The following is a 72,089-nucleotide window of genomic DNA, read 5'->3' as shown; positions in this document are numbered from 1 at the left end:
TGCCAGCCCAGATCTGCAAACATTGAAGGGTTGGAGCCCAGGGGAAAGGAGTGAAGCTGTCAGACTGGGGTTCAGTGTGCTTCAATGTAGTCAGGAACAACAACTTAATAAAAAGGCTGATCATACCTTGATCTGTTGGACATCATAGTTGGTGTTACCAGACACAGCTTTCACTCCAACCACCTTTGCCCTGATCACTGGAAGAGAGAAACTTGGTTTAACTACTGACATCATTTTCCCTTTAATGGACAGTCAGTCACTGATTGTTTAAGGGTGTAATGAGATCAAATAAAACAGTAGAATCCTTCAGACAAGATTTTACAGTCATAAAAATGTTTGTGGATAAGTTCACACTGTTTGGGCTAAACAAACGAGTCAGTTTCCCCCCAGGTCCTAGATTCCTAACTCTGGTCATCTGCCTTTAATTCAACACCTTGGTTAACCATGCTGCCCCGCCTGGTCTGCAGATGTTGTCTATCATCATCATCATCAGAACCAGTACACCAGAGTAGTACTTGTTGCTTTTATCACTGGAATTACAGTTTGTTTTGCAGACATACTGATCTAATGAAGCTACAGTAGAATGGGTTTTTACTAACAGCTTTACCAGCTAAAGGACATTAGTCTCCAAAACCATTTGGCAAATGTTTCAGACCTCAAGATGGCGCCACAGCCCACAGTTGCGCAGAGCATATGCGTTTCCTTAATGCAAGTACAAGTCAGGTAGAGATATTCATTTTAAGGAGCACATGAAATAAATGAAGTCTCCAAGAAAAGTGACAGTTGCCAAATCTTAATTTTATCATCCTGTTGCAGGGATTTTCCTGCACATCAGGAACTGCAAACTTGTAGCGTATTCAAGGTTTAGAAAGCCAACTAAAGTTATTAATTTCCACAAAAAAAAATGCCAGACTTGATTTGCCCGAATGAAAATTATATCAACCCTAACAACTAAAAATCAATTCATTATAATCGCATAACAATTCACGTTGCTGCAGGATTATGTTCCTGATGCGTGAAACTGGCTCAAATTAAGATATGTGATCTGTAGCCTACCACTATTTGATTTAAATAAATAGTCTACACTACAACTGAATGCCTTGGCTTAAATGTAGAAAGAATGTATTTACTTAATTGTAGTATATAAAATGAAACAATTCAACTGTAGGCATAATGTGTAGGCCTAGAAGCAAATATAACACTTGGTGTAGTAGGGTCTCATCCAGGGCTACAGCCAGGGCTCTCAAACCCTGTTCCTGGAGAGGTACCCTCCTGCAGGTTCTCAATCCAAACCCAGTTGTAACAGACCTGATTCAGTTTATCAACCAACTAATTATTAGAATCAGGTGAGCACATTAGGGTTGGATCAAAAACCTACAGGATGGCAGCTCTCCAGGAACAGGGTTGGAGAGCCCTGGCTGTAGCCCATCTTACTGTTGCCTACTTAATTATGTAAATATAATGATCATGTCATGGTTATTATTATAAACATGAAGAATTCTGTGGTCATGTTGCGCATTGATACAGTGTAGTAGCCCAGTGGTTGCCAACTCCAGCCTTCGAGTACACCCAACAGCACACTTTTTGTTGTATCCCCGGACAAAAATACCTGATTCAACTCATTGAGGGATGATTAGTTGAATCAGGTGTTCTTGTCCAGGGATACAACAAAAATGTGTACCGTTGGAGTAACTCGAGGACCGGAGTTGAGAACCTGAGAAGTCAGAAATATTGGCAGTTTCCTTACCGACGTCTGCGCTGCAAAAAGCCTGTTGAAGATGGACAGGAGCGCATCTGCAAGCTTCTGCAACGTCTTCGATCCGCCAAAGGAACAAAACGACCAGAGTGATGAAACAACTGCTTATAGACCAAGTCATTTTGGAAAATATCTATCAACAATGTATCGCGTAAGATATGTTTACTCCAGGAGCTAAAGAACAGTTGTATTGTAAACCACACTAGAACATTCAAAGATGTTCCCAGACAGACTAACACCTAGAAATCTGTTTTCCCTTCGATGTAATCAGCCCGTTTTTATTGCAGGCTGTGAGCTCCTCCCCAGTCAGAACCAAGCCAGTGGTAGGCTGAGCGTTCTATTAAGTGCACATTCGGATTCAAGGTGTGTGGTTTGCTTGTATGACATCAAAGCGTTATTGCTTATGATCCTCAAGGTCTCATCTTTCAGAACACATCGACTCCTCTCGATTTAAAGCATTTCCCCGACTCACCTCCCCTGTCTGATATCTTAACTTTCTCTTCTCCACAGAATCTAATGTCATGCTTTAGGTCATTAAAATGTACTGCGACTGGATAATCCCTGTCGTTTCTCCTGATTTAATTTTTATGTTCACTAATTCTCTGTTTGAGAGAACGAGAGGTTTTACCGACATAGCAGAGCCCACATGGACATTTAATAATGTAAATAACATGGGTGGTGGAACACGTAATAATGTCATTTATTTGTACCCGTTTTCCTGTGTGTGGGTGGCAGAAATATTCACACTTCATCATATTGTTGCACTGTGCGCATCCTCTGCATCCATTTGGAAGAGGGCGTAAAAGAGCCCGGCTGATTTTCTTTTGTGGCTGAAAGTTGGCATGAACCAATTTATTGCGTAAATTGCGACCGATCCGATACACAATAAGTGGTGGATTTTTAAATTGAGCCTGAAAAGCCGGGTCTGATGATAAAATATGCCAGTGTTTCTTGACCACATCTCCCACTTTTCGCGAGTTCAAAGTATATGTGGTTGTGAACATTACGGAGTGTTCTTTAGCTTTAGCAGTTCATCTCGTGTTTTTCCCAATGCCAAATTAAGAGCTTCATCCACACATTGTGGCGAATAGACTCTTCTTAGAAAACTAGTGTGGATCTCCACTGCTTTTTGTAGATAATCCTCTGTGGAGTGGCTACACGGTCTGGAAAACTGGCTTCTAGGAAGTCCTCTTTTTAATGGCTCAGGATGGAAGCTGTCCCCCTGTAATAGAGTATTTCTGGCCGTGTCTTTTCTATACAGAGTTGTAAACAGGGTTCCATTTGATTTCTCAATCCACATATCGAGGTAACGAACACGTCGAGCGTCACATTCAATAGTGAATTTGAGATTGGGGTCAATGTCACTGAGTAGTGCCATAAAATCTGACAGCTCATTTTCCGTTCCTCAAAAAGACCCACATAGAGGTTAGCATAGCTTGGAGCGAATGTAGAGCCCTCGATGTTCCATTCGTTTGGAGGTAGTATTCATCATCAAACCTCACTCATACAATAATAAATGTGCAAAAGTAGCCCAATTAGCGGGGGACGGGGCATCTTCTTGTTGTGCATGGTGCTCAGGAGCATGCTAGTTTTCTGTTCTACCTGATAACGAATTGCACCCACCTTGTGTCCCTGGTCAAAATCAGTCCCTGATTAAAGGGGAACAATAAAAAAATGCAGTGGCACTGGCTTCACGTCGAGGTCCAGAGTTGAGTTTGAGGGGCCTAGGGCAAGTGAACTGAACTGAGCAGTAGGGCAAGTTGAGCCTGCTTTAAAGTTGCCCCAGGTGTTTAAAAAAAGAATTTCAAATAGGCATATCCTAAAATTGATCTTTCTGTTTCATCGCCATTGTTTAGGCGAAAGACAAACAATTTATGGAATTTATGTCAACCAGGCAAGTTGAGCCTGTTCTGTGGTTGTCCCTTTAAGCAGGGTATTTTTCCAAATGGAGTTGCTGTGGTTCTGGATTAACATTTCCATATTTGAAAAGTCATGTCATTTACAGTGTCAACGTTCATGAACTCTATGTTTAATCCACACGTACTAGGGTGACATGGATTATGCCCTGGGTTGTCCTGAACAGAAGATTTGCCATGGAACACGCACTTGAATATACTCAAGACTCCATTCTATGTGCACCAAAATTGCAATCTGTTTGTCTGAAGTGCCATTTGAAAGCCTCCCAGCTAGCACATTTGGTTCCTTGGAAGTTGTGGGAATGCAAGTTTTTTGGTTTCCCATTGGTTCTGGAAAGGAAACCATACGTTTCCTGACCGTTAACTTTTTTAAATGTTTTTTTTTACGTCTGAGAACGGTAGTGAACATTTCACCTGTTCTGGGAATTAGATTTTAGGTTATTTGAAGGTAATTAATGAACATTCTGAGAAAATGTTTCCATACGATTTTTAAAATCACTGCTTGCTTATTTTGGGTTAAATGTTGAACCAAGCACAGAAAGGACACATGGAAATTAATTTGCTTAGGCATTAATCATACAAACACATTTATTTTTCAATGTGGCATCTTCTGTTCTCTATCAGAGCATGTGAGTGGAATTGAGTGCTAAAAACCACTCCTCATAGGAAAAGAAACTGCAGTTCCAAATTCACTCCATTCATTCAAATCACAAACACCCATCTATTTGTAGTGACTACCTGGACCTACCATTTGGTTTGGAAGTATCGAAACCAAACCATATGATTTGAATGAAAAGTATTTTAGTAAACAACATGAAAAGGAAGCGCTCATAATGTCAAATAGGCCATGTAGTATTAAACAGCACATAAACACTCAAAACAGGTGTAATCGGCCTGTGTGAAGCTGGTGTAGAGAGTCAGGCGCAGGACAGCAGATAAGAGTAATCAAGGGATTTACTCAAGTAATTACAAAATAAAATACAATATACCAAGCCCACAATAACGGGGTGGCAGGGTAGCCTAGTGGTTAGAGCGTTGGATTAGTAACCAAAAGGTTACAAGTTCAAGTTCCTGAGCTGACAAGGTACGAATCTGTGGTTCTACCCCTGAACAGACAGTTAACCCACTGTTCCTAGGCCATCATTGTGGCGACGGCTAGAAAGCCAGTGATGTCAAATGCTGCCTGAACAAGGAGAGGGACTGACTTCAGTGGAAGTTGTGACAATAGGTCAGGAGCCAGACATGAATTACTAGACTTATATACAAAGTCTACAGTGCCTTTGAATTCACTTTTAGAAACACAAGTTTGGCTTCAGGCTCATGTGATGGTGCCTGTAGAGCAGGCCAACAGCGGGGAATACCCTCTCAGACCTTGCAGAGCCACTGAGGATGCAAAACACCTTTTGGGCCACTCCTGCCAGGCTGGGCAGGGATGCAGATTTTTTGAACTTTTATTTCATAGGTAGGCCTAAAGATTTCATGGTAAAATAACCCTATCAAAATGGAAAGCTCTTTGAAAGAGATAACATGCCAGGCCTATTGGGCCAAAATCAACAATAGCCTATTGTAAAGATGATAGAACAAACTTATTTTTTGTTTATAAATACTTTGCTATAATGACACACTTAGCTAGCTACCCACCGCGTTCCTTTCTGTTAGAATGTGCACGTAGTACACCATCATGCTTTCAGGATGTCTTTTCAGATTTCAAAATGATTATTTAGTTGTGGACACTACATCACCACACTCCCTCTCTTGCTCTTGGTCCTCCTCATCTTTGTAAGTCACCTTGATTTCACACCTTTGTGTTTTATCAGTTTCTTAATGAAAATATTTAGCGAACTCCATGACAGTAGCTAAAGCAAGGGGCTAAAGCAGCACACAAGTAGACTACAAATGCATGCTGGGACGGGCATGCACTGAGCTCGTAAAGTGAGCGTTACTGGAGCGGTACTGGAGCAAAATTGGAGGCGGAGAGAAGGCCGATGCTCCAGCCTTTGGGCAACTTGCTCCGCGCTTCAGTCAGATTTGAGAATGCTCCAGCTCCGCTCACATGCTCTGTTATCTATCCATAGAATTAGACCACTGCACCACCAGGATGGAGCTAGTATGCCATGTATTTTTAACTCATACAATGCTGTTCATTTTAGTCTATTCAAACAGACCCCTTTCAAAGGAAAACAACACTCATTAAGATAAGGTGTGGACAATTAGTGGGTACGGGCAACACACCTGGACACACACACAGGATAGATAGTTTTGTTGACGCTGAGAACAAAATGTATATGTTTTTAAATAACATTCTTAGAACGTTCTTTGAGCGTTACCAATGTTTTCTTGTGGTTTTTATAGAAAGTTTTCTTAATGTGCTGAGAACATTACTTTATATAGAACCATGAGGAAACCTGCAGAAAATGTTATGCTGTAGTACTGAAATTCCATAGAAGAACATTGTTTCTTTACGTTCTCTGAATGTTCTTAGAACATTATTTTAAATAGAAATTTGAGGAAACCTGTAGAAAAAGCTATGTTGAAGTACTGCAATTCCCACAGAAGAACGTTGTTTCTTAATGTTCCCTGAACAATTTGAGAACATTACTTTTAATAGAACCATGAGCAAACCTGTAGGAAACGTTATGCTTAAGTACTGAAATTCCCATCTAACAAACATATGGTTCTCAGAACGTTATGTGCTAGCTGGGAATGCACGTTATGGTGCGTTTTTCACGCAACTCAAGCGCGTGCACACATTTTTTTAATGGGTGTTAGAGTAAAGACCACAGGCCGCTCGTGAGTTTCAAGTTTGGGGAAGCTTACAACTTATCCTACAACTTCTACCGATCTGTCTACCAGTTGATTATTTTTATAACAGAATTTCGTGGAAAAGTTCGATTTCAATAATAACCTTTTTGTTTTTCTAAATGTTTTCACTTGGTTAATCATAAACGTCAGAATTAAAATTCAACAAATAAAAACAGAAGAAAATATCCTGCTGAAAATGCAGGTTCTTTCAATCACATGAATCTCTCTTCTCTGCCTGTCTGCCCCACTTTCTATCTGTCTTTACTTGAGCCATAGCTGGTGAAGTGCAACATTGTAGGCTACCAAATAAATCAACTGGGTCTGGGCCGAAGCTGTTGCTAGTGAACTTGCAACATTGTTTCAACTAGAGAAGGCCTATTCTGGGCCCTCAGAGTATCCCGAACCAGTGAGCTCCGGACAGACAGCTTTATTTTTAAATTTCGTTTCCACTGGATATATGGGATCATCAGATCATGATATGTTGCTTTTTCACATCGAGGCTTGGTGAATATCGAGCGTTGGAAAGATTTTTCAAATACTGTGAAGAACTATTATTTTTTGTAATGGATGTTTAAAAAAACGGACTTCGTTGACTCAGGTCTACTGTGTGAGGTGAAGAAGCTCAGCTTATTAGTGGTGGACGTGGTGAGTTAATTAAGACAATCAGAAATCCGATATCCCCTAATGGGAACTTTCCTACATCTGCCCACAGCAGGTCAGTTAGGCTTACTTTTATGCACGCTCAGGTGCGCGCTCACTCAACATTATCAGGAGAGAGAAACCAGACACGTGCTCATTGCGCACATGGGGCACTCCAAACAAAGTTAAATGAAAAAAATGACAAAACTCGTAAATTATGGTTATTAAATCAAGTGTAGCAGGTTGAACTCTGCAAATAATGTTTCAAGTTTGAGAGTGAGAACGGTAAATTAATGTAATTACTACCTGCATTAACAGAAATATATATGTAACCTAACGATGGCCATTAACAGTACAATTACTAGGCCTACTGGTACATATGTAATGGAGAATTTATCAAAATTAACAAAGGGCAAACAATTCACACAATGAAACAATGAATGTGCAAGAATTGTTGGGAGAGCTGAGCACATTCTGGAGAGCTGAGTGCATGAATTCTGGAATGAAACGCGCCATATCTTGGCCACACCCCTCCCCTTCTTCATCTCAAAATGTTTAATTATACTCAAAACACGTTATCTTCACACATATTTTAGTCGCTTTTCAATGACAGCCATAATTCGATAATCAAGTATTTATATTGCCACGCGTGGTAACAAAATGTCGGGCTTCCCAACAAAATAGGCATGTCCTACGCACCTGTAATTTGAAACAATGCAGAGATATATATTTTTAAAGAAGCTAATGAGTATTTTGAATTATTTTATTTAGACAGGAGTAAATATAGAATTTTGGCAAAACATACATTTACTTTAGGGGAATCCAGCATCCCAACAGTGCAATGTGCACCTACCAACTTTCCTTTTTTAAAATGTTTTTTTAAAAGAAGTTTGGAACCATCAAGACTCTTCCTAAAGCTGGCAGCCTGGCCAAACTGAGCAATCAGGGGAGGAGGGCCTTGGTCAGGGAGGTGGCCAAGAACCGGATGGTCACTCTGACAGAGCTCTAGAGTTCCTATAGATGGGAGAACATTCCAGAAAGACAACCATCTCTGCAGCATTCCACAATCAGGCCTTTATGGTAGAGTGGCCAGACGGAAGCCACTCCTCAGTAAAAGGCACATGATAGCCTGCTTGGAGTTTGCCAAAAGGCATCAAAAGACTGTCAAACCATGAGAAATAATATTCTCTGGTCTGATGAAACTAAGATTGAAACCTTTGGCCTGAACGCCAAGCGTCACGGCTGGAGGAAACCTGGCACCATCCCTACGGTGAAGCATGGCAGCATCATGTTGTGGGGAGGTTTTTCAGCAGGAAGGGACTGGGAGACTAGTCAGGATCGAGGGAAAGATGAACGAAGCAAAGTACAGAGAGATGCTTGATGAAAACATGCTCCAGAGCACTCAGGACCTCAGACTGGGATGAAGGTACACCTTCCAACAGGACAACGACCCTAAGCACACAGCAAAGACAATGCAGGAGTGGCTTCGGGACAAGTCTCGGAATGTCCTTTAGCGGCCCAGCCAGAGCCCGGACTTGAACCCGATTGAACATCTCTGGAGGGACCTGAAAATAGCTGTGCAGCGATGCTCCCCACCCTGACAGAGTTTGAGAGGATCTGCAGAGAAGAATGGAAGGAACTCCCCAAATACCAGTATGCCAAGCTTGTAGTGTCATACCCAAGAAGACTTGAGGCTGTAATTGCTGCCAAAGGTGCTTCAACAAAGTACTGAGTAAAGGGTCTGAATATTTGTGATATTTCTGTTTTATATTTTTTATAAATTAGCTAACATTTATAAAAACCTGTTTTTGCTTTGTCATTATGGGGTATTGTGTGTAGATTGATTAAAAAAAACATGTTTTTTAAAATCAATTTTAGAATAAGGCTATAACCTAACAAAAAGTGGAAAAAGTCAAGGGGTCTGAATACTTTCTGAAGGCACTATAGACCTACATGATACAACCCTGCATAAAGCAAGCTCAGCCATGTTAGTTCTATTGGTTCTGAAAGCATGGTTTATTGAGTCATTATTAGTTTTACACTTAAGACATGACCCCCTGCTGTTGTGCTGTAGAATTTGTCTCTTGCATAATAAATTCTATACATTAGTTTATACTGGATTAAGTGTACATTTTAGTTAACTCTAACTGTGTTAGTTATGCTCCAACTTTCCATCCATCTTGTGCCAACATCAGTTCTTTTTAAGTCATGGTTACAATATTTGTTTCTAAGAGATTGTCAGTTGGATATTCTCTCTGCTACGTTTTGTATATCTTCAGTATCACATGAAACTGACAAGACTTTATATACACACTTTATACAAGGCGAACTGACACAAAACACACACACATTCACATGCACCACACACACACACACACACACACACACACACACACACACACACACACACACACACACACACACACACACACACACACACACACACACACACACACACACACACACACACACACACACACACACACACACACACACACACACACACACAATATGCTGCTCCTACTCCCTTCTTTTTTACCTTATTGTTATCTATCCTGATGCCTAGTCACTTTACCCTGCCTTTATGTACACATCTACCTCAAATACCTTATTATTATCTATCCTGATGCCTAGTCACTTTACCCTGCCTTCATGTACGTATCTACCTCAAATACCTTATTGTTATCTATCCTGATGCCTAGTCACTTTACCCTGCCTTCATGTACACATCTACCTCAAATACCTTATTATTATCTATCCTGATGCCTAGTCACTTTACCCTGCCTTCATGTACACATCTACCTCAAATACCTTATTATTATCTATCCTGATGCCTAGTCACTTTACCCTGCCTTCATGTACACATCTCCCTCAAATACCTTATTATTATCTATCCTGATACCTAGTCACTTTATCCTGCCTTTGTGTAAATATATACACCACATACCTTATTATTATCTATCCTGATGCCTAGTCACTTTACCCTGCCTTTATGTACATATCTAACTCAAATACCTTGTACCTCTGCACATTGATCTGGTACTAGTACCCCTGTATATTGCTTCATGTTTGTGTATTTTATTCCTTTTGTGTTACTATTTTAATAAAAACTATTTTTTACTCTGCATTGTTGGGAAGGGTTCATGAGCAAGCATTTCATGGTAAAGTCAACACCGTTGTATTCAGCACATGTGACGAATAATATTTGATTTGATTTTAAATTAATAGCAGTGTATCACTTTGGCAAAAGTATTTTGTATTTGTAGTATTTAGCAGCTCCTCTTACTGGGTTCCAAACCAGAGTAAAACATTCACATCACAACAAACAACAGCCTACATCATAAATTAAACAATTACATCACAACAAAACAACAGCCTACATCATAAATAAAACATTTACATCACAACAAAACAACAGCCTACATCATAAATTAAACAATTACATCACAACAAAACAACAGCCTACATCATAAATTAAACAATTACATCACTACAAAACAACAGCCTACATCATAAATAAAACAATTACATCACAACAAAACAACAACTTACATCATAAATAAAACAATTACATCACAACAAAACAACAGCCTACATCATAAATAAAACAATTACATCAAACAAAACAACAGCCTACATAATAAATAAAACAATATATCATACAAGACATTACTACATTATTACTCTAATATTACACATTTACAATATAAAATGTACAATACTACATTACTACATTTTACAATGTGTGCATGTGTGTCCTCACAGTCCGGGTTGTACCGTGAGGTGTTGTTTTATCTGCTTTTTAAATCTGATTTTACTGCTCGCTTGAGTTACTTATGTGAAATAGAGTTCCATGTAGCCATAGCTCTATGTAGTACTGTGCATTTCCCATAGTCTGTTCTAGCTATGGGGACTGTGAAGAGACCTCTAGTGGCATGTTTTGTGGGGTATGCATGGATGTCTGAGCTGTGTTCTAGTAAATTAAACAGACAGCTTAGTATATTTAACACATCAACACCTCTCACAAATACAGGCAGTGATGAAGTCAATCTCTCCTCCACTTTAGCCAGGAGAGATTGACATGCATATTATTAATGCTAGCTCTCCATGTACTTTTAAGGGCCAGCTGTGCTGCTCTGTTCTGGGCCAATTGTAAGTTGCCAATGTCCCTCTTTGTGCACTTGACTATATGACTGGGCAGTAGTCCAGGTGTGACAAAACTAGGGCCTGTAGGACTTGTTTTGTTGATGGTGATGTCAAGAAAGCAGAGTAGCGCTTTATTACAGACAGACCTCTGGTGTATAACACAGTCTAGCCTATGTCATCACTATTTATTGATTTAATATATTTTGGATGAAAGAAGGCTCTTCAGTAAGGTCATTCCACTATCAATGTTTGTCTATGGAGTTTGCATGGCTGTGTGCTCGATTTTATACACCTGTTAGCAATGAGTGTGGCTGAAATAGCCCAATCCACAAATTTGAAGGGGTGTCCCCATACTTTTGTATATATAGTGTAGTTGTACTAGGGACTATAAGGGTTATCCCCTTGCTGCAGGTGATTGGAGAGTGAAAAACTGTGAGGAATTCCAGTAGGCGTAGCATAAAGCTGATCTTTCTGGTTCATCCCTATTGTTTAAGTGAACGATGGACAATTTATGGCATTTATGGCAGCCGGGCAAGTGGAGCCTGCTCTGTGGTTGTCCCAATAGGCAGGGGAATTTTTAAAACTATAAAAAATTCTAGTAGGGGTGCTGCAAAATACGTACATTTTTTTTGCCTGCAACACTGGAGGCATAACTTTTGGTCATGGCGAGCAGAGCTTGAGCAACTTTATCCTATTGATCTGACTGGCTGAGATACTATTATAGTGGTAACTCACCGAGCCACGCTAGCCTCGCCCTGATGTTGGTGCTAACAAGCTAGCAAGCATGCTATGTTGTGTTACACATCAACAGCCATTGTCAGCCAATCAAATCAAATGTTATTGGTCACATACACATGGTTAGCAGATGTTATTGCGAGTGTAGTGAAATGTTTGTGCTTCTAGTTCCAACACTGTAGTATATCTAAAATGTAATCTAACAATTCCAGAACAACTACCTAATACACACACATCTAAGTAAAGGGATGGAATAACAATATATGCATATAAATATATGGATGAGTGATGACCGAGCGGCATTGGCAAGAAGCAATAGATGTTTTTAAAATACAGTATACACATTTGGGATGAGTAATGCAAGATATGTAAACATTATTAAAGTGACTAGTGATCTATTTATTAAAGTGGCCAATGATTTCAAGTCTGTATGTAGGCAGCAGCCTCTTTGTGTTAGTGACAGCTGTTTAACAGTCTGATGGCCTTGAGATAGAAGATATTTTTCAGTCTCTCGGTGCCAGCTTTGATGCACCTGTACTGACCTCACCAATCCAGTAGGGGTTGGATGCTATGGTGCGCTTCAATTGGTTACTCGCACTGTGATATTACCTACGACTTGCACAAAGTTCAACTTTGCCCCCCACCAAAAAAAGCATTATTTTCATATCCACCAGTGCAGTTTTAAAGGGTCAGCCATAGTAGTACAGCGCCCCTGGAGCAAATTAGAGTTAAGTGCCTTGCGCAAAGGCACACAGAAAATGTTTTCACCTTCTTCGAACCAGCAACCTTTCAGTTACTGGCCAAACTCTCTAACCTCTAGGCTACCCGCCGTCTCACTGCATTCAGCTCCGTAGCCCCATGCTCGCATTACCCACCAGTCCCCGCCCACTTCGCTTCTCACCGTTTTCCTTCCATTGAAAATGAATAGGAAGCTGTTGTTTCACCTCAGGATGCCGTCTCTAGTGTATCATGGCCTGCTACATCGGACACGTAGGCCTAACTGTTACATGAGAGTGCAAGCCTCTCATGGAGCACAATCTCACACTCTGTAACAGTTAGGCCTACGTGTCCGATGTAGCAGGCCATTTAAACTGATTTTCCTGCTTCCTCCCTATTGTTTAATTAAGAGACTGACAAGTTATGGCATTTCTTTGTGTTAACAACTGTCTTCACATTTTCGGGTAAGTGACCATAATCTTCCGACAACCAAAACATTCTGCTGTCTTGGCCAATAGGAAAGAGACTTTCAGACCTTAAAGGTCCAATGCAGCTGTTTTTATCTCAATATAAAATAATTTCTGGGCTACAGTTAAGTACCTTACTATGATTGTTTTCAATTAAAACGGTTTGGTCGTATTGGTCTGTTCACTCATTTATCACCTGGGGATGTTACCAGGCGCCCAAAACTCAATCCCACCTAAACAGGCTGACATTTATTTTCTAACAGCTCTTACACTAAAAGGGCATTATCATAATTCTCAAAATTTCACAGTATTCTTCCAACCTCATAGTGTAGAAATATATATAAAACATAGAACAATCACTTTTTTGACTGCACTGTGCCTTTAAAGTCAATCTCTGTGTAGAGTATGACATAGCGATTAATCAGTTGTCATGTGTTGCTGCCTTGCTATGTTGTTGTCTTAGGTCTCTCTTTATGTAGTGTTGTGTTGTCTCTCTTGTCGTGATGTGTGTTGTGTCCTATATTAATATATATATATAAAAAATGTAATCCCAGCCCCCGTCCCAGCAGGAGGCCTTTCCTTTTGGTAGGTCGTCATTGTAAATAAGAATTTGTTCTTAACTGCCTTGCCTAGTTAAATAAAGGTTAAATAAATAAATAAAAAAATCCCAGATTTGGGATCACACAGACACTCCACTGAATAGCAGGCTGGTGATTGCTTTGTAATGCCTGCAGTTAACATTAGCCAGTCACTGATTCCTTCCAAACCACTTATTGTTGAATTAGCGATTTTCAACTTGTTGTGTAATGCTTATGTCCAATGGCCGATGTAGATGTTGACTTGAGTCATGATGATGACTGCTAGCTAAGATTTTTAAAGTATGATGTTGACATGATCAGTCCAATCAAAGCTACTGTACACATAACGTGATTTGACGTCTTTTTATCTGTGACCAATGGCCTTGAGCCTTCTTGGATGGACACTTATAAGGTAACTCCATGGCAGCACCCAAGGGGCTAGAATTTTCTAGCTCTCCCCTAGACTTGGCGGTGACGTAGTATCCCCATGAGTGAAAGAACACTGAGCCAATCACGGCGCAACGCTCTGTATTTTATGCTGGCTTGCCCCACCACCACTGAAAGCACTGAGCCAGGCTGAAACACCTGCATTTTGGAGCTGCCTTATCAAGACAACTAAAAAGACACCATGTTTATGTAACAGATGTATATCGTACTCTCCATGCGTTGTGTTTTCTCCTAATAAATTACATCAGCCAGTGGTTCCAGTTGAGCATCATTTATTTCTGTTGTTAAATGGGAAACAGCACGTTAGTTGTGCAGGGCTTAACGATATTGATGGCTGTCGATGGCAAAATCTGTAGCATGAAGACAACTGTGTTAGCATTGGGCTTATGTGACCATTACAACGGTGTATGCTAGCTAACACACTTATTTACAGCAATCATATGCCAAAGCACATCCCAGAAAGCCCCTCAATCCCTAACAGGTACCATATACCCACACATGTATAAATCAGTAACGTACAGCAAACTTGTACACATTGTAAAATATAAAATATAAAACAGTATTCAGAACGTGACCTACACCTTGCATCACATTTTCATACTGGGAAGACCCGACGTTCGCGATCTCCCCCTATCTACAAGCGGGGCCAATCACAACACACCTTATTGTCATCAGAGATCAACCAACCAATAAGAATGCTTGAACATTAAATACACATTTCTTTAGAGGCAAGTGGAAACAACCAACCCTGTTACATTTATATGCGGCTTTATTAACTCAATGATATATATATTTTTACATTGTTTGCATACTGATATGTGACACGTATTAATGCATAAATAACATGCAAAACAGGCCCACTGTGTGTCACATCCACAACACATTTGGGCCATCCACAAAGCCAGTAACTATAACGATAACTATAATGATAAACTATAAGCTACAGAACTATAAAACGTTGGTGAGCATCCACACTAGAGGAAAGTATCGTTCTACAGTCCTGCACCTGTCAATCAACTGATCAACGTATCCTACTGCACGCTGCCTATTAATAAGGTGGTAACAAAAGATCGTTAAGGTCTCTAACACACAGATACTGGTTCAGATCATTCATGAGGTCTCTAACCCACAGATACTGGTTCAGATCATTCATGAGGTCTCTAACCCACAGATACTGGTTCAGACCATTCATGAGGTCTCTAACACACAGATACTGGTTCAGACCATTCATGAGGTCTCTAACCCACAGATACTGGTTCAGACCATTCATGAGGTCTCTAACACACAGATACTGGTTCAGATCATTCATGAGGTCTCTAACACACAGATACTGGTTCAGACCTGTCGTGTCTTTGGGTACCATTAAACGGAAGACATGTTTATCAATTAACTCCCTGTAATTATTATCACGCGATTAAACTGATTAATCATTTAATTGTAATTAACTAGGAGATCGGGGCACCAAGGAGAATATTCAGATTACAAAGCTATAATTTTCCTAATATAACTTTCCTGTACTATAATATTATATTCTATTTTAGTATAGGTCGATTATCTTCGAAGTTTAAATGGTGTATTTACCTCTAGTCCAGTCTCATTCCAAAACGTCGTAAATTGTTGTATCAGCACGAACCCAGTCTTTACTAAAATCATCCATACATCAATTGTCTTAAAATCATTTATTTACTACACTAAGTAATTAACAGAAAAACATACAAACAGTTATTATTGTCACAAAGGATTGGTATCGGAATGTGCCCTACTGGCTAAACAGGCTGGTCGGCCTGTTGAACAATGGGTCATAAATGGTCAGCTGAGAAGTTTACACAGAGTTCATTAACAATTGACAATTGAAGGCTCACTCATTCGGGAACAATTGCAATCAATATATATATTTACGCTCAGTGTGTCGTTCTGATTCTTGTTGGAGAGTAGTTCTGTTGGGGAGTTTTGTCCGCGTTCTCTCTCTCTCTCTCTCTCTCTCGGGTTAGAATGGATCTTTCAGAGCGACATTCATTAATGTCGTCATAGAATGGTGGTTTCGTTGGTCTTCGCGTTCGATGATATAATTTACTTAGCTGCAGACTAATAATTAATATCAAAGACTTGTTCTTATCCTGTCGGTATCAATAGTCTAAAAGTTAACCACGTGGTATGGTTCACTTTCAGTAGAGGAATTGGAAGGTAGAACCTATGTGCAACGGAGTGTAGGCCTGGTCTGAGGAAATGTAAATCCGGGGGTGTTTTATAGTGCCCATAGAACAGCTTGTCAAATGACGCCTGGTCCTGTATGGGTGTTGGGGGCATGCTTATGACTGAGTTAGATTTGGTTACAGAAATACAATTCTATCACATTACATCAGTACATAGCATCTCAATGTCTTACAAAAGCTTTATCCTTATTAATACATTCTATACAACCATTATGATGCTATTATATTAACAGTTTTATGGTAATATGGCTATATTGTCTCTTCTGAGTATCACAAAATTGTACCAAGCGGATTAGTTCGTAGCTGGATTCTTCACCAATCTTCCATACCTTCTCCAGAACACAAAATGTCGCTTGGCTTTCCAATTCTATGAGTTGGAAGAATTTCCTGTGTCTCTCTATGGGCCATTGGTCAGAGACTCTCCTGGAATTTTAGAGTTTTTACGACCCTTTACACACAGGGTGGATTGTGTGCAAAAGGGAGGGGTCAACTGTCCTCCCTGTACCAAAAGAGGCCAACGTCATGACATACCCCCCCCTGGTGGTTTGGATCTTGTTTATCCTGCAAGCTACAAATCAACATAAAATCATGACCACGTGATGTCCCATTGGTAGATCATCGTTGCAGTCCTCTCTGGTGGTTGACTTGGTAGGCTCTCTGAAAGCGGAGCCGTCCACCACAAGGATGGGCAGTTGATGTCCGGTTGGTGATCGCCGTTGCGGTCTCCTAAATTGGTGTACCTTGGTAGGTTCCCTGGAAGCTGTAAAGTACCCCAGGAAGGGCCAGGGGATGTCCTGGTTGGTGATCGCCGTTGCGGTCCCCCCCTCTGGTGGTTTACCTTGGTAGTCTCTCTGACAGCGGGCATGCCGCCACAAGGAAAGGCTGTGGGTGTCCGGATTTGGGGTCGCCGTTCCGGACCCGTCGTCCAGACTGGAAGATCTGGGCAGTAACTTAGGCAGATGTTAACAACGCACACACACTCATGAAACATATATAATTACATTCATTTCCCAATGAGCGGCGTTGTGGCACTAAGTGATGGTTGTATGGGGACTTTGTTTATGGCTCTATCACTTCCTAAGTGTCAAAGGAACTGAACCGAAAAGGAATGAAAGCATAAACAAAACAAAAATATACAAAATATAGTTCACACAAAAAATCATCTAATTGGACTGTATTCTATATACGTCCAATGTTCTGGCAAAATGATTATCATGGCATTGTCTCTAATGCCATATCTAGGGTTTTCCTACTTGGTGTGTTGCTTAGGCGCTATCCTAAGTTGATAACTATATGATAAGTCTACAGCTGTAATGCACTAGTTTTGGGCAGTCTACAGGTATGACCTACGGACTTCTGGGAAGAAAACTGGTGAGTGCTGTAGAGTCAAAGGCCTAGAAGTAAATGTTCAACTTTACTAAGGCTGGTATATTGCTTGGGCCCTTAAGTGGTCCTAGCATAAATCCTAATTGGATGTTCCGTTGTGCATGTGCGTTTATGCTTACACAAGCGCGCATGTCAAGGGAAGAAAACCAAGTATCCGGGCAGATTACAACTTGTTCAGAATGAGTCTGACGTAGTCAGGTAATTTTCAGGTCAATGCCTGGAGGTCAGTCAGAAATGGTGTCAAGGGAGTCTGTAGTAGTTTTTCTACAAGTCACTGTTTCTTCCACTTTTGTAGTGGCGATAGGTATGAAGTCTATTTCATAGCTATGTTATCCACGGAGGAGCTAACCTCACGACGGAAGTACTCTTTAAGTATTGGACCAGTCATACGTGGTGTGATCATGGTTCATGGCTTCTAATAATTTTACTCCTGAATGGAGGGTCCTATTTATTAGTGACATGTGTGTTAACCATTGGAAGAGTGCACTGGAGATTCCCCTCCACGTGTTGCACTCTGAGTGACTCCTATGTCGCTGTTGTCAATGGTAATTTGATTGGTTAAGTCTCTAACCTTCTTACTGATTGAAGCTGGTATTGGTACTGGTACTCAAGGGGACCAGTTATCCTACCGATTTATTCTGAAATATTATCTACCGGAACACATGATTGGAGCATTTTACTAGTTGTATTGTAGTTGAACCTACGCATGGCAAAGAATGATTATTGATGCCATTAGTTTTGGAGGTGGACAAGTCCACTGGACTTCCTTTACGACCAGTGTGGTACACCTCAGTACTATCTTAGATGTCTTCTAAGATAATCCCCGTCTAGGGGCCTGTCTGCTCCTCACTGTTCTCATAGGAGAGTTTACAACTAGATTTGATTTATGCTCTGGCGGCCTCGTACGGTGTTTCCCGTAGTCTCGACCCCCCCACCGGCCTCGATGAGGCTCATCATGGGTCTGGGCTACTATTCCCCCCCTTTGTGCCTCGGGACCCCCCCACCAGCGGGTGGTGTTGGTGTCCGATGCGCAAATGAAAAGGTCGGACCCTATGTACGAGTTGTCAGCGGCCGCGTTTTTATGAGAGTGGCTGTAACCTTTCAACCAAATCTCCTGGTGTTTGTGCTTCAAAACGCTCAGTGGCTGTCGAGGCATGTCAGTCACCACCGCGTCCGCGTGTGGCAACCTCTTCAGTACCTGTAAACTGAGACGAGGATATCGGTCTGTGACATCGCAAAGTGTTTCACCAGTGGGAGTCATCGGGTCAGTTGCTGGACTGACGCCATTAGTGTCATTGTAAGGGGTGACAGTCCCCAACAAAGCGGAAGGTGTATCATCGGAAGCAGAGTATACTCTGCGCATCAATGTTTTTCTTGCTGGGACGGCCGCAGTGCTTGCGGAAGTGTCCAAAGGGAAAGAAAAGTTCATCTCAACTACCGTATTACATGACTGCAAGGAGGAGGGAAGTTGCTTATTCACAGAGACAGCTGGATCGAAATCATGAAAAGAATGGTCAATCAGGTTGGCTGATGGAATGTGTCGAGATATCGTACTATCTCCGTGGATCGGATTTTGTACCAAGAGGTTTCTAAACGTCTTTTTCTCAAGGGGTGCTTTCGACAGATACCCCTCGTGAAGGACTGCGTTGCAGCTAGCGTTAGGGGGAGACGGTGTGGTCAGTGGAGAAGGCACTGTGGCCTGTGACCATACCTGTTTTTTTTTCCAATCCATCAATGGGAGTAACCGATCCATCAAGTCTGCTCCAAGTAGCAGGGGTACAGTTTCGAGGCTGGTAACATACACAGGGTGAACGAGCGATACGTCCTGGAAGTGTAGTTTCAGCATGACTCTCAATGTGAGAGGCGAGGTAGTCTGAGTGACCCCTCGAAGTTTAGTGTCGCATCGTTCCACTTTTAACCGACGTTTAGTTGGCTTCAAAGCCCTTTTGAGATCATCAAATAATGTTTGAGAGATGAGTGATATTGTCGCACCCGAATCAATTAGCGCATGACAAGCTAAGCAGTCCTCCAGGACTGTTTCCAGGTATGGCCGTTTAGAATCGTGGTTAGTGGACATATTCCCCACAAAGTGGAGTGGTCGTTCGCAACGACGTGATGTGCCATGTCTGTTCAAGATGGAAGCAGATTGACTTTTCCGATTTTGAGTGGGCTTGGCTTTAACGAAGCGTTTGACCTTTTTCTTCGCAACTTTTGTATCAGAGTCTATAGACAGAGCCCGGGGGCTTGTTTCTTGATCAAGCGGGCCCTGGATAGGGTCTTGAATGAGAGCGGGAGAAATTTGAACTTTAACGTCCATGCTATGGGTGTTAATTCCTGCGGACCTGGTGTCCGGTAATTCCCCGTCTAGTCCTTGTGACTTATCAGGAACGTAGCGAACGGGTCGATTGTAGCGGTAGTCATGTTGATGGCTACGTACTTTACAGTTATTTCGACCGCGGAGGTTATTGGAATCATGGTTTCGTGGTAGAAACTGTTGTTGTGCGTCATCTCTAGACGCTCCAATACCTGATAATGCACCCTCTAACTGGAGTGAGTGCTCCTGGTTAAACTTAAAAACTGAGTGGTCAGGGCTCTTAGCGTTGTGAACTTTTGATGCCTTAAAAGCTGTGCTTGCAAGCTCTCTGAGTTGTAAGATAGGCAAGCCAACGTGGGCTGCAGGGCCCAAGTAGGTAATGAAGGTGGGATACATGTTCGACAGAAACATTTGTTTGAATGGTAACAGCTCTTCCATTCCTGTTTCTGTGAGTAGGCCAAAGTAAGCTGAACGAAGCCTATGATAGAAAGCTTGTGGGTGTTCGTTCCGAGCTTGTTTGACGGTGTTAGCCAGTGAGCTATCGTGTTTGCGAGTCGCAGAACCACTGAATTCTAATTTCAAAGCTGTGGCAAGTTTAGCATAGTCATTTAGCACGTGTTGCTGTTGTAGACGAATGAACCTCGTCACGTGTCTATTCGACGTTCGCTTCAACAGGTAAACCCTGTCAGAACCCGTAGCGTTCGGGTTGCCACCCAACGCGTCCTCTATGTCAGCTAGGAACGTCTCAGTATCGTTTGGCTGACCTGGAACGGGGTCAAAGGTGGGGAAATTCTTGACGAGTTTGTCAAGGTATTCCGCGCCAAGCGGGCGGAGAGGGTTGGCTTCATCCTGTGGAGAAATTGGGGCCGAAAGGCCAAAAGAAGAAGCCAAGCCTTGTTGTTGTTGGCCAAGAGGCGCCATATTACTCAGTGCCGAAGGGCCAAGAGGAGAAGACTGAGGGACACATGAGGGAGGCAAGGTCTGAAACCTATTGTCTTCACTCCTGTGAGTACAGGGCTCCGGTTGCTTGGATGGGAAGTCGCGCTGTAGAGCGTGACCATTCTGGATTTCCTCCAGATGGTACCTAAGGGTGGAATTCTGCTGCATTGCAGAGTCCACTTGAGCGCTTAGAGTACTGATTTTGGACACGTGAGTGTCACACCTGGTCCTTTCGGTCTCAAACTTATCTGTCATGGTTTGCAGATAGAGGTCTTGAGTACGGAGCGAGAGATTCAGTGATGAGATTTCCTCTGCTTGCTTAGAAATCAATATTTCCAACCTCATCACCTGAGTTCTCTCATCATTCATTTGGTCAGCGACTTCAATAAGTTCTGCTGATTTATCATCCAACTTTGTCATTGTGTTCATTAACTGATCGTCTTTGGTCTGCAGCGCTTTGAGGAGCACCGTGTTATTTTGAGTAACATTCAACAAAACAGCATGCATGTTGTCAAGTTGAGCGCTCCTGTTTGTAGATAACTCTTCAGATTTATCTAGTTTGGCATGGACATCATCGTATTTAGTTTTGGCTAAATCGAGTTGTTCCTGTAGCATATGATTTTGTTCCTGTAGAAAACTATTTTGTTGAAGAGCTTGTGCTTGTTCATCGTCGTACGTTTTTGCAATTACATTTAATTGTTCAGTTTTCGAACGCAGTTCCATAGCTAGCAGAATTTTTCCCTTTTCTGCATTTGTGATTGGTTTCCCAGTTCTCTCCACCTGTCCCTTTATGTCTACCGTTACCTGCTCGTGCTTCAGCTGTGCACTGCGGTATTGGACAGACGGCAATCTCGGATGGCAAGACATCAGAGCTAGACTGGAGAGAACCTTTACGAGGCCTGCGCCCGATGGTTGATTTTGGAAAACATTGTTGTCTGCTTTTCCACTAATGGCATAATTAGCGTTGTTATCGCTGCTGAGGTCAGAGATCAATCCATTTACGGGTGGAGGTTCACTAATTAGCGGGCGAGTGGGAACCACCCCCTCTGATAGCTTGCACATTATTAGAACATTTGAAAGGAAAAATTGTTTTTCCTAATTTTCCAAAATTTGGTTTTGGAATGTGGAAAACTGCAAAGACGATTTTAATCTATTTATAGACGTTAATGAACCATCAGTACTGTACAGTACTGTGGAAGTTGGATGTGAATGAATTTGCAAAAGCAAATTGAATTAATCAATGCCAATGATTAGTCCTACCTGGGTAGGCTATCTGGGTATTAAACTTGAATTACCTGAGAGGTTGCTTCATCCAGGTTAATATGCAAAGTTTAAGTTGTCTCATTTAATTGGAAGAACCTAGAAAGGTATGTTCGACAATTTAACTAAATAAATTGAATGAGACGATAATCCATACAATCTCCATTGATTGGATATCATAAGTGTAAACCGTAGTTCAAATGTTGGGACCCTTCACCTCCCTGGGGCTGAGCGTCAGTAAAGGGGTTTTACTGACTGTGCCTTGCTAAAGCAGATTTTACTGATTAATCTATTTATGATATATCAAACCTGTATAGGCTATCTGGGAATTAACTTTCAATTAACCTGAGAGCATTGCTTCATCTAAGTTAAGTTTGGAAAAAGTTAATCATGTCTCATTGTAGACGCCCAATCAATTTTGGATATTATTTGAAAGATCCACTTGAAAAGGTAAATCTGGCAATTTCACTTGTTAGTTAAATTGAATGAGACGTGCTCCACGTTTGAATTTCCCCTAGAGATGTACTGGCAATTCTTCACCACCAGGGTGCAGAATGCTGAAATTAAAACGGAAGTACAAAGGTCGGACTTCCGTCGCGCTAGCGGATAAATTTTAAACATGTTACGGTGGAGGGTAAAATGTTCCCTCTCTGTTAGCTTACCCGTAATGCTAAGCTATTGCTACTTGGTTCAGGAGTATCCTTCCAAGCACCAAAATAGGAAAGGGTGGGTTTTCTGGTGACGTCTCACCTTAACCACATTCAGCATATTCTGCTAGCGTTTATGCTGACCGGAGCGACACGGTACATAAATATCGATGCGCATACGGTCTGCCCACACTTTCTTAGTGCGTTAGGCAAATTATTCGGCTCGGTTTACCGGACAGTTAACTTCTAATTTCTAACCTTACTCTAGAAGTTAATATTTACCGACAGAAATAGTACCGTTTGGCCTAACGGACTAAATCTGGAATTTATCCCTCCCTGCTATCGACATAAGACCAGAGCTACTCTAAATAGCTTCTCTCAATGGAAAATGCACGATCACTTTGTTTACATAGCAGGCTGTTTGTACACTTCTGTTTGCACAATTGATATATAGAATTTCACAGCAAAGTCCAATTCTATCTTAGATTCCTCGCACGGGGGCTCCAAATGTCGTGTCTTTGGGTACCATTAAACGGAAGACATGTTTATCAATTAACTCCCTGTAATTATTATCACGCGATTAAACTGATTAATCGTTTAATTGTAATTAAATAGGAGATCGGGGCACCAAGGAGAATTTTCAGATTACAAAGCTACAATTTTCCTAATATAACTTTCCTGTACTATAATATTATATTCTATTATAGTATAGGTCGATTATCTTCGAAGTTTAAATGGTGTATTTACCTCTAGTCCAGTCTCATTCCAAAACGTCGTAAATTGTTGTATCTGCACGAACCCAGTCTTTACTAAAATCATCCATACATCAATTGTCTTAAAATCATTTATTTACTACACTAAGTAATTAACAGAAAAACATACAAACAGTAATTATTGTCACAAAGGATTGGTATCGGAATGTGCCCTACTGGCTAAACAGGCTGGTCGGCCTGTTGAACAATGGGTCATAAATGGTCAGCTGAGAAGTTTACACAGAGTTCATTAACAATTGACAATTGAAGGCTCACTCATTCGGGAACAATTGCAATCGATATATATATTTACGCTCAGTGTGTCGTTCTGATTCTTGTTGGAGAGTAGTTCTGTTGGGGAGTTTTGTCCGCGTTCTCTCTCTCTCTCGCTCTCGGTTAGAATGGATCTTTCAGAGCGACATTCATTAATGTCGTCATAGAATGGTGGTTTCGTTGGTCTTCGCGTTCGATGATATAATTTACTTAGCTGCAGACTAATAATTAATATCAAAGACTTGTTCTAATCCTGTCGGTATCAATAGTCTAAAAGTTAACCACGTGGTATGGTTCACTTTCAGTAGAGGAATTGGAAGGTAGAACCTATGTGCCAACGGAGTGTAGGCCTGGTCTGAGGAAATGTAAATCCGGGGGTGTTTTATAGTGCCCATAGAACAGGCTTGTCAAATGACGCCTGGTCCTGTATGGGTCCCTGGGGGCGTGCCTATGACTGAGTTAGATTTGGTTACAGAAATACAATTCTATCACATTACATCAGTACATAGCATCTCAATGTCTTACAAAAGCTTTATCCTTATTAATACATTCTATACAACCATTATGATGCTATTATATAAACAGTTTTATGGTAATATGGCTATATTGTCTCTTCTGAGTATCACAAAATTGTACCAAGCGGATTAGATGATTGTACAAAAAAAAAGTTTTTTTCTGTGTATTATCTTTTACCAGATCTGTGTTATATTCTCCTACATGCATTTACTTTTCCACAAAGTTGAGTGTTTGCTTTCAAATGGTATCAAGAATATGCATTTCCTTGCTTAAGGTCCTGAGCTACAGGCAGTTAGATTTCGGAATGTCATTGTAGGCGAAAATTGAAAAAGAAGGGGCGGATCTTTAAGAGGTTTTAACAAATTACATTTGGAGACTGAAGCTATAGGCTTCTGTAGCCATGCGCAAATGACAGTATAAATCGGCAAACATACTTGCCGAGCCCATGCATGTGTTTTCATGGTTTAGCGCATTCTTCACGTGATAGAAATCTGAACGCACTCCCAGCGCTTTGAAAAGTTGATGTAATTATACCTGTACTTTCCTGTGGATATATTGTCTCCCATTCCTACCGGGGAAAGGACCAACCACATGGACAACCGGTAAAGTGCATTAAAATATCATTTTATTTAACATTCTGGCTTGTAGAGGTCGTGAGAGGAAACTTTCCTGATTCAAACTCAAATTTCTGCCCAACGTATAATTCAATGTAGTTCATAGCCTGCTTTCCAGACAATGTTCACCCATGACTGTATGGCCAAGCACGACTCCAACTGAATCAAATGTGCTGACTACACACCTGATTACAAACAGCGACGAGGCAGCCTACAAGGCGAGCATGGGGCGATGGCGCTGAAGGCAGCGGGGCTGCGGGTAGCCTAGTGCAGTGTTTTCCAACCCTGGTTCCCGAGTACCCCAAACAGTACACATTTTTATTGTAATCCTGAACAAGCAAACCTGATTCAACTTGTCAACCTATCATCAAGCCCTAAATGAGATGTTTGTCCAGAGCTACAACAATGTGTTCTGTTGGGGGAACTGGAGGACCAGGGTTGGGAACACTGGCCTAGTGGTTAGTGTGGCCAGTAACCGAAAGGTCACTGGTTGGAATAACTGAGCAGTCTGTGTGCCCTTGCACATGGCACTTAACTCTAATTTGCTCCAGGGGCGCCATACTAATATAACTGACCTTTTAAAACAACACATTTCACTGCACCCATATGGTGAAAATTACAATCAAACATTTTTGTGGAGGAAAAGCTGAACTTTGTTACAATCAGGAGAAAACAAATTGCCCCACCACTCTTGGACTTGTGAGACCTCTGTGACCAATCAGATTCATGGAAATCACAGGTCGTGCATGGCGCAGGGAACGTCTATAGAAAGCAGAGCGTTGCTATTATTTTAACGGAAAATAACTCACTCCAGATAGAGAAGCATAAACTCTTTACAGAAATGTAACAGCCTAGAATGGGGGTTTAAAACCTACAGCTGCATATGCCAACACGGCATATCCTACACATATAGCACACCATGCTATACAATCTTAACACAAGAGCCTACATGATTCCATTCTTCATCTCAGAGAAAACAATTTGTTCTTCATGTATAGAACATAACATCTGAACTTTCTACATTACGCTCTGCTGAATGCACCCCAGGCTTGATGCTTCAGGATGGTATTTTTCAGGAATACCGATTAATCGGAATGGCCGGTTTCAATTTTTCATACAACCGGTAATTGGCATTTGGACACCGATTACATTGCACTCCACGAGGAGACTGCATGGCAGGCTGACTACCTGTTACGCGAGTGCAGCAAGGAGCCAAGGTAAATTGCTAGTTAACTACACATGCTGATGATATTACTAGTTTATCTAGCTTGTTGTGTGTAGCATATAATCGATGCGGTGCCTGTTAATTTATCATCGTATCACTGCCTACTTCGCCAAAAGGGTGGTGATATAAAAAGCACATTGGCGTAAAAAAAAGCACTTGTTGCACCAATGTGTACCTTACCATAAACAATGCCTTTCTTCAAAATTAATACACAAGTATACATGTTTTTAAACCTGTATATTTGGTTAATATTGCCTGCTAACATGAATTTATTTTAACTAGGGAAATTGTCACTTCTCTTTCTGTGCAAGCAGAGTCAGGGTATACGCAGCAGTTTGGGCCACCTGGCTCTGTGTGAAGACCATTGCTACCAAACAAAGACAGTAATTACTTTGCCAGAATTGTACATAACGAGATAACATTGAAGGTTGTGCAATGTAACAGCAATATTTAGACCTAGGGAGGCCACCCGTTAAATATAATACGGAACGGTTCCAAATTTCACTGAAAGAATACATGTTTTTGAAATTATAGTTTCCGGATTTTACCATATTGAGCTCAGGCTCGTATCTGTGTTATATTAGAATAAAGTCTGATTTGATAGAGCAGTCTGACAGCGGTGGTAGGCAGCAGCAGGCTCGTAAGCATTCATTCAAACAGCACTTTACTGCATTTGCCAGCAGTTCGTCGCGGTGCTTCAAGCGTTGCGCTGTTTATTACTTCAAGCCTATCAACTCCCGCAATTATGCTGGCAATACTATAGTGCCTTTAAAAAACATCCAATAGTCGAAGGTATATGAAATACAAATGGTATAGAGAGAAATAGTTCTATAATAACTACCTAAAACATCTTACCTGGGAATACTGAAGACTCATTTAAGGAACCACCAGCTTTCATATGTTCTCATGCTCTGAGCAAGGAACTTAAACGTTAGCTTTTTTACATGGCACATATTTCACTTTTACTTTCTCCAACACTGTGTGCATTATTTAAACCAAATCGAAGACATTATTTGAGACGAAATGGATTATACTAAAAGTGTTCATTCAGTATTGTTGTAATGGTCATTATTACAAATATATATATACTGCTCAAAAAAATAAAGGGAACACTTAAACAACATCCTAGATCTGAATGAAAGAAATAATCTTAAATACTTTTTTCTTTACATAGTTGAATGTGCTGACAACAAAATCACACAAAAATAAATGGAAATCAAATTTATCAACCCATGGAGGTCTGGATTTGGAGTCACACTCAAAATTAAAGTGGAAAACCACACTACAGGCTGATCCAACTTCGATGTAATGTCCTTAAAACAAGTCAAAATGAGGCTCAGTAGTGTGTGTGGCCTCCACGTGCCTGTATGACCTCCCTACAACGCCTGGGCATGCTCCTGATGAGGTGGCGGAAGATCTCCTGAGGGATCTCCTCCCAGACCTGGACAAAAGCATCCGCCAACTCCTGGACAGTCTGTGGTGCAACGTGGCGTTGGTGGATGGAGCGAGACATGATGTCCCAGATGTGCACAATTGGATTCAGGTCTGGGGAACGGGCGGGCCTGTCCATAGCATCAATGCCTTCCTCTTGCAGGAACTGCTGACACACTCCAGCCACATGAGGTCTAGCATTGTCTTGCATTAGGAGGAACCCAGGGCCAACCGCACCAGCATATGGTCTCACAAGGGGTCTGAGGCTCTCATCTCGGTACCAAATGGCAGTCAGGCTACCTCTGGCGAGCACATGGAGGGCTGTGCGGCCCCCCAAAGAAATGCCACCCCACACCATGACTGACCCACCGCCAAACCGGTCATGCTGGAGGATGTTGCAGGCAGCAGAACGTTCTCCACGGCGTCTCCAGACTCTGTCACGTGCTCAGTGTGAACCTGCTTTCATCTGTGAAGAGCACAGGGCGCCAGTGGCGAATTTGCCAATCTTGGTGTTCTCTGGCAAATGCCAAACGTCTTGCACGGTGTTGGGCTGTAAGCACAACCCCCACCTGTGGACGTCGGGCCCTCACGGAGTCTGTTTCTGACCGTTTGAGCAGACACATGCACATTTGTGGCCTGCTGGAGGTCATTTTGCAGGGCTCTGGCAGTGCTTCTCCTTGCACAAAGGCGGAGGTAGCGGTCCTGCTGCTGGGTTGTTGCCCTCCTACGGCCTCCTCCACGTCTCCTGATGTACTGACCTGTCTCCTGGTAGCGCCTCCATGCTCTGGACACTACGCTGACAGACACAGCAAACCTTCTTGCCACAGCTCGCATTGATGTGCCATCCTGGATGAGCTGCACTACCTGAGCCACTTGTGTGGGTTGTAGACTCCGTCTCATGCTACCACTAGAGTGAAAGCACCGCCAGCATTCAAAAGTGGCCAGGAAGCATAGGAACTGAGAAGTGGTCTGTATTTCCCACCTGCAGAACCACTCCTTTATTGGGGGGGGGGGGGGGGGGGGTGTCTTGCTAATTGCCTATAATTTCCACCTGTTGTCTATTCCATTTGCACAACAGCATGTGAAATTTATTGTCAGTGTTGCTTCCTAAATGGACAGTTTGATTTCACAGAAGTGTGATTGACTTGGAGTTACATTGTGTTGTTTAAGTGTTCCCTTTATTTTTTTGAGCATTGTATAAAAACCGGCATCGGCTTTTATTGGTCCTCCAATAATGGGTATCGGCGTTGAAAAAGCATAATCTGTCGACCTCAAAATATAACCATATCACAGCCAAAACTGAGCACAATTTGGTTTTGATAACAGCTTTGGTTCCAGTTTTTTTTTTAAACAATTAATGGCATAAGAAATGAACAGTGCTATATTTGATTTGTTTACTTTTATTGTATAAGTGGCCAGTAAGACATTTTGGTTAATTTAAATCATATTCCATTTGCAGCTTTGTTTTTTATTTTAGAATTTAGTCATCTAGTCACAGAGCGGATGGCCTGTAGAGTATAGGAGTCCTCAATATCTAGGAACTACTTCCAAGCACAAGACCCATCGCTCTTGATACAGGCAAGGTTTTGGCTATTGTTAGTCCCCCAGTCCATCCACAGGCACGCATCTGTGGTGCTGATCGGACAGGGGAGGGAAGTGCAGTGGATGATCTGTGGAGCAGAGAGAGAAAGACCAACATCACTGATCATTAACCCAATACTCCAGCGCATGTGTTTTGCCAATGTGACCAGAGTAGTATACTCCCTTTTAGAAAATGTGCTGTGTAAATATTGGTGTACAGTAATATGACCATAATTCCCGTCACACACACCTTGCAATCGCAGCCGCTTTTGTAGCGGCGAGTCAAGCTGTTCTTTTGTGAAGCACTCAAGTCCTCCCAGAGTGGATTATAGCCACACAGCGTTACGTACATCCTTCCAGTCTCCATCTTACCTACAGACAGAGATAGTGAGTCAATGTACTGTGGGGACAAAATGGTGTAGGGTACTGTTGCCCCTAATGCTGATCTTGGCTCGGTTTAGCATTTGTTCCACTACTGGTTAGGATACATCCCTGGGGGTAACTTCACCCTGGAGCGTGAAGACATACTGATGCAGCCCAGAACAGAGATTTATCATCATAAGTGTACATACTAGTAATAAGGCATTAGTTGTATACATTTCCAGTGCCTATAGAAAGTCTGAGCCCCTTGAACGCATCACATTATTGTGTCCAAGTTATGCAATACCACTGAACAAAAACAAATGCAAACTCAGCAAAAAAAGCATCCTCACTGTCAACTGCATTTATTTTCAGCAAACTTAACATGTGTAAATGTTTGTATGAGCATAAGATTCAACTGCGACAAACTGAACAAGTTCCACAGACATGTGATTAACAGAAATGGAATAGTGTCCCCCTGAACAAAGGGGGGGGCAAAATCAAAAGTAACAGTCAGTACCTGGTGTGGCCACCAGCTGCATTAACTACTGCAGTGCACCTCATGGACTGCACCAGATTTGCTGTGAGATGCTACCCCACTCTTCCACCAAGGCCCCGGATATTTCCGGGGGGGGGGGGGGGAAATGGCCCTAGCCCTCACCCTCCAAACCAACAGGTCCCAGACGTGCTCAATGAGATTGAGATCTGGGCTCGTCGCTGGCCATGCCAGAACACTGACATTGCTGTCTGGCATGAAATCCCGCACAGAACGAGCAGTATGGCTGGTGGCATTGTCATGCTGGAGGGTCATGTCAGGATGAACCTGCAGGAAGGGTACCACGAGGGAGGAGGACATCTTCCCTGTAATGCACAGCGTTGAAATTGCCTGCAATGTTTGCCTGTAGCGCCGTCTTAGGCGTCTCACAGTACGGACGTCGCAATTTATTGCCCTGGCCACATCTGCAGTCCTCAGGCCTCCTTGCAGCATGCCTAAGGCACGTTCACACAGATGAGCAGGGACCCTGGACATCTGTCTTTTGGTGTTTTTCCAGAGTCAGTAGAAAGGCCTACTTTTTCATAACTATGACCTTAATTGCCTACCATCTGTAAGCTGTTACTGTCTTAAAGACCATTCCACAGGTGCATGTTCATTGAACAAGCATGGGAAACTGTGTTTAAACCCTTTACAATGAAGATCTGTCAAGGTCTTTGGATTTTTACAAATTATCTTTGAAAGACAGGGTCCTGAAAAAGGGACATCTCTTTTGCTGACTTTATTAAGTGTTGGTCCCATGTTTCATGAGCTGAAATATTCCAAACACACAAAAAGCCCATTACCCTCAAATAGTGTGCATCCATGTTAGTGAGCATTTCCCCTTCGCCAAGATAATCCATCCACTTCACAGGCGTGGCATATCAAGAAGCTGATTAAAAATATAATCATTACAGGTGCACCTTGTGCTGGGGACATAAGGCCACTAAAATGTGTAGTTGTCACAATGTCTCAAGTTGAGGGAGCATGCTGACTGCAGGAATGTCCAGAGCTGTTACCAGAATTTAATGTTAATTTCTCTACCATAAGCCACCTCTGTTTTAGAGAATTTGCCCTGCATCTGCCACCATCACCTCATGTTTCAGCATGGCCCCATGTTGCAAGGATCTTCCCTTAATTCCTGGAAGCTGATAATGTCCCACTTCCTCCATGGCCTGCATACTCAGACATGTCACCCATTGAGCATATTTGGGATGCACTGGTTCGAATTGTTCTAGTCAATATCCAGCATCAACGAGTGGGGACAACATTCCACAAGCAACAGCCTAAACAACTATGCGTAGGTGATTTGTTGCGCTGCATGAGACAAATGGTGGTCACACCAGATACTGACAGGTTCTGATCCACGGACCTAGATTTTTTTTTTAAGGTACAGTATCTGTGACCAACAGATTCAAATCTGTATTCCCAGTCATGTGAAATCCATAGTTTAAGGCCTAATGAATGCATTTCAATTTACTGATTTCCTTATATGAACTGTAACAAGGTACATTTTTTAGAAATTGTTGCATTGATATTTTTGTTCAGGAGATTTATGAAAAGCTGAGACTAATGAACATGTGCTATATGATGCTCACAAGCTAATCAAGAGTTATTAGAAGGTAATCGGTTCTGAAGAGATAAAAATGAATTTATATGGACGCTGTAAGTATTATCAAGTTCTTGCTTTGGAAGACCTCATGTTAACATCTGTCAATAAAACTCATTAATGCCACTGTTTACGTCAAATTGTTGTGGTTTACTTGTAGCCCTGGTTGTCCTGAAAATAAACGGTAAAACACGGAGGCTAAATGTCAGGGCTGGACATGCAGATAAATGGAAAGCTGATTTTTGCTGGAGTCACGGGACTGTTAAGGTTAACCTGTGCTGGCAATATAACGTTGGTAACATAGTGAGAAACGCACCTGTGAAGAGATACTCCTTGTTGATTTCCAGAGTCACCCCGCATGCGGCTGGGGATGATGCAGTGAAGATGGCGTGGATAACCTGGTTAGGGCATTTGAACATCTAGCCAATCACAAGGAGAGAAAGGAAGATCTGTCAGACATCTACAATTTGCAACCTCACCAACTACAGCTCTCAGGCACTGTCAGCCTTCACCCTTTCATATTCACAGATCTGTAAGGTGCAAGCAATCACTTACTCCAGTTACCACACCCAGCCTCAAGGACAGCTAAATCATGTCTAAAGATTAATAATAATAATGTAAGGCACAGTTGGAGTTTTAGTAAAAGAGCTTTATAAATTAAAACATAGAAATGTAGCAACCTATGACAGAGGGACACCTAACTATATGTTAGAGAATGTAGTGACAGCTTTAATGAATTGGCAGCTGAGTTCATATAGAGGACGTCACCATAGACTTGGACCAACAAGAACATCAACTGATAACTACAGTAATACTTCAGGGAGAGGCATTTTATAGAAGCAGATATTTTTTTCTCCATATGGTGGAAGCTTCACAACTACAGACCTGGATAGGTACAAGCTGTGTCAACATTGAAGGGTTGGAGCCAAGGGGAAGAGGGAGAACTGGGACCAGCTGTCAGACTGGGGTTCAGGGGGCTTCAATGTTTCAGTGCAGGATGGAACAACCACTTAATAAAAAGGAGAATCATACCTTGATCTGTTGGATGTCATACTTGATGGCGTTAGACACCACTTTCTTTCCAACCACCTTCGCCCTGATCACTAGAAGAGGGAGACATGGTTTAACTAACGTTATTGAAGTCTATTCCGGTATACTGGTCAGTAACACTGATGGTTTAAGGCTGATATGGATCAGAGAGAACAGTGTAGAATGCTTTACAGACCCAATATTTTACAGTCTGTTCAGAATGTTTGTACATAAGGTAAGACTGGGTGTAACATTTGCTAGATTTACACCATAACAGATGAGTCAATTTCCCTCCATTCCTAGTTCTGGTCTTCTGCTTTTAATTTGACACCTGGTTTAAGCATGCCCTCTATAGATGATTGGTTCAGGTAGGAAGATGCGGCAGAGTGTCTGGTACAGTAGCTGCTGCTATAAGACTATTCCATACAACAGAATCTCAAGTCGTTGGCACATGGACTCTACAAGGCGTCGAAAGCATTCCATAGTGATGCTGGCCCATGTTGACTCCAATGCTTCCCACAGTTGTGTCAAATCGTCTGAATTTCCTTTGGGTGGTGGACCATCCTTGATAAACACAGGAAACTGTTGAGCGTGAAAAACCCAGCAGCTTTGCAGTTCTTGACAAACCGGTGCACCTGGCACATACTACCATTGCCCCGTTTAACAGCACTTCAATCTTTGGTCTTGCCCATTCACCCTCTGAATGGCACACATACACAAGCCATGTCTCACTTGTCTCCAGGCTTAAATAGCCTTCTTTAACCTGTCTCCTCCCCTTCATCTACACTGATTGAAGTGGATTTAACAGGTGACATCAATAAGGGATCATAGTTTACACCTGGCCAGTCCATGTCATAGAAAGAGCAGGTGTCTTTAATGTTTGGTAAACACATCTCAAATAAAATGTGTAGGCACACCGTTCATGCCTAAAGCAACGCAGGGCTCAACCCTGTTCCTGGAGAGCTGCCGCCCTGTAGGGTTTTGCTCCAACCCTAATCTAGAGCACCTCATTCTAATAATTAGCTGATTGATAAACTGACTCAGGTTCGTTACAAATGGGTTTGGATTCAACATTTACAGGGGCATAGTTCTCCAGGAACAGGGTTGAGAGCCCATCTTACTGTCGCCTACTTAATCCTGTATATACAATTGTGTGAGAAGTAAATAGGCTTAATGATCATGTTCTAATTATTTCTACTACGACCACAGACAAAACATAAAATGTTTGCATGCTGCGTATTAATAGCTCTCAACATGTGAAGAAAAGCTGAAAAGTAAAATGTTGCCAAAATTGCCTTACCGATTTCTGCATCGCAAAAAGCCTGTTGGGGATGTGGAGGGGAGCATTTGCAAGCATCTGCAATGTCTCCGACCCGCCAAAGGAACAGAACGAACAGAGTAAAGAAACAACTGCCTACATACCGCGTCATTTGGAAACGAATTACAGTTACCCAAATATAACAAAAGGATCCGAGTAATGAAAGTGTGAGGCGTAAATTACAATAGAACGTATTACCCTTCGAGACTGTTCCCAGACCGACGGATAACTCTGAGAAATATTTTCCTTTTAACGTAAACATCCGCTTTTTATTGCAGGCTGTGAGCTCCTCCCCCAGTCAGAACCCAGCCTATGATAGGCTGAGCATACTATTAATCCAGAACTGCAACCATTCAATTAAAAGGAATCCTCTGACTAATAGCTCAACCACAGGCTCAACATGCCCGCCTGCCATAAATGCCATAAATTGGGGATGAAACTGAAAGATCAGTTTTAGTTTTGGGGGGGCTTCCCGAGTGGTGCAGCGATCCAAGGTCCTGCATCTCAGTGCTAGAGGCGTCACTACAGACCCTGGTTCGATTCCAGGCTGTATCCCAATCTGGCAGTGATTGGGAGTCCCATAGGGCAGCACACAATTGGATGGGGTATGCCGTCATTGTAAATAATCATTTGTTCTTAACTGATTTGTCTAGTTAAATAAAGGTTCAATTAAAAAAGTAGGCTAAGCCTACTGGAATTCCTGAAAGTTTTGTTGTTTTCAGTAAAAAAAAGAAAGAAAGAAAACACCTGGGGAAATTTTAAAGCAGGCTCAACTTGCCCAACTGCTCAGTTCACTTGCTGCAGTCATCCCATATAGGAGATGAAAATGGCAGCTGGTTATGACTGACAGCCGTTTTAAGCTTGAGCACCACAAGAGACAAGATAACAATATCCCTCCAGCTAATTGGGCTACTTTTGCGTATATGTTGTTGTTTGAGTGAGGGAAATGTGTTAAATTGAGAAGAGTCGATGTGTTATGAATGATGTGACATTAAGGATTATAATAAATACCACTTTGATGTCATACAAGCAAACCACACACATTTCTGTATTTGAAAACTCATGTAATTTACCAATGTTAATGATCCCTTTTTTTATCCACAGTTACAAGGATGACATCCGGTGTAGCCAGGGTTGTCCTGAACAGAATGAGCCTATCTGTATCATATTGTGAAGACAAATTGCTGCGGAACATACATTTGAATGCACTCATGACACCATTCTATGCGCAACAAAAATACAATCTGTTTGTGTGAAGTGCCTTTTGAAAGCCTCCCAGCTAGCACATTTGGTTCCTTGGAAGTTGTGGGAATGCAGGTTTTTGTTTTCCCATTGGTTCTGGGAACAAAGCCATCAGTTTCCTGACTGGTAAAAGGTATTGTTTTTTTTAAATGTTCTGAGAGCTGAAGTGTGAACTTCACCTGTCCCGGGAAAGTTTATTTTTAGGTTGCAGGGAGGTTCTGAGAACGTTTTACTATGGTTCCCTGAAGGTTTTCCTGGGAAGTTTTATTAATGTTCTGTTAACAGAAATTATAGTTTATTTGAAGATAATTCAATAACATTCTGAGAACATGTTTCAAACAAGACTTTGAATAGACTCACATTAACAGCTTTGTATGACTTAGCATGCTAGCTCCATCCTGGTGGAGCAGTGGACTCATTCCATGGATAGAGAACAGAAGATTCCACAACAAAAATGAATTTCCATGTGTCCTGTCTGTGCTTAGAGTTGAAAACAGTCAACCCAAACTTAGCTAGCAGTATTATTAAAACACACCCATTTCAAAGGAAACAAGTACTCATTAACATCAGGTGTGGACAATTACTGGGCGCAGCTAACAATCCTGAGTAATATAGTAAAAATGTGCTTAACAAGTCAGATAATCACTTTGTGTGCAAAAATAGTGTTTTAATAACATGATTTTTGAATGAGTACCTCATCTCTGTACCCCTCACATACAATTATCTGTAACACAAAGACCAGGGAGGTATTCCAATGAATCGCAATGAATCGCTATTGGTAGATGTGGAAAAACGCAGACATTGAATATCCCTTTTAGCATGGTGAAGTTATTAAGTATACATTGGGTGGTGTATGAATACACCCAGTCACTACAAAGATACAGGCGTCCTTCCTAACTCGGAGAGGAAGAAAACCGCTCAGGGATATGAGGCCAGTGGTGACTTTTAAACAGTGACAAAGTTTAATGGCTGTGATAGGAAAAAACTGCAGATGGATCAACAACATTGTAGTTACTCCACAATACTAACCTAATTGACAGAGTGAAAGAAGGAAGCCTGTACAGAATACAAATATTACAAAACATGCATCCTGTTTGCAATAAGGAACTAAAATAACACTGCTAAAAATGTTGCAAAGCAATTCACTTTTTGTTCAGAATACAAAGTGTTATGTTTGGGGCAAATCCAATACAACACATTACTGAGTACCACTCTACATATTTTCAAGCATAGTGGTGACTGCATCATGTTATGGGCATGCTTGTAATCATTAAGGACTGAGGAGTTTTTGGGATAAAAAAGAAACCAAATTTAGCTAAGAGCAGAGAAAATGTGACAGAGCTTTAAGAATTTTGAAGAGAATAATAGGTAAATGAGGTACAATCCAGGTGTGGAAAGCTCTTAGAGGCTTAACCAAAGATACTCACAGCTTTAATCGCTGACAAAGTTGCTTCTACAAAGTATTGACTCAGGGGTGTGAAAACTTATGTAAATGAGATATTTCTGTATTTCATTTTCAATAAATGATTTCTAAAAACATGTTTTCACTATGGGGTACTCTGTGTAGATGGGTGAAGAAAAAACATTAATGTAATCAATTTTGAATTTAGACTTAACACAACAAAAGGTGGAATAAGTCAAGTGGTATGAATACACAGGGATGGAATTGAAGGATTTTGGACACAGGCCATTTCTATCCATGGGCCTACATGATGCAACACTGCATAAAGCAAGCTCGGTCCTGTTAGTTGTATTGTCTAATCACAGTTGTCTCTGTCTGTGTAAGGGAAACTCCCCTGATATTCCAGTTTTAAAATATATTTCATACAGTATGAGAAAGGTTGCTGCAGTTTGACAGGGTTTTCATCCTCCCTATTTATTTATTTCACCTTTATTTAACCAGGTAGGCAAGTTGAGAACAAGTTCTCATTTACAATTGCGACCTGGCCAAGATAAAGCAAAGCAGTTCGACAACATACAACAACACAGAGTTACACATGGAGTAAAACAAACATACAGTCAATAATACAGTACAAAAATAAATCTATATACAATGTGAGCAAATGAGGTGAGATAAGGGAGGTAAAGGCAAAAAAGGCCATGGTGGCAAAGTAAATACAATACAGCAAGTAAAACACTGGAATGGTAGATTTGTAGTAGAAGAAAGTGCAAAGTAGAAATAAATAATGGGGTGGAAAGGAGAAAAAAATAATAATAATAAATACAGTAGGGGAAGAGGTAGTTGTTTGGGCTAAATTATAGATGGGCTATGTACAGGTGCAGTTATCTGTGAGCTGCTCTGACAGCTGGTGCTTAAAGCTAGAGAGGGAGATAAGTGTTTCCAGTTTCAGAGATGTTTGTAGTTCGTTCCAGTCATTGGCAGCAGAGAACTGGAGGAATTGGCTTTGGGGGTGACCAGAGAGACATACCTGCTGGAGCGCGTGCTACAGGTGGGTGCTGCTATGGTGACCAGTGAGCGGAGATAAGGGGGGACTTTACCTAGCAGGGTCTTGTAGATGACCTGGAGCCAGTGGGTTTGGTGACGATTATGAAGCGAAGGCCAGCCAACGAGAGCGTACCGGTCACAGTGGTGGGTAGTATATGGGGCTTTGGTGACAAAACGGATGGCACTGTGATAGACTGCATCCAGTTTGTTGAGTAGGGTATTGGAGGCTATTTTGTAAATGACATCGCCAAAGTCGAGGATCAGTAGGATGGTCAGTTTTACGAGGGTATGTTTGGCAGCATGAGTGAAGGATGCTTTGTTGCGAAATAGGAAGCCAATTCTAGATTTAACTTTGGATTGGAAATGTTTGATGTGAGTCTGGAAGGAGAGTTTACAGTCTAACCAGACACCTAGGTATTTGTAGTTGTCCACATATTCTAAGTCAGAACCATCCAGAGTAGTGATGCTGGACAGGCGGGCAGGTGCAGGCAGCGATCGGTTGAAGAGCATGCATTTAGTTTTACTTGTATTTAGGAGCAGTTGGAGGCCACGTAAGGAGAGTTGTATGGCATTGAAGCTCATCTGGAGGGTTGTTAACACAGTGTCCAAAGAAGGGCCAGAAGTATACAGAATGGTGTCGTCTGCATAGAGGTGGATCAGAGACTCACCAGCAGCAAGAGCGACATCATTGATGTATACAGAGAAAAGAGTTGACCCAAGAATTGAACCCCGTGGCACCCCCATAGAGACTGCCAGAGGTCCGGACAACAGGCCCTCCGATTTGACACACTGAACTCTATCAGAGAAGTAGTTGGTGAACCAGGCGATGCAATCATTTGAGAAACCATTTGTTCATTTGTTGACTTGGCTTTCGAAGACCTTAGAAAGGCAGGGTAGGATGGACATAGGTCTGTAGCAATTTGGGTCAAGAGTGTCCCCTCCTTTGAAGAGGGGGATGACAGCAGCTGCTTTCCAATCTATGGGAATCTCAGACGACACGAAAGAGAGGTTGAACAGGCTAGTAATAGGGGTTGCAATAATTTTGGCAGATAATTTTAGAAAGAAAGGGTCCAGATTGTGTATTGATTGATTTGTAGGGGGTCCAGATTTTGCAGCTCTTTCAGAACATCAGCTGAATGGATTTGGAAGGAGAAATGGGGAAGGCTTGGGCGAGTAGCTGTGGGGGGTGCAGTGCTGTTGACTGCAGTAGGGGTAGCCAGGTGGAAAGCATGGCCAGCCATAGAAAAATGCTTATTGAAATTCTCAATTATAGTGGGTTTATCGGTGGTGACAGAGTTTCCTATCCTCAGTGCAGTGGGCAGTTGGGAGGAGGTGTTCTTATTCTCCATGGACTTTACAATGTCCCAGAAATGTTTTAAATTTGTGTTGCAGGAAGCAAATTTCTGCTTGAAAAAGCTAGCCTTGGCTTTTCTAACTGCCTGTGTATATTGGTTTCTAACTTCCCTGAAAAGTTGCATATCACGGGGGCTGTTCGATGCTAATGCAGAATGCCACAGGATGTTTTTGTGTTGGTTAAGGGCAGTCAGGTCTAGGGAGAACCAAGGGCTAAAGCTATGTGACCTGATTAGAAAAAGTCATCATAGCCCATATAAAACCATTCTGCAACTGATTAATCACCATGTCATACCCTACACTCAGAGATTGACTTTAAGGTCTGAAAGGCACTTTCCCATTGGCCAAATCAGCAGTATTTTATGGTTGCTGAAGATTATGGTCACTTACCCGATAGTTGTTTACACGCAGAAATGCCATAACTTGTCACTTCGCCCCCACCTACATGTACAGATTACCTCAACTACCCTGTACCCCTGGACACTGACTTGGTACCGGTTCCCCCTGTATATAGCCCCTGTATACTGCACTGTTGGTTAAAAAGGCTTGTAAGTAAGCATTTCACAGTCAAGCCTACACTATGGCCTGCTACATCGGACATATAATCCAAACTTTTGCAGAGCGTGATTTCAAGATTTCAACATGCAGCTCACGTCTGACAGAGCGTATACACTAGAGACAGTATCACATGGTGAAACAACAGCTTCCCATTCATTTTCAATGAAAGCAAAGCGGTAAAAAACAGACTGGCCAGGGACCATTGGGAGATGCAAGCATGGGAGAGGTAGCTGGACAGGGCGGGACTAAAGTTGGGCAAAACTGATCATCAAGCAAATCTTTGGTGATATCGCTTGCGAGTAACCAATCGAACCTCACCAGAGCTTCCAACCCCTATTTGATTGGTTGACAATGGCTGTTGATACCTAACACTACTTAGCATGCTTGTTAGCACCCACATGAGGGCGAAGCTAGTATGGCTAGGTGAGTTACCGCTATATAGTGTATCTCGGCTGAGTAACAGGATAAAGTTGCTGGCGCTCTGCTCGCCCTGACTAAAAGTTACATATATTTTGTGAAGCTCCTACTGGAATTATTTACAGTTTGGTTGTTTTCAGTATCCTCTGCCTAATGGGACAACCACAGAGCAGGCTCAACTTGCCCGGCTGCCATAAAATGTCATAAACTGTCCGTCTTTCACTTAAACAATGGGGATGAACCAGAAATGTCAGTTTTAGGCTCTGCCTACTGGAATTCCTTACAGTGTTGTTGCTTTCAGTACAAAAAAAACTCTGGGGTAAGTTTAGAGCAGGAGAAAAAAAATGTCCCCACCACTCAGGGACCTGTGATGCCACCTCTTTGAACAATCTGATTCACAGAAATCACAGGTCATGTGGGTCGGGTGTGGAACACATCTTGTAGCAGCCTACACCTTAAAAAAAGTTAGAGTTGATGACCACGCCCCACGGAAATCTAATTGGCATAATACACAAATCTCCATCAAAATCTGTCTGTTCAAGATAGAGATGTTAGTTTATTAGCATGGTGTGGTGGAAATTCAACACCAGGGACACCTGATGTTAATATTAAATGAATCACTCTTTATTATGATGTCTGGAGAGGTTCACAAACTCAATCCAAGCTTGATGAAAACTCTGCCAAGGGTATTCCCTTTCAGTCCTTATATAATGCTACACAAACAAGTCATATAAGCATGATTTACATTATTCATTATTAACATTGGTTCCTGCATGTGACTGAGTGATACCTCACAAGGCTTCTTCTCTCAAAGCTGAGACCTTGAAACTAAGATACTCCTTTTTTGTTCCCAGAGCAATGTTCTGGGCGTACTGCTAATTGGTCTGAGGAGGAGGTCACAGTCAACTGCACGAACCAAGACAGAGTGAGAGGAGATGCTGTGTACAATTCAAGGCTATCTCTGCAGACAATAAAATGTTCCCTCACACTCCCTCCTTTGATCACTTCTATGGTAACGATTGTAACATTTTAATTAAGGTAATCATTAAATTATGGCTGAAACTATCCAATTAGGTTCTATCAAAATACTTCTATTAAAGTAAGCTAAATCAACACATAAAACCAGATAGTTAATCATTTCAAACCCTTCAATCTAGTAAGTCATACAGTTACACACATGCTTCATTACACAATTTAATTTATGTAAATACTATCATCATAATAAAGCTAAAATCTACAGGCAAGGTTATACTTCTATCAACAGGAGTGAATCTATTAACAAACACACACACACAAGGGATCCGTAGACTCAGAGGTAAATAAATCTCTCAATGTTTAATCATTGTTTCCATAGCTCTTAACACAATCGGGTTGCATTGACATTTGTTCTGTATTAACTGTCCCTGGGACATCAAATAGTCAAAATATAACACCTGTTGTTCTACTAATCCACTAGGGCCTTCAACTTCAAAAAGTTGGTGCTGACTTATTATCTCAATATTCGGTACTTAAACATTTACTTGGATCTACTTCAATTCTGGACTGGTGTTATTCAAACTATCGAATTGAGTAAAAAGAATTGGAAATTGCCAAATACATATCTTATTCATACCTCTGTCCCAAATTCGCACACTGTGTCCCTTTACACCCTGAGTTCAGTGAGTACCACTCACTTTTATTGGCAGCTTATCTATTGGTCCACAGGAGGTGTATCTTTAACCAAAACACCAGATGGCAGCCTTTCATTTAATATCAGTCCCAAGGCTCAATCCCTCTGTTCATCATGTGGCCTTGAATTGAAACCTTAGATTCTTCAAATTACTAAGATATTGCATTATTAGAGTGCTATCTGAAAGCCACTAAAAACACATACTGTCAACACTCAAGAAATTGGACATCAACTGATAGACCACTGTCTTTGTTACTTTCAACTAGGACCCTTCTACTCTTTCTTGTAGGAAAACCCTCAACCACTACTGCTAATACACACAGATCACTCTCAAACAATGTTCAGCTTTTACCCCTTATTGTAAGGTTTAAAAACAAAACAATAAGAAGAAAGTTGCCATGTTTGGAGGGCATTGTTGACGGGTTAACTTACAAGTAGGGCTGTGATGGTCACGAAATTTCGTCAGCTGGTGATTGTCAAGCAAATAACTGTGGGTCTAACGTAATTGACCGTTAATTAACATGAACACAATCAGCATCTCCTGGCTTCCACATATAGCCTACAAGCCGCTGATGCAGATTTTTGGAACAGTTACATTAGAAAAAGTTTAATAAATCCATTTAATATAGGCTACAGTTTCACATTAAATCCATAATTTATTTTAGACAAGTCTAAAGAAACATGAAATTAAGAAAATGTAGTCTATTTCAGAAGAACAGAATAGCATACTGATCTGGCTATGCCATATGGTTGTGGGCTGCACTAGTTAATTTAGCAGACAAGATTTGCATGGAATTCCCGTGGTATTACTTTATATTATTTTATAGTATGAAGAATAAAATTGAACAAAGCTGAATAAAATAGAATGGATATTTTCTCCAAACGATTTGAGAGTGCGCTCGTGCGGCTATTCTGTGTTGAGCGGTTAACAAAGAAATAGGTACTCCTATATACTTAATTTAGAGGTATTCATGTAACTTTAGTTGTTCTACAAACATTGGGCTATATGTTTTGATTTTTAATACATTGTAAGCTTGCATGATGCAACTCTAATGATGATTGGAAAAAAGTTGCTTAGTTTTTTTGCGCAGGCTGTACGCACTTCATCACTCTCTCATTCACAATTTGAGAAGCTATTGATAATGCCTCAAATTTCCCGGTGGCATCCCCTTTGTGTGGCCATAAGGCACCCTAAAAGAATCCATGCCTTTTGCAGCCCTTCTCCCTAAATGCTGGCCGCTCTGAAGCACCTCTCATTGACACGGCTCTCCATCACGTGATCAGGTCTTTCTCACAGGCTATAAGTGAAGACAGACACATCTGGGACGGAACTGTGCACGTCCTTATCCAATTCTGAGGTGCATATTGAAGATATTGGATATGGGAGTACCAGTACCAGATCAATGTGGAGCTATATACAGGGAGTACCAGTATCAGATCAATGTGGAGCTATATACAGGGAGTACCAGTACCAGATCAATGTGGAGCTATATACAGGGAGTACCAGTACCAGATCAATGTGGAGCTATATACAGGGAGTACCAGTACCAGATCAATGTGGAGCTATATACAGGGACTACCAGTACCAGATCAATGTGGAGCTATATACAGGGACTACCAGTACCAGATCAATGTGGAGCTATATACAGGGACTACCAGTACCAGATCAATGTGGAGCTATATACAGGGACTACCAGTACCAGATCAATGTGGAGCTATATACAGGGACTACCAGTACCAGATCAATGTGGAGCTATATACAGGGACTACCAGTACCAGATCAATGTGGAGCTATATACAGGGAGTACCAGCACCAGATCAATGTGGAACTATATACAGGGAGTACCAGTACCAGATCAATGTGGAACTATATACAGGGAGTACCAGTACCAGATCAATGTGGAGCTATATACAGGGAGTACCAGTACCAGATCAATGTGGAGCTATATACAGGGAGTACCAGTACCAGATCAATGTGGAGCTATATACAGGGAGTACCAGTACCAGATCAATGTGGAGCTATATACAGGGAGTACAAGTAGCAGATCAATGTGGTGCTATATACAGGGAGTACCAGTACCAGATCAATGTGGAGCTATATACAGGGACTACCAGTACCAGATCAATGTGGAGCTATATACAGGGACTACCAGTACCAGATCAATGTGGAGCTATATACAGGGAGTACCAGTACCAGATCAATGTGGAGCTATATACAGGGAGTACCAGTATCAGATCAATGTGGAACTATATACAGGGACTACCAGTACCAGATCAATGTGGAGCTATATACAGGGGATACCAGTACCAGATCAATGTGGAGCTATATACAGGGACTACCAGTACTAGATCAATGTGGAGCTATATACAGGGACTACCAGTACCAGATCAATGTGGAACTATATATAGGGAGTACCAGTACCAGATCAATGTGGAGCTATATACAGGGAGTACCAGTACCAGATCAGTGTGCAGAGGTACGAGGTATTTATGTACATACATGAAGACAGGGTAATGTGACTTGGCATCAGGATAGATAATAATAATAGTATAATAAAGAGCAGAGTAGCAGCAGCATATGATTAGTGTGAAAGTTTTGTGCGTGTAGTGTTGGCAATATGTGTGGGTTTTGTGTGAGAGTGTACATTCAGTGTGTATATACTGTAGAGTCATGTGGGTGTGCATATACTCATTGCATGATAGGATCAATGCATGTAGCCCGGGTCACCAATTAATTTACTATTTAGTAGTCTTATGCCTATTAATCAGTTTTATGACTTGGGTGTAGAAGCTGTCTCACAGCCTGTTGGTCCAAGAGCTGATGAAGGGACTTTAAGGGTTACAGGGTTAGAATGACCCAAGTGTTGTTTTCTACAGAAAACCACAAAATTGTAAGGAATTCCAGTAGACAGAGCCTAAAACTGAACTTTCTGGTTTATACCCATTTTTAAGTGAAAGATGGACAATTTATGGCATTCATGGCAGCTAGGCAAGTTGAGCCTGCCCTGTTGTTGTCCCATTAGGCAGGGAGGTTTTAACAGAAAACAACCAAACCGCAAAGAATTCCAGTAGGGGCGTCACAAAATACGTTTGTTTTTTTACCTGCTACACTGGAAGTGTAACTTTTAGTCAGGGCGAGCAGAGCTGAGACACATTTATCCTATTACTCCAGCTGAGATACACTATTTAGTGGAAACTCACCTAACCACGCCAGCTTCACCCTCATGTGGGTGCTAACAAACTAGCAAGCATGCTATGTACATGCTACACATTGTCAGACAATCCAGTAGGGGTTGGAAGCTATGGTGGTTTTGACTGGTTACTTGCACCATGACCATGACTGAGGGCTTGTAGGCCTGTTGTAAAGCAGGTCATCATCAGACATCACCAGCAACAACGTCGTCTATGGGAACAAACCCACCGTCACTGGACCAGACAGGACTGGCAAAAAGTGCTCTTCACTGACAAGTTGCGGTTTTGTCTCATCAGGGGTGATGGTCGGATTCGCGTTTATCATCGAAGGAATGAGCGTTACACCGAGGCCTGTACTCTGGAGCGGGATCGATTTGGAGGTGGAGGGTCCGTCATGGTCTGGGGCGTCATTGGACTGAGCTTATTGTCATTGCAGGCAAACTCAACGCTGTGCGTTACAGGGAAGACATCCTCCTCCCTCATGTGGTACCCTTCCTGCAGGCTCATCCTGACATGACCCTCCAGCATGACAATGCCACCAGCCATACTGTTCATTCTGTGTGTGATTTCCTGCAAGACAGGAATGTCAGTGTTCTGCCATGGCCAGCGAAGAGCCCGGATCTCAATCCCATTGAGCACGTCTGAGACCTGTTGGATCGGAGGGTGAGGGCTAAGGCCATTCCCCCCAGAAATGTCCGGGAACTTACAGGTTCTTTGGTGGAAGAGTGGGGTAACACCTCACAGCAAGAACTGGCAGATCTGGTGCAGTCCATGAGGAGGAGATGCACTGCAGTACTTAATGCAGCTGGTGGCCACACCAAATATTGACTGTTACTTTTGATTTTGACCCCCCTTTTTGTTCAGGGACACGTTATTCCATTTCTGTTAGTCAAATGTCTGTGGAACTTGTTCAGTTTATGTCTCAGTTGTTGAATCTTATGTTCATACAAATATTTACACGTTTAGTTTGCTGAAAATAAACGCAGTTGACAGTGAGAGGATGTTTCTTTTTTTGCTGAGTTTAGTACCAGAGAGTGAGTTGAAGCTTGAGCAGCGCAAGCCTCCTGTGGAGCCAGCGTGATCACACCTGGGTTTAATTGAAATTAATAGGCTTCCTTCCTGTTGTATAATTAAGAGACTGACAAGTTATGGCATTTCTGTGTGTAAAGAACAATTTTCCCTTTTTCAGGCAAGTTACCAAAATCATTGGTTAACCAAGAAAGACTGCTGGTTTGGCCGATGGGAAAGTCCCTTTCAGACCTTATCAATATCTGTCTAGGGTATGACAGTGATTAGTCAGTTGCTAAACGGTTTTATATGGGCTATAATGAGAACAGAGTTTGTCTAATCAGGTCACCTATGAAATGTATTAAAAAAAAATAGAAAAGGACATTTACTGAAGTAAATGTGGTGTGCTTGCTAGTCTAGAAGTATTTCTTGTGAAGTAGTCGTAGTAGTAGTATTGGTAGCTGGATTTGCCCGAAATATAATGCTTTGTATTTAGACCAAAAAGTGTATTCATTCAAGATGTTTTTTGCAGTATTACTTTAGTGCCTTGTTGCATACAAGATGCATGTTTTGGAATATTTTTATTTTCACTGTCATTTAGGTCATTATTGTAGAGTCACTTCGATGTTGATCCATCCTCAGTTTTCTCCCATCACAGCCATTGAAGTCCATAACCATTTTAAAATCTCCTATGGCCTCATGGTGACACCCCTGATCAGTTTCCTTCCTTTCCTGCAGCTCAGTTCATAAAGACGACTATCTTTTATGTCTGGGTGGTGTTATACATAATCCACAGTATAAGTGTTAACTTTGTTACCCATCCACCAATCACTGCCCTTCTTTATAAGCCTTTCAAAAAGCTCCCTGGTCTTTGAGGAACCTTGCAGATGTATAAGGAACAGAGGAAGGGTAGTCACTCAAAAATCATGTAAGCCACTCTTTCAGTCCATGTCATTTATGTGATTGGTTAAACCAGATGCTTTTCCTTAACCTAATTTAGACTCGCCTAAACAAAGGCGGTTAATACTTCACAACTATATTTTATTCTTTTGTCGGCATTTTTGGATGGGGATTCCTATTTAAAATCTATTTTAATCCCGCTAAAAAAATGGTAAAAAAATCCAAGGGGTGGTGAATACACTGAACAGGTTGATGTTTGTCATGAGTCTTGTCCTGGAGGCAGACCTGGGCGATTTCCCCTTAGGCCAGCTGCACAGTCAAAGATATAATTCATGAAGGAAAAATTGCTTTTTTGTCTTAATTTAAGGTTAGCAGTGTGGTGAAAGTGAAGTTTAAAATCAGATTTTAGGCCTGTGCCCATCTGCAATGTGGTACAAGATCGACAAAAAATGCTAACCTGCACTGTGAACCAAATCAACCAGGTTTACCATCTACGCTGCAGAGAAATTGAATATTTTTGTCCGTAGTAAGATAAGCAGATAAGCCATTCAATTGAATAAAGCAGTTATAGTGAATTCAACCCAGTGATGTCAGCCAGTGTGGCACTTTGACCACTCCTGTGCTAATAAAATAATAATCCAACTGGCTAAATATGGCAATTGTATAACAACCAGTTAGCAAGATAACATCAGTTTCCTAATTCGATTAGCACATGAACACAGCATTGTGCATAAGAATTAACAGAATATTCATCCACTGAATATACACCAAGAATAATGTTCTGACTTATAAAGCAAGGAAGAATCGAAGTGGTTTAAATTGGTCAATGTCATTACAGACCCAAACTACTAAAGAGCCATATTCAGTAGACAAATGTAGAATGTTCCAGATAGAAATGCCATTAGAGCAGACATGATTCCTTTCTTCCTGACAGAGAAGACAATTTGTTCTTCATCTGAACTTTCTACATTGTGCGCTGTTGAACACACCCCAGGATTAGGATGCCATTTTTCAGGAACTGTTCTATTTATAAACAACCACATGGGCCAACACCACAGAACCATTTTGGGTTTCAATAACACATTTTGTTCTTTTAAAATACTAGTAACAAATGAACAGCAGATGAAAATTAATACTTAGAGCGCTATAATTCATTTGTAGTTTATTTTTATTGCACTTTTAGAAGGGACCAGTAAGCACTTTTAATTCATTTAAATCATAATATATATATATATATATATATATTAACTATTGCAGGCATCTTTAAATCACAATGCAAATAGCCTGTAAACTATAAGGTTTGTCAATATCCAGGAACTACTTCCAGGCACAGGAACCATGTCTCTTGATACAGGCAAGGTTTTGGCCGTTGTCAGTCCACAGGCACGCATCTGTGGTGCTGATCGGACAGGGGAGGGAAGTGCAGTGGATGATCTGTGGAGCAGAGAGAGAAAGACCAACATCACTGATCATTATCCCAATACGCCAGCGCATGTGTTTGACAATGTGACCAGAGTAATATAATCCCTTTTAGAAAATGTGCTGTGTAAATATTGGTGTACAGTTATATGACTATAATTCCCATCACACACACCTTGCAATCGCAGCCGCTTTGGTAGCGGTGAGTCAAGCTGTTCTTTTGTGCAGCACTCAAGTCCTCCCAGGGCAGATTATAGCCACACAGTGTTACGTACATCCTTCCAGTCTCCAGCTTGCCTACAGACAGAGGAGAGGGAGTCAATGTGCTGTGGGGAAAACATGGTGGAGTGACATTCGACAATTCTGTGCTTCCATATGTGGCAATAGTTTTTGGGGAAGGCACTTTCCTGTTTCAGCATGACAATGCCCCAGTGCACAAAGTGAGGTCTGTACAGAAACGGTTTGTCTAGATCAGTGTGGAAGAACTTGACCGGCTTGCTCAGCGTCCTGACCACAAACACTTTTGGGATGAATTGGAAGAGCAATTGCAAGCCAGGCCTAGTCACCCAACAACAGATCAAGCCTCCCTAATACTCTTGTGGATGAATGGTAGTCCCCGCAGCAGTGTTCCAACATCTAGTGGAAAGCCTTCCCAGAAGAGGAGAGGCTGTTATAGCAGGGGGGGTGGGGACCAACTCCATATTATTGAGAATGATTTTGGAATGAGATGTTATACGAGCAGGTGTCCACATAATTATGTGTAAATTGTTATAACGTGTAACTCCATGTACAGAGAATGTATTGTTTCTATAACACTTGTACAAGGTGAAGAGAATGGTTTAGAGTGGGCCGTGATGCTGGGAGCATTATGTGAAGCAGTTTAACCCAATGAGTCCCAGTTTATGGACTTCTAATCCCTTTTAAAAAGTGTGTTTGAGCTACACACTTCTAGCTTGTAACGTTGGATTAGTCCATGTCTACTGCATCCGTTGGTACCAGCCATTAGTTTGTAATTAACGGGGGCTGAGGTAGAGGGAGGTTTGAGACAAGGGCAGATCTCGAAGGGGCCAAGTGCAGAGTCATTTACAAAAATGTCTGTAGAGTCTGAATGGGTTGAGGTACTACTAAATGCCATTTATGAAAAGCTGACACGCACATCTAATATTTTGCTCTATGACGCTCACAAGCTACACAAGTGTCATTAGAAGGTCAGGGTTATTCTACATTGAAGACCATAGGAAATCCAAGGATAGTGTCTTTAGTACTGTAATATGCGCACATAGTAGCTGTCAAACACCAAACAGTTGTCACTGACTAGTTGCATATTCATTTCCCAGTGAGCAAACACTTTCTGTACTTACAGCATTCCTATAAATTCCTTTTTAAAAATCAGGTTTTTGCTCTGGCAGACCAATTATTTTTCTAATTTGTCAATAAGGGCTGGACATGCAGATAAACGAAAAGCTGATTTTTGCTTGGGTCTCAGAACTGATAAGGTTAACCAGAAAACGCATACGACAGTTTCTATTAGAAAAATGCAGGTAGGTCCCTTCGTCATCTCTTTAATGAACACACCCCAGGTGTAGCCCATTTTACTGTTACAGTTATTTACATAAGTAGGTGAGAGAAGATGTAAAAATAGACCTAATGATCAGGTCTTAAAAATGTTAACATTACAACAACCACAGAGAATTCATAACATGTTTGCATGATGTGCATTGATAGTGTAGTACACAGCCCCATCAACATGTGAAGAAACTCTAGATGTAAGAAATGTTGCCAAATTTGCCTTAACGACGGCTGCATTGCAAAAAGCCTGTTGAGGATGTACAATCATGCAAGTGCAAGCTTCTGTGATGTCATCGATCCGGCAGAGGAACAGAACTACCAAACTAATGAAATAACTACTTAACGACCAAGTCATTATAGAAATGTATAACTTTAATGTCGACTTTACACAAGAAAAAAACTATTGTGTGGAAGGAAAATGTTTACCCCACAACAATTCACTCCATAACTACGAGAAACCAATTAAGACGTCTAAATAGTACAAGGAATCAGCTGCCTTTTATTGCAGGCTGTTAACTCCTCCCCCAGTCAGAATCAAGCCAGTGGTAGGTTGATCATTCTATTAATCCAGAACCACAGCCACTCCCCTGCCTAACGGGACATAAATTGTCCGTCTTTCAATTAAACAATGGGGATGAACCAGAAAGATACATTTTAGGCTACGCCTACTGGAATTCCTTACAGTGTTGTTTCTTTCAGTAAAAAAAAATAACTTGGGGTAACTTTACAGCAGAAGCAAAAAAAATCCTCACCATTCTGGGACCTGTGGTGCCACCTCTTTGACCAATCAGATTCACAGAAATTACAGGTGGTGCAGGTGGAGCAGAGCGCGCTCTGATTTATATAGACGTGTGCCATCATCTTCCCACCGGTATTATTTTAGCAAACAGGAAAATAACTCACTCCCAATAGACAAGCAAAAACTCTTTAGAGAAATGTTGTAGCAGCCTACACCTAAACATTAGTGATCTGACCTGCACTATCAGTCTGACGAACTGTAGGCCTCTATGGACCCTGTCTCATCTGGCCAGGGGAAACAAAGTGCTAACATTATGTATTTATAGCCTAAGACAATTTATTTGTGTTTGGAGAAAATGTGAACTTGATCAACTTTGGTTTATATTATATAACTTTGGTTGGCTAGGCTACCAAGGCCCAGAGGTGGAAAAACTAGGCTACCCAATTGTCATTGAGTTAAAGTAAAGATACCTTCATAGAAAGTGAAAGTAACCAAAGTAAAATACTACTTGAGTAATAGTATAAATACTGTATACCGAAGTAGTACTTCAAAATATTTTACGTAGTAACTTTACACCATTGTCTTCATTAATCCAAAACTCATCAAATCAACAAGTAGTGATGACATAGGCTAGACTGCAAATTGGGGGTTGAAAAGGAAGGCTAGTTTGTATCTTATTTTTCCCAAACTTTCAGCACACATGTCTTCCAATAGGAAAATACAGTATATTATTCACACACCTACTGCAGATTTGAAATATTTACCTGAATTCCCTACCACCTCACTCAATTTGTCACTACCGAAACATAGTGAAAAAGTTGCAATAAAGGAAGAACCATGAACAGTAGAGTTAATGTTGATTAACCTTCTATTACAGATGAATGTAAAAAATATATATTTACATACCAAATTAACAAAATAGTAAAAACATGATTTTTAACCTGATTTTCAAAACCTTTAAATTTAATTTAGAGAAGTATAATCTCTATTGCGTGATTATTGTATGAATCTAAAACTTGTTTATTGATTGAATAACTTATACATCTAGTTATTTATGTTGTTATAAGTTTCAATTATCACTACCTATCTTTATGTTGGCAGAATAACAGGCATTTCGGTGTCAAGTGTCAATCATAGAGCTAAATGGAGGATCTAGATGGATATAACTTATTTTAGGAAAGACATTGCCATTGAGGGCTTCCACCATTTAAAAGTAGTCAACTGGGTGGGGATTCCTATGGGTTGGGAGTAATCAGCCAATGATCAGAAAGTATTGACTTCTTCAAATTGGGTTGCTTATGGTTTGTAAACCAAAAACTAAGATAATATCCAGGAGCTAAGACCAAGATTTATACCAGGACATTTGTCCCAAGACCCAGACCCAATAAGTTGAGACCATGACAAGTTAAAGACTGAATTGATGTGGTCTCAAGACCAAGACCACTAGATCAAGAGTCCATGAGCCCTTTCTTCAATTGTAAGAAACTCAAGCACAGTACAGTATAGTAGGGTATGGTACAGTAAAGTACAGTAGGGTACAGTACAGTACAGTAGTGTACAGTAGAGTACAGTACAGCAGAGTAGAGTACAGCAGAGTAGAGTAGGCAGTACAGCAGAGTAGAGTACAGTACAGTACAGTAGGGTACAGTACAGTAGAATAGGGTTCAATACAGTAGAGTAGGGTACAGTACAGTAGAGTAGGGTACAGTACAGTACAGTACAGTAGTGTACAGCACAATAGAGCATGGGTTTATTCCCCAGGGTCTGCCTTTTCACATATTGAGATAGCCTATATTAAATACAACACCAGCATGATTTTGTTGACTTTGAGGGACCTAGGAAAATGTTGTTTTGAAGCTAATTTCCTGCAATTTTACATAGTTTAACAAGACTCCTAACATATTTTCGATAGGCTATTTAATAATAATAATAATAATGATGGATAAGGGAAATAAATTCTCGACCCGATTTCCCCAAATATATTTAATTATGATCATTTATTTGAATCATACATACTGTATTTTATTAGACAGAAAGTGAACAGATCAATTGATAGCAGCATAGTAACACATTGTATAAGATTGATGCCGTGTTCACATGCTAGTCAGAACTAGGAAACTCTGAAATGTTTCACTTGCTAACTGGTTGTATTTAATCACGAATTAGCAAGTTGAAAATTTCAGATTTTGCTAGTTCCGACTAGAATGTTAAAGTGGCATACTTCCCAAGCAAAGTCCAATTTCTTTGATTCTTCGACTTCAGGTCATAGCTCAGCTTCTGAATGTCAGAGACAAACCAAAGATATTCCCATGTGCATCAGAGTTGCAGTCAAGAACTGCACACTCCTGGGTTTTTAATGCTCAACAGTTTCCCGTGTGCATCAAGAATGGTCCACCACCCAAAAGACATCAGCCAACTTGACACAACTGTCACAACTCACATTGGAGTCAACATGGGCCAGCATCCCTGTGGAACACTTTTGACACATAGTAGAGTCTATGCCCACATGAATTTAGGCTGTTCTGAGGGCAAAAAAAGGGTGTGCAAATATATTTTAATTTTGATTTGCACCCCCTTTTTTACAGTGAAAGATAGCCAGCTATATGTTAAGTCAAAATTGTCCAAACCGAAACAACTGCAACAATTGACACCATATTGAAGTCTGCAATTGTGACTGTTTCGGTTTGGACAATTTTGACTTAACATATAGCTGGCTATCTTTCATTTGGACAGATGTACACTAAGTCAAAAGTTTGGACACACCTACTAATTCCAGGATTTTTCTTTATTTTTACTATTTTCTACATTGTAGAATAATAGAGAAGACATCAAAACTATGAAATAGCACATATGGAATCATGTAGTAACCAAAAAAAGCATTAAACAAATATATTTTATAGAGATTCTTCAATGTAGCCACCCTTTGCCTTGATGACAGCGTTGCACACTCTTGACATTCTCTCAACCAGCTTCTTGAGGTAGTCACCTGGAATGCATTTCAATGAACAGGTGTGCCTTAAAACAATGTGGAATTTATTTCCATCTTAATGCGTTTGAGCCAATCAGGTGTGTTGTGAGAAGGTAGGGGTGGTATACAGAAGACAGCTCTATTTGGTAAAAGACCAAGTCCATATTATGGCAAGAACAGCTCAAATAAGAGAAATGATAGTCCATCATTACTTTTAGACAACGTAAGTCAATCCAGAACAGTATTTTTAATTCACCAATTGTCTAAACCAGTTTACTATTAAATACTTTATCAAACCTTAAATATACAATTGAGTATTTGCATATTACCAACTGGTGCTGAAAAGGAGACAAATATGCATGTATTAGGGCTCCCGAGTGGCGCAGCGGTCTAAAAGCACTGCATATGTTCTAAAGGCGTCACTACAGACCATGGTTTGATTCCAGGCTGAATCACAACCGGCCGTGATTGGGTGGCGCACAATTGTCCCAGCATTGTAATTAAGAATTTGTTCTTAACTTGCTCACCTAGTTAAATACGTTACATAGCTTTCCAAAATATTCTGAACGGTTCTCCATATAGTCCACTCACTCAGCACAGATGTCAGTTCAACGTTTAGATTTCATTGACATTTGGTTGAGTTGTCAAATAATGTCAATGGATTCAGGTAAAAGATTTGACTTCTCAAATCCAAAATAAGTTTCACTTTGATGCAACAGTGTTAAATTACATGGAAAACATTGCCCAGTGGGTAGTGAGTGAGAAAAAAAAAAAGTACAAATTTATTGACTTAAGATAAATGTTCTGAAAACTCCGACAATCTTTTGGTCAGCAAGCGTGAGGGTTCTCAGCAATTTAATTTAAATTCATTCAATGTGCAGAAGGGAACCACACCTGCATTTGTCAATGCCTTCATGTATATAACATTCATTCTAATATATTGTGCCCAGCTGAACATGCCCCAGGATTTAGGATGGTATTTCAGGAATAATGGTCTAGTTAGAAACACAACCGTGTCAGCCAACACTGAGATCACCCTTTTGGGTTTCAATAACACCTTTGGTTCCAGTTTAAAAACAGACAAGCACAAGAAATGAATACTTGGAGCACTATATTTGAGGAGTAGTACATTTTTATTGCACAAGAAGTGACCAGCTTTTAAATTGCAGACATCTTTAGTCAGGGAGCAGTGAGAGGAAGGCCTATAGAGTTTAGAAGTCTTCAATATCCAGGAACTACTTCTTGGATGGAGCCATCCCCCTGTACCAGGCACAGGACCCATCACTCCTCTTGAGACAGGCAGAGTACTTGGCCTGGGGTCCGCTTTGGCCATCAGCCAACAACCAGTCCGTCCAAAGACACTCATCTGGGGCGCTGACGGGACACGGGAGGGAAGAGCAGCGGATGATCTGTAGATCAGAGCAGGGAGAGAGAAAGATCCAGATCACTGACTGATCATTACCCCAATACCCCAGCTCATGTGTTTAGCCAATGTGACAAAGTGAACAAAAGTGGTGTGATGTAATTTTACTATAATTCCTGTCACACACCGTGCAATCGCAGCCGCTTTGGTAGCGTTGAGTCAAGCTCTTCCTTTGTGTGCCATTCAAGTCCTCCCAGTACTGAATAAAGTCACACATGCCTATGAGCATCTTGCCATCAGTATTCAGCCTGCCTGAAGACAGAGAGAAGACAGTGAGTCAACAACCTGTGTGGTAAAAGTCAACCCCAGATGCTGATCTTAGAACCATTTCCCCTTTTTCCCCCACAAATGGTTAAGATTAGAATTGGGGAGGGGGAAACAGATCCTAAATCTGTCCCTTAGGGAAACTTTACCCTGGAGCAGAAGACATACCGATGCAGCCTGGAACACTAGAATTTATCGTAATAAATAAGTGATGCATTAGTTGTAAACATTTAAATTCATAACATTTGGTATTGTAAAGCGTAACTTGAAGATCCAGGCTGTATCACAGCCGGCTGTGGTTGGGAGTCCCATAGGGCGGCGCATAATTGGCACAGCTTCGTCAGCATTTGGCCGTCAATGCAAACAAGAATGTTTAACTGACTTGCCTTGTTAAATAAAGATTCAATTAAAATGGTTAAAGATGAAGTATTTTCTCTAAAGCAATTGATTTCTTGTACAAGATGAAGTCAATAGTTTAGAATAGGCCATGATGCTACAAGCATAGGTTGAGCAGTTTAACCAGTGATAGCAATGAACTTGGGTAATGTAGTGAGATCCACACCTGTGAAGAGATACTCCTTGGTGAGTTCCAGAGTCACGCCGCACGAGGCTGAAGAGGATGAAGTGAAGATGGTGTGGATAACCCGGTCAGGACCTTTGAACATCTAGCCAATCACAAGGAGAGAAAGGAAGATCTGTCAAACATCTACAATTTGGAACCTAACAGACAGCAGCTCTCAGGCACTGTCAGTCTTTCCTAATTCCCTCCCTATACCCCATCCCCTCAGCTTTTGATGTTTGCAGAGCAACAAATATTTATTAATCTAACCTTTATTTTATCAGGGTGTCATACAGAGACCAAGGTATTATTAACAGATCGCCGAATTACAAACATCAAGTTACAAAATGTAAGCAGAACAGTCAAACAATTCTGACTCAACATCACATTTACAACATTTTGAAGATCGTTCCACAAATAATGCTAAAATATTTCAGGCAGATTCATCCAACTCAGTTGAGACCAATGGAATATCCAGAGTCAACCATCCTTATCTGAGACCGACTAACTAAAATGTCTAAAGGTCAGTAGTAATTTTAGGCACAGTGAGAGTTTTAGTAAAATGGCTTTATAAATGAAAATCTGGCAATTTATCAACCAACGTGACAGAGCCAGCCAACTTCCTGGTAGGGAATGCAGTGATGATTACCAAACCCCCATCACCAGTAATAAAGTGCAGTGCATTATGATAAACTGCATTTAAAAGCTTTAATGAAATGGCAGCTGCATTCATATAGATGTCACCATAGTCTAGGACTGGTAGGAACGTTGACTGAATAATGTGCTTTCCAGCAAGAGGCATGAGCCATTTCTACAGAAGCTCCTTTTCATACGATGGAAGCTCCACAACTACACTGCTTATGCCAGCCCAGATCGGCAAACATTGAAGGGTTGGAGCCCAGGGGAAAGGAGTGAAGCTGTCAGACTGGGGTTCAGTGGGCTTCAATGTAGTCAGGAACAACACCTTAATAAAAAGGCTGATCATACCTTGATCTGTTGGACATAATAGTTGGTGTTACCAGACACAGCTTTCACTCCAACCACCTTTGCCCTGATCACTGGAAGAGAGAAACTTGGTTTAACTACTAACATCACCCATTTTCCTTTAAATGGTCAGTCAGACACTGATTGTTTAAGGGTGTAATGAGATCAAATAAAACAGTAGAATCCTTCAGACAAGATTTTACAGTCATAAAAATGTTTGTGGATAAGTTCACACTGTTTGGGCGAATCAGACGAGTAATTTTCCCTCCAGGTCCTAGATTCCCAACTCTGGTCATCTGCCATTAATTCAACACCTTGTTTAACTATGCTGCCCTGCCTGGTCTGCAGATGTTCAGGCGCCAACCAGGGGCTGGTAGGAAGACTGAGGCACATGAGCCTTCCATCAGCTGTAGTCAGAGAGGAATATGCCTGGCCTGCTGAGGCACCTTCACAGGCACACGTACCTTATGACACATGCTCCTCCTCCGCCCACCTGTCTGGGTAGAAGGTGCTGACAGCAACAACCTCTTCACTTCAGTCCGATTCAGAAGATATTCAAACGATTCATCCTTGCCAATCAGATTAACTACTCCTGTAATGTTAAGTTCCCTCTATTCCACTGCTGTCTATCATCATTAGGACCAGTACACCACAGTAGTACTTGTTGCTTTTATCACTGGAATTACAGTTTGTTTTGCAGACATACTGATCTAATGAAACTACAGTAGAATGGGTTTTTACTAACAGCTTTACCAGCTACAGGACATCACTCCAAAACCATTTGGCAGATGTTTCAGACCTCAAGATGGCACCACAGCCCACAGTTGTGCAGAGCATATGCATTTCCTTTGTTCTAGTACAATTCAGGTAGAGATCATTCATTTTAAGGAGCACATGAAATAAATTAAGTCTCCAAGAAAAGTGACAGTTGCCAAATCTTAATTTATCATCCTGTTGCAGGGATTTTCCTGCACATCAGGAACTGCAAACTTGTAGTGTATTCAAGGTTTAAAAAGCCAACTAAAGTTATCAATTTCCACTAAAATTGCCAAACTTGATTTGCCCCAATGAAAATTATATCAACCCTAACAACAAAAAATCCATTCATTATAATCCGCATAACAATTCACGTTGCTGCAGAATTATGTTCCTGATGCGTGAAACTGGCTCAAATTAAGATACGGGATCTGTAGCCTACCACTATTTGATTTAAATAAATGGTCTACACTACAACTGAATGCCTTGGGTTAAATGTAGAAAGATAATGTATTTACTTAATTGTAGTATATAACATTTAGCAATTCAACTGTAGGCATAATGTGTAGGCCTAGAAGCAAATATAACACTTGGTGTAGCAGGGTCTCATCCAGGGCTCTCAAACCCTGTTCCTGGAGAGGTACCCTCCTGCAGGTTCTCAATCCAAACCCAGTTGTAACAAACCTGATTCAGTTTATCAACCAGCTAATTAATCAGGTGAGCACATTAGGGTTGGATCAAAAACCTACAGGATGGCAGTTCTCCAGGAACAGGGTTGGAGAGCCCTGGCTGTAGCCCATCTTACTGTTGCCTACTTAATTATGTAAATATAATGATCATGTCATGGTTATTATTATAAACATGAAGAATTCTGTGGTCATGTTGCGCATTGATACAGTGTAGTAGCCCAGTGGTTGCCAACTCCAGCCTTCGAGTACACCCAACAGCACACTTTTTGTTGTATCCCCGGACAAAAACACCTGATTCAACTCATTGAGGGATGATTAGTTGAATCAGGTGTTCTTGTCCAGGGATACAACAAAAATGTGTACCGTTGGAGTAACTCGAGGACCGGAGTTGAGAACCTGAGAAGTCAGAAATATTGGCAGTTTCCTTACCGACGTCTGCGCTGCAAAAAGCCTGTTGAAGATGGACAGGAGCGCATCTGCAAGCTTCTGCAACGTCTTCGATCCGCCAAAGGAACAAAACGACCAGAGTGATGAAACAACTGCTTATAGACCAAGTCATTTTGGAAAATATCTATCAACAATGTATCGCGTAAGATATGTTTACTCCAGGAGCTAAAGAACAGTTGTATTGTAAACTACACTAGAACATTCAAAGATGTTCCCAGACAGACTAACACCTTGAAATCTGTTTTCCCTTCGATGTAATCAGCCCGTTTTTATTGCAGGCTGTGAGCTCCTCCCCAGTCAGAACCAAGCCAGTGGTAGGCTGAGCGTTCTATTAATCCAGAACCATAGCAACTCCATTGGGAAAAATACCCTGCTTAAAGGGACAACCACAGAACAGGCTCAACTTGCCCGGTTGACATAAATTCCATAAATTGTTTGTCTTTCGCCTAAACAATGGCGATGAAACAGAAATATCCGTTTTAGGATATGCCTATATGAAATACTTTTAAACACCTGGGGCAACTTTAAAGCAGGCTCAACTTGCCCAACTGCTCAGTTCACTTGCCCTAGGCCCCTCAAACTCAACTCTGGACCTCGACGTGAAGCCAGTGCCACTGCATTTTTTTATTGTTCCCCTTTAATCAGGGACTGATTTTGACCAGGGACACCAGGTGGGTGCAATTCGTTATCAGGTAGAACAGAAAACTAGCATGCTCCTGAGCACCATGCACAACAAGAAGATGCCCCGTCCCCCGCTAATTGGGCTACTTTTGCACATTTATTATTGTATGAGTGAGGTTTGATGATGAATACTACCTCCAAACGAATGGAACATCGAGGGCTCTACATTCGCTCCAAGCTATGCTAACCTCTATGTGGGTCTTTTTGAGGAACGGAAAAAGAGCTGTCAGATTTTATGGCACTACTCAGTGACATTGACCCCAATCTCAAATTCACTATTGAATGTGACGCTCGACGTGTTCGTTACCTCGATATGTGGATTGAGAAATCAAATGGAACCCTGTTTACAACTGTATAGAAAAGAAACGGACAGAAATACTCTATTACAGGGGGACAGCTTCCATCCTGAGCCATTAAAAAGAGGACTTCCTAGAAGCCAGTTTTCCAGACCGTGTAGCCACTCCACAGAGGATTATCTACAAAAAGCAGCGGAGATCCACACTAGTTTTCTAAGAAGAGTCTATTCGCCACAATGTGTGGATGAAGCTCTTAATTTGGCATTGGGAAAAACACGAGATGAACTGCTACAAAAAAAAGACCCGCTAAAGCTAAAGAACACTCCGTAATGTTCACAACCACATATACTTTGAACTCGCGAAATGTGGGAGATGTGGTCAAGAAACACTGGCATATTTTATCATCAGACCCGGCTTTTCCGGCTCAATTTAAAAATCCACCACTTATTGTGTATCGGATCGGTCGCAATTTACGCGCTAAATTGGTTCATGCCAACTGTCAGCCACAAAAGAAAATCAGCCGGGCTCTTTTACGCCCTCTTCCAAATGGTAGCTATAAATTCAGAGGATGCGCACAGTGCAACAATATGATGAAGTGTGAATATTTCTGCCACCCACACACAGGAAAACGGGTACAAATAAATGACATTATTACGTGTTCCACCACCCATGTTATTTACATTATTAAATGTCCATGTGGGCTCTGCTATGTCGGTAAAACCTCTCGTTCTCTCAAACAGAGAATTTGTGAACTTAAAAGTTCAATCAGGAGAAACGACAGGGATTATCCAGTCGCAGTACATTTTAATGACCTAAAGCATGACATTTCTACCTTTAGATTCTGTGGAGTAGAGAAAGTTAAGATATCAGACAGGGGAGGTGAGTCGGGGAAATGCTTTAAATCGAGAGGAGTCGATGTGTTCTGAAAGATGAGACCTTGAGGATCATAAGAAATACCGCTTGAATCCGAACTTGCACTTCACATTTCCATATTTCCATATTTGAAAAGTCATGTCATTTACAGTGTCAACGTTCATGAACTCTATGTTTAATCCACACGTACTAGGGTGACATGGATTATGCCCTGGGTTGTCCTGAACAGAAGATTTGCCATGGAACACGCACTTGAATGTACTCAAGACTCCATTCCATGCACCAAAATTGCAATCTGTTTGTCTGAAGTGCCCTTTGAAAGCCTCCCAGCTAGCACATTTGGTTCCTTGGAAGTTGTGGGAATGCAAGGTTTTTGGTTTCCCATTGGTTCTGGAAACGAAACCATACGTTTCCTGACCGTTAACTTTTTTAAATGTTTTTTTTTAACAGTGTGAGGAACGGTAGTGAACATTTCACCTGTTCTGGGATTTTTTTAGGTTGCAGGGAGGTTCTGAGAACGCAAATAGTAGGTTATTTGAAGGTAATTAATGAACATTGAGAACATGTTCCATACGATTTTTAAAGTCACTGCTAGCTTATTTTGGGTTAAATGTTGAACCAAGCACAGAAAGGACACATGGAAATTAATTTGCTTAGGCATTAATCATACAAACACATTTATCTTTCAATGTGGCATCTTCTGTTCTCTATCAGAGCATGTGAGTGGAATTGAGTGCTAAAAAAACACTCCTCATAGGAAAAAAAACTGCAGTTCCAAATTCACTCCATTCATTAAAATCACAAACACCCATCTATTTGTAGTGACTACCTGGACCTACCATTTGGTTTGGAAGTATCGAAACCAAACCATATGATTTGAATGAAAAGTATTTTAGTAAACAACATGAAAAGGAAGCGCTCATAATTTCAAATAGGCCACATGTAGTATTAAACAGCACATAAACACTCAAAACAGGTGTAATCGGCCTGTGTGTAGCTGGTGTAGAGAGTCAGGCGCAGGACAGCAGATAAGAGTAATCAAGGGATTTACTCAAGTAATTACAAAATAAAATACAATATACCGAGCCCACAATAACAGACCGTATACAAGACAAACAATGACTCACAAACAACCATGTGGGAACAGAGGGTTAAAGAATGAACAAGTAATTGGGGGATTGAAACTAGTTGTGTAAGACAAAGACAAAACAAATGGAAAATGAAAAGTGGATCTGCGATGGCTAGAAGGCCGGTGACGTCGACCGCCGAACGCTGCCCGAACAAGGAGAGGGACCGACTTAAGTGTAAGTTGTGACAACAGGTCAGGAGCCAGACAGGAATTACTAGAATTAAATACAAAGTCTACAGTGCCTTTGAATTCACTTTTAGAAACACAAGTTTGGCTAGAGTCTGTGGCTTCAGGCTCATGTGATGGTGCCTGTAGAGCAGGCCAGCAGTGGAGAATACCCTCTCAGACCTTGCAGAGCCACTGAGGATGCTAAACACCTTTTGGGCCACTCCTGCCAGGCTGGGCAGGGATGCAGATTTTTTTTACTTTTATTTTATAGGTAGGCCTAAAGATTTCATGGTAAAATAACCCTATCAAAATGGAAAGCTCTTTGAAAGAGAACATGCCAGGCCTATTGGGCCAAAATCAGCAATAGCCTATTGTAAAGATAATAGAACAAACTTATTTTTTGTTTATAATACTTTGCTATAATGACACACTTAGCTAGCTACCCACCGCATTCCTTTCTGTTAGAATGTGCACGTAGTGCACGTAGTACACCATCATGCTTTCAGGATGTCTTTTCAGATTTCACAATGATAATTTAGTTGTGGACACTTCATCACGGCACTCCCTCGCTTGCCCTTGGTCCTCCTCATCTTTGTAAGTCACCTTGATTTCACACCTTTGTGTTTTATCAGTTTCTTTATGAAAATATTCAGCGAACTCCATGACAGTAGCTAAAGCAAGGGGCTATAGCAGCACACAAGTAGACTACAAATGCATGCTGGGCCGGGCATGCACTGAGCTCGTGAAGTGAGCGTTACTGGAGCGGTAATGGAGCAAAATTGGAGGCGGAGAGAAGGCCGATGCTCCAGCCTTTGGGCAACTTGCTCCGCGCTTCAGTCAGATTTGAGAACGCTCCAGCTCCGCTCACATGCTCTGTTATGTATCCATAGAATTAGCCCACTGCACCACCAGGGTGGAGCTAGCATGACATGTATTTTTAGCTCATACAATGCTGTTCACTTTAGTCTATTCAAACGGACCCCTTTCAAAGGAAAAAAGCACTCATTAAGATAAGGTGTGGACAATTAGTGGGTACGGGCAACACACCTGGACACACACACAGGATAGATAGTTTTGTTGACGCTGAGAACAGAATGTATATGTTTTTAAATTACATTCATAGAACGTTCTTTGAGCGTTACCAATGGTTTCTTGTAGTTTTTATAGAAAGTTTTCTTAATGTGCTGAGAACATTACTTTATATAGAACCATGAGGAAACCTGCAGAAAATGTTATGCTGTAGTACTGAAATTCCATAGAAGAACGTTGTTTCTTTACGTTCTCTGAATGTTCTTAGAACATTATTTTAAATAGAACTTTGAGGAAACCTGTAGAAAAAGCTATGTTGAAGTACTGCAATTCCCACAGAAGAACGTTGTTTCTTAATGTTCCCTGAACAATTTGAGAACATTACTTTTAATAGAACCATGCGCAAACCTGTAGGAAACGTTATGCTGAAGTACTGAAATTCCCATCTAAGAAACATATGGTTCTCAGAACGTTATGTGCTAGCTGGGAATGCACGTTATGGTGCGTTTTTCACGCAACTCAAGCGCGTGCACTCATTTTTTTAATGGGTGTAAGAGTTAAAGACCACAGGCCGCTCGTGAGTTTCAAGTTTGGGGAAGCTTACAACTTATCCTACAACTTCTACCGATCTGTCTACCAGTTGATTATTTTTATAACAGCATTTCGTGGAAAAGTTTGATTTCAATAATAACCTTTTTGTTTTTCTAAATGTTTTTCACTTGGTTAATCATAAACGTCAGAATTAAAATTCAACAAATAAAAACAGAAGAAAATATCCTGCTGAAAATGCAGGTTCTTTCAATCACATGAATCTCTCTTCTCTGCCTGTCTGCCCCACTTTCTATCTGTCTTTACTTGAGCCATAGCTGGTGAAGTGCAACATTGTAGGCTACCAAATAAATCAACTGGGTCTGGGCCCGAAGCTGTTGCTAGTGAACTTGCAACATTGTATCAACTAGAGAAGGCCTATTCTGGGCCCTCAGAGTATCCCGAACCAGTGAGCTCCGGACAGACAGCTTTATTTTTAAATTTCGTTTCCACTGGATATATGGGATCATCAGATCATGATATGTTGCTTTTTCACATCGAGGCTTGGTGAATATCGAGTGCTGGAAAGATTTTTCAAATACTGTGAGGAACTAATTATTTTTTGTAATGGATGTTTAAAAAAACTGACTTCGTTGACTCAGGTCTACTGTGTGAGGTGAAGAAGCTCAGCTTATTAGTGGTGGACGTGGTGAGTTAATTAAGACAATCAGAAATCCGATATCCCCTAATGGGAACTTTCCTACATTTGCCCACAGCAGGTCAGTTAGGCTTACTTTTATGCACGCTCAGGTGCGCGCTCACTCAACATTATCAGGAGAGAGAAACCAGACACGTGCTCATTGCGCACATGGGGCTCTCCAAACAAAGGTAAATGAAAAAAATGACAAAACTCGTAAATTATGGTTATTAAATCAAGTGTAGCAGGTTGAACTCTGCAAATAATGTTTCCAGTCGGAGAGTGAGAACGGCAAATTAATGTAATTACTACCTGCATTAACAGAAATATATATGTAACCAAACGATGGGCATTAACAGTACATTTACTAGGCCTACTGGTACATATGTAATGGAGAATTTATCAAAATTAACAAAGTGCAAACAATTCACACAATGAAAAAATGAATGTGCAAGAATTGTTGGGAGAGCTGAGCACATTCTGGAGAGCTGAGTGCATGCAATTCTGGAATGAAACGCGCCATATCTTCGCCACACACCCCTCCCCTTCTTCATATCAAGATTTTAAATTATACTCAAAACACGTTATCTTCACACATATTTTAGTCGCTTTTCACTGACAGCCATAATTCGATAATCTAGTATTTATATTGCCACGCGTGGTAACAAAATGTCGGGCTTCCCAACAAAATAGGCATGGCCTACGCACCTGTAATTTGAAACAATGCAGAGATATATTTTTTTAAAGAAGCTAATGAGTATTTTGAATTACTTTATTTAGACAGGAGGAAATATAGAATTTTGGCCAAACATACATTTACTTTAGGGGAATCCAGCATCCGAACAGTGCAATGTGCACCTACCAACTTTCCTTTTTTTAAATGTTTTTTTAAAAGAAGTTTGGAACCATCAAGACTCTTCCTAAAGCTGGCAGCCTGGCCAAACTGAGCAATCAGGGGAGGAGGGCCTTGGTCAGGGAGGTGGCCAAGAACCGGATGGTCACTCTGACAGAGCTCTAGAGTTCCTCTAGATGGGAGAACATTCCAGAAAGACAACCATCTCTGCAGCATTCCACAATCAGGCCTTTATAGTAGAGTGGCCAGACGGAAGCCACTCCTCAGTAAAAGGCACATGATAGCCTGCTTGGAGTTGGCCAAAAGGCATCAAAAGACTGTCAAACCATGAGAAATAATATTCTCTGGTCTGATGAAACCAAGATTGAAACCTTTGGCCTGAACGCCAAGCGTCACGGCTGGAGGAAACCTGGCACCATCCCTACGGTGAAGCATGGCAGCATCATGTTGTGGGGAGGTTTTTCAGCAGGAAGGGACTGGGAGACTAGTCAGGATCGAGGGAAAGATGAACGAAGCAAAGTACAGAGAGATGCTTGATGAAAACATGCTCCAGAGCACTCAGGACCTCAGACTGGGATGAAGGTACACCTTCCAACAGGACAACGACCCTAAGCACACAGCAAAGACAATGCAGGAGTGGCTTCGGGACAAGTCTCGGAATGTCCTTTAGCGGCCCAGCCAGAGCCCGGACTTGAACCCGATTGAACATCTCTGGAGGGACCTGAAAATAGCTGTGCAGCGATGCTCCCCACCCTGACAGAGTTTGAGAGGATCTGCAGAGAAGAATGGAAGGAACTCCCCAAATACCAGTATGCCAAGCTTGTAGTGTCATACCCAAGAAGACTTGAGGCTGTAATTGCTGCCAAAGGTGCTTCAACAAAGTACTGAGTAAAGGGTCTGAATATTTGTGATATTTCTGTTTTATATTTTTTATAAATTAGCTAACATTTATAAAAACCTGTTTTTGCTTTGTCATTATGGGGTATTGTGTGTAGATTGATTAAAAAAAACATGTTTTTTTAAAATCAATTTTAGAATAAGGCTATAACCTAACAAAAAGTGGAAAAAGTCAAGGGGTCTGAATACTTTCTGAAGGCACTATAGACCTACATGATACAACCCTGCATAAAGCAAGCTCAGCCATGTTAGTTCTATTGGTTCTGAAAGCATGGTTTATTGAGTCATTATTAGTTTTACACTTAAGACATGACCCCCTGCTGTTGTGCTGTAGAATTTGTCTCTTGCATAATAAATTCTATACATTAGTTTATACTGGATTAAGTGTACATTTTAGTTAACTCTAACTGTGTTAGTTATGCTCCAACTTTCCATCCATCTTGTGCCAACATCAGTTCTTTTTAAGTCATGGTTACAATATTTGTTTCTAAGAGATTGTCAGTTGGATATTCTCTCTGCTACGTTTTGTATATCTTCAGTATGACATGAAACTGACAAGACTTTATATACACACTTTATACAAGGTGAACTGACACAAAACCCACACACATTCACATGCACTACATACGCACACACACACACACACACACACACACACACACACACACACACACACACACACACACACACACACACACACACACACACACACACACACACACACACACACACAATATGCTGCTCCTACTCCCTTCTTTTTTACCTTATTGTTATCTATCCTGATGCCTAGTCACTTTACCCTGCCTTTATGTACACATCTACCTCAAATACCTTATTATTATCTATCCTGATGCCTAGTCACTTTACCCTGCCTTTATGTACACATCTACCTCAAATACCTTATTATTATCTATCCTGATGCCTAGTCACTTTACCCTGCCTTCATGTACTTATCTACCTCAAATACCTTATTATTATCTATCCTGATGCCTAGTCACTTTACCCTGCCTTTATGTACACATCTACCTCAAATACCTTATTATTATCTATCCTGATGCCTAGTCACTTTACCCTGCCTTCATGTACTTATCTACCTCAAATACCTTATTATTATCTATTCTGATGCCAAGTCACTTTACACTGCCTTCATGTAAATAAATACCCCTAATACCTTATTATTATCTATCCTGATGCCTAGTCACTTTACCCTGCCTTTATGTACATATCTACCTCAAATACCTTATTGTTATCTATCCTGATGCCTAGTCACTTTACCCTGCCTTTATGTACACATCTACCTCAAATACCTTATTATTATCTATCCTGATGCCTAGTCACTTTACACTGCCTTTATGTACACATCTACCTCAAATACCTTATTATTATCTATCCTGATGCCTAGTCACTTTACCCTGCCTTTATGTACATATCTAACTCAAATACCTCGTAAATCTGCACATTGATCTGGTACTAGTACCCCTGTATATTGCTTCATGTTTGTGTATTTTATTCCTTTTGTGTTACTATTTTAATAAAAACTATTTTTTACTCTGCATTGTTGGGAAGGGTTCATGAGCAAGCATTTCATGGTAAAGTCAACACCGTTGTATTCAGCACATGTGACGAATAACATTTGATTTGATTTTAAATTAATAGGAGTGTATCACTTTGGCAAAAGTATTTTGTATTTGTAGTATTTAGCAGCTCCTCTTACTGGGTTCCAAACAAGAATAAAACATTCACATCACAACAAAACAACAGCCTACATCATAAATTAAACAATTACATCACAACAAAACAACAGCCTACATCATAAATAAAACATTTACATCACAACAAAACAACAGCCTACATCATAAATAAAACATTCACATCACAACAAAACAACAGCCTACATCATAAATTAAACAATTACATCACTACAAAACAACAGCCTACATCATAAATAAAACAATTACATCACAACAAAACAACAACTTACATCATAAATAAAACAATTACATCACAAGAAAACAACAGCCTACATCATAAATAAAACAATTACATCACAACAAAACAACAACTTACATCATAAATAAAACAATTACATCACAACAAAACAACAGCCTACATCATAAATAAAACAATTACATCAAACAAAACAACAGCCAACATCATAAATAAAACAATATATCATACAAGACATTACTACATTATTACTCTAATATTACACATTTACAATATAAAATGTACAATACTACATTACTACATTTTACAATGTGTGCATGTGTGTCCTCACAGTCCGGGTTGTACCGTGAGGTGTTGTTTTATCTGCTTTTTAAATCTGATTTTACTGCTCGCTTGAGTTACTTATGTGAAATAGAGTTCCATGTAGCCATAGCTCTATGTAGTACTGTGCATTTCCCATAGTCTGTTCTAGCTATGGGGACTGTGAAGAGACCTCTAGTGGCATGTTTTGTGGGGTATGCATGGATGTCTGAGCTGTGTTCTAGTAAATTAAACAGACAGCTTAGTATATTTAACACATCAACACCTCTCACAAATACAGGCAGTGATGAAGTCAATCTCTCCTCCACTTTAGCCAGGAGAGATTGACATGCATATTATTAATGCTAGCTCTCCATGTACTTTTAAGGGCCAGCTGTGCTGCTCTGTTCTGGGCCAATTGTAAGTTGCCAATGTCCCTCTTTGTGCACTTGACTATATGACTGGGCAGTAGTCCAGGTGTGACAAAACTAGGGCCTGTAGGACTTGTTTTGTTGATGGTGATGTCAAGAAAGCAGAGCAGCGCTTTATTACAGACAGACCTCTGGTGTATAACACAGTCTAGCCTATGTCATCACTATTTATTGATTTAATATATTTTGGATGAAAGAAGGCTCTTCAGTAAGGTCATTCCACTATCAATGTTTGTCTATGGAGATTGCATGGCTGTGTGCTCGATTTTATACACCTGTTAGCAATGAGTGTGGCTGAAATAGCCCAATCCACAAATTTGAAGGGGTGTCCCCATACTTTTGTATATATAGTGTAGTTGTACTAGGGACTTTAAGGGTTATCCCCTTGCTGCAGGTGATTGGAGAGTGAAAAACTGTGAGGAATTCCAGTAGGCGTAGCCTAAAGCTGATCTTTCTGGTTCATCCCTATTGTTTAAGTGAACGATGGACAATTTATGGCATTTATGGCAGCCGGGCAAGTGGACCCTGTTCTGTGGTTGTCCCAATAGGCAGGGGAATTTTTCAAACTGAAAACAACCAACCTGCAAAGAATTCAAGTAGGGGTGCTGCATAGTACGTACATTGTTTTGCCTGCAACACTGGAGGCATAACTTTTGGTCAGGGCGAGCAGAGCTTGAGCAACTTTATCCTATTGATCTGACTGGCTGAGATACTATTATAGTGGTAACTCACCGAGCCACGCTAGCCTCGCCCTGATGTTGGTGCTAACAAGCTAGCAAGCATGCTATGTTGTGTTACACATCAACAGCCATTGTCAGCCAATCAAATCAAATGTTATTGGTCACATACACATGGTTAGCAGATGTTATTGCAAGTGTAGTGAAATGCTTGTGCTTCTAGTTCCAACAGTGTAGTAATATCTAACAAGTAATCTAACAATTCCACCACAACTACCTAATACACACAAATCTAAGTAAAGGGATGGAATAACAATATATGCATATAAATATATGGATGAGTGATGACCGAGCAGCATAGGCAAGAAGCAATAGATGGTATAAAAATACAGTATACACATTTGGGATGAGTAATGCAAGATATGTAAACATTATTAAAGTAACTAGTGATCTATTTATTAAAGTGGCCAATGATTTCAAGTCTGTATGTAGGCAGCAGCCTCTTTGTGTTAGTGACAGCTGTTTAACAGTCTGATGGCCTTGAGATAGAAGATATTTTTCAGTCTCTCGGTGCCAGCTTTGATGCACCTGTACTGACCTCACCAATCCAGTAGGGGTTGGATGCTATGGTGCGCTTCAATTGGTTACTCGCACTGTGATATTAATTACGATTTGCACAAAGTTCAGCTTTGCCCCCCACCAAAAAAAGCATTATTTTCATATCCACCGGTGCAGTTTTAAAGGGTCAGCCATAGTAGTACAGCGCCCCTGGAGCAAATTAGAGTTAAGTGCCTTGCACAAAGGCACACAGAAAATGTTTTCACCTTGTCTTCGAACCAGCAACCTTTCAGTTACGGGCCAAACTCTCTAACCTCTAGGCTACCTGCCGTCCCGCTGCATTCAGCTCCATAGCCCCATGCTCGCATTACCCACCAGTCCCCGCCCATTTCACTTCTCACCGTTTTCCTCTCATGGAGCACAGTCTCACTCTGTAACAGTTAGGCCTACGTGTCCGATGTAGCAGGCCATTTAAACTGATTTTCCTGCTTCCTCCCTATTGTTTAATTAAGAGACTGACAAGTTATGGCATTTCTTTGTGTTAACAACTGTCTTCACATCTTCGGGTAAGTGACCATAATCTTCCGACAACCAAAACATTCTGCTGTCTTGGCCAATAGGAAAGAGACTTTCAAACCTTAAAGGTCCAATGCAGCTGTTTTTATCTCAATATAAAATAATTTCTGGGCTACAGTTAAGTACATTATTATGATTGTTTTCAATTAAAACGGTCAAACAAGTTGTTATTGGCAGAGGTTTGGTCTTATTGGTCTGTTCACTCATTTATCACCTGGGGATGTTACCAGGCGCCCAAAACTCAATCCCACCTAAACAGGCTGACATTTATTTTCTAACAGCTCTTACACTAAAAGGGCATTATCATAATTCTCAAAATTTCACAGTATTCTTCCAACCTCATAGTGTAGAAATATATATAAAACATAGAACAATCACGTTTTTGACTGCACTGTGCCTTTAAAGTCAATCTCTGTGTAGAGTATGACATAGCGATTAATCAGTTGTCATGTGTTGCTGCCTTGCTATGTTGTTGTCTTAGGTCTCTCTTTATGTAGTGTTGTGTTGTCTCTCTTGTCGTGATGTGTGTTGTGTCCTATATTAATATATATATATAAAAAATGTAATCCCAGCCCCCGTCCCAGCAGGAGGCCTTTCCTTTTGGTAGGTCGTCATTGTAAATAAGAATTTGTTCTTAACTGCCTTGCCTAGTTAAATAAAGGTTAAATAAATAAATAAAAAAATCCCAGATTTGGGATCACACAGACACTCCACTGAATAGCAGGCTGGTGATTGCTTTGTAATGCCTGCAGTTAACATTAGCCAGTCACTGATTCCTTCCAAACCACTTATTGTTGAATTAGCGATTTTCAACTTGTTGTGTAATGCTTATGTCCAATGGCCGATGTAGATGTTGACTTGAGTCATGATGATGACTGCTAGCTAAGATTTTAAAAGTATGATGTTGACATGATCAGTCCAATCAAAGCTACTGTACACATAACGTGATTTGACGTCTTTTTATCTGTGACCAATGGCCTTGAGCCTTCTTGGATGGACACTTATAAGGTAACTCCATGGCAGCACCCAAGGGGCTAGAATTTTCTAGCTCTCCCCTAGACTTGGCGGTGACGTAGTATCCCCATGAGTGAAAGAACACTGAGCCAATCACGGCGCAACGCTCTGTATTTTATGCTGGCTTGCCCCACCACCACTGAAAGCACTGAGCCAGGCTGAAACACCTGCATTTTGGAGCTGCCTTATCAAGACAACTAAAAAGACACCATGTTTATGTAACAGATGTATATCGTACTCTCCATGCGTTGTGTTTTCTCCTAATAAATTACATCAGCCAGTGGTTCCAGTTGAGCATCATTTATTTCTGTTGTTAAATGGGAAACAGCACGTTAGTTGTGCAGGGCTTAACGATATTGATGGCTGTCGATGGCAAAATCTGTAGCATGAAGACAACTGTGTTAGCATTGGGCTTATGTGACCATTACAACGGTGTATGCTAGCTAACACACTTATTTACAGCAATCATATGCCAAAGCACATCCCAGAAAGCCCCTCAATCCCTAACAGGTACCATATACCCACACATGTATAAATCAGTAACGTACAGCAAACTTGTACACATTGTAAAATATAAAATATAAAACAGTATTCAGAACGTGACCTACACCTTGCATCACATTTTCATACT

At 41.0% G+C, this 72,089-nt stretch overlaps 3 protein-coding genes across 3 annotated transcripts in view; all 3 read right to left on the bottom strand.

Annotated features, from left to right (window-relative positions):
- LOC106592142 (metalloproteinase inhibitor 2) overlaps positions 1 to 2,014 on the bottom strand; it is a 4,614-nt gene extending 2,600 nt beyond the window's left edge. Inside the window, exons 1-2 of the mRNA XM_014183453.3 lie at positions 1,748 to 2,014; positions 127 to 197 (exon numbers count right to left, since the gene is read on the bottom strand). Of these exons, the coding sequence (XP_014038928.1) occupies positions 127 to 197; positions 1,748 to 1,877 (201 nt within the window). The 5' untranslated portion in view covers positions 1,878 to 2,014. The remainder of the gene's footprint in view (positions 1 to 126; positions 198 to 1,747) is intronic.
- Positions 2,015 to 29,157: 27,143 nt separating this feature from the next.
- Positions 29,158 to 34,492, bottom strand: LOC123739019 (metalloproteinase inhibitor 2). Its single transcript, XM_082976343.1, has 5 exons — positions 34,185 to 34,492; positions 32,888 to 32,958; positions 32,172 to 32,274; positions 29,605 to 29,726; positions 29,158 to 29,443 (listed from the first exon to the last, which is right to left on the bottom strand). The coding sequence occupies exons 1-5, from the start codon at positions 34,462 to 34,464 to the stop codon at positions 29,315 to 29,317; spliced, it is 705 nt and encodes a 234-aa protein (XP_082832469.1). The 5' UTR covers positions 34,465 to 34,492; the 3' UTR covers positions 29,158 to 29,314.
- Positions 34,493 to 54,796: 20,304 nt separating this feature from the next.
- LOC106593126 (metalloproteinase inhibitor 2) lies at positions 54,797 to 59,046 on the bottom strand. Its single transcript, XM_014184462.3, has 5 exons — positions 58,787 to 59,046; positions 56,916 to 56,986; positions 55,932 to 56,034; positions 55,233 to 55,357; positions 54,797 to 55,091 (listed from the first exon to the last, which is right to left on the bottom strand). Exons 1-5 carry the CDS (start codon positions 58,914 to 58,916, stop codon positions 54,918 to 54,920), a joined length of 603 nt encoding a protein of 200 aa, XP_014039937.3. The 5' UTR covers positions 58,917 to 59,046; the 3' UTR covers positions 54,797 to 54,917.
- Positions 59,047 to 72,089: the final 13,043 nt, after the last annotated feature.

The sequence above is a fragment of the Salmo salar genome, chromosome 06, assembly GCF_965601325.2.
Source record: "Salmo salar chromosome 06, fSalSal1, whole genome shotgun sequence".
Lineage (NCBI taxonomy): Eukaryota > Metazoa > Chordata > Actinopteri > Salmoniformes > Salmonidae > Salmo > Salmo salar.
Note: the sequence above shows the minus strand (reverse complement) of the source record. Positions and strands in the feature narration are given on the sequence as shown.

Bases quoted from the DNA above. Each gene is read 5' to 3' on its own strand.
- LOC123739019 (XM_082976343.1), bottom strand. From the start codon at position 34,464: ATGTTTACGTTAAAAGGAAAATATTTCTCAGAGTTATCCGTCGGTCTG. The intron at 32,275-32,887 runs GTATGATTCTCC...GTGATTGGCTAG, and splicing joins ATGACATCCAACAGATCAAG to ATGTTCAAATGCCCTAACCA. The intron at 29,444-29,604 runs GTGTGTGTGACG...TCTGCTCCACAG, and splicing joins AAAGCGGCTGCGATTGCAAG to ATCATCCACTGCACTTCCCT.
- LOC106593126 (XM_014184462.3), bottom strand. From the start codon at position 58,916: ATGACTTGGTCTATAAGCAGTTGTTTCATCACTCTGGTCGTTTTGTTC. The intron at 56,987-58,786 runs GTAAGGAAACTG...TCTCTCTTCCAG, and splicing joins TTTTTGCAGCGCAGACGTCG to TGATCAGGGCAAAGGTGGTT. The intron at 56,035-56,915 runs GTATGATCAGCC...GTGATTGGCTAG, and splicing joins ATTATGTCCAACAGATCAAG to ATGTTCAAAGGTCCTGACCG.